The 72089-nt window shown below is 38.6% G+C and overlaps 1 long non-coding RNA gene across 1 annotated transcript; it reads left to right on the forward strand.

The window, feature by feature from the left end:
* Positions 1-17732: 17732 nt before the first annotated feature.
* Positions 17733-59237, forward strand: LOC139183932 (uncharacterized). The gene is made up of 4 exons (XR_011567420.1): positions 17733-17850; positions 36097-36163; positions 39717-39832; positions 58937-59237. It is a non-coding gene; the product is annotated as an uncharacterized lncRNA (long non-coding RNA).
* Positions 59238-72089: the final 12852 nt, after the last annotated feature.

Below are 72089 nucleotides of genomic sequence, written 5' to 3' on the forward strand. Positions count from 1 at the left end.
TATCAGGTTATTTTCATACCTTGATTTTTACCCAAAGTAGCTTTAGCTAGCTTGACCACTCAAATCTAATGTGATTTCAAATGATTTCTGGTTCTTTCAAAACATTAAATCCATGAATTGACACCTTTGAAGTTATTTAAAGAAGTTTGCCACAGGCTTTAAAATTCTAAAAACACTTCTAAAAATATTTCAGGTAGTTGCAACAACTTTGAATTAAATGTCTAACTTCTTAAAGATAAAGCTTGGCAAGAAAAAATTCATTTAATGTTTAAGTTTGGTAAATTTGATGTTAAAACACAACAACAAAATGAACATTGCTATACAGTGAACTTATATAAGGAATTAAATAGTAAATAAACTCAGATATGCAGATGACACCACCCTTATGGCAGAAAGTGAAGAGGAACTGAAGAGCCTCTTGATGAAAGTGAAAGAGGAGAGTGAATAAGTTGGCTTAAAGCTCAACATTCAGAAAACTAAGATCATGGCATCTGGTCCCATCACTTCATGGGAAATAGATGGGGAAACAGTGGAAACACTATCAAATTTTATTTTGGGGGGCTCCAAAATCACTGCAGAGGGTGACTGCAGCCATGAAATTAAAAGACGCTTACTCCTTGGAAGGAAAGTTATGACCAACCTAGACAGCATATTGAAAAGCAGAGACATTACTTTGCCAAAAAAGGTCCGTCTAGTCAAGGCTATGGTTTTTCCTGTGGTCATGTGTGGATGTGAGAGTTGGACTGTGAAGAAGGCTGAGCGCCGAAGAATTGATGCTTTTGAACTGTGGTGTTGGAGAAGACTCTTGAGAGTCCCTTGGACTGCAAGGAGATCCAACAAGTCCATTCTGAAGGAGATCAGCCCTGGGATTTCTTTGGAAGGAATGATGCCAAAGCTGAAACTCCAGTACTTTGGCCACCTCATGCGAAGAGTTGACTCATTGGAAAAGACTCTGATGCTGGGAGGGATTGGGGGCAGGAGGAAAAGGGGACGACAGAGGATGAGATGGCTGGATGGCATCACTGGCTGGATGGCATCACTGACTCAATGGACATGAGTCTGAGTGAACTCCAGGAGTTGGTGATGGACAGGAAGGCCTGGCGTGCTGTGATTCATGGGGTCACAAAGAGTCGGACATGCTTGAGTGACTGAACTGAATGAAAAGTAAAGCAGTTATATAGATAATTGCTTTATCTAATAATTTCTCCTTGTGCTTATTTTGTATATTTCATCACAGTCATATATACACTGTTTAAAATATGAAATAGATTTATAAGCCTTGTTATGGAGAAATGGTAGTCTCCTGCCCCTTCTCTCACTGTTCTAGTTTCTCTTTTCCAAAAGCACTTCCATCATTTGGAGCTGATCTTCAGCTATTTACCTCCATGAATCCAAATAGCACACTGCAGAGCCTCTTCTTGTTTTCACAGTTTCGGGTATTATATACAGATTTACTGCAATGGAAGTTGAAGATCCAGCTCACTTTCCTCTTCATGCCCCTACAACACCTGCACAACCTTCCTGTTCTCTCATTCTCCATTTATATTTATACCCCACTTTGATACTGACATTATTATCACTGTGTAAACACTATTCATAGCTATTGTTGTTGTTGTTCAGTTATCACACTGTGTCTGACTTTCTGACGCCATGGACTGCAGCATGCCAGGCTTCCCTGTCCCTCATCATCTCCCAGAGGTTGCTCATTCATACTACATAATGTAGTAAATCAGGATTTCTTTCCCTTTCTTCTGTAATTTTTAATAATCATCTTATGCTGCTCTTTTCTTAGTTTTTTTCTAGATTATCTACCACTAATTCAAAACTGTCAGTGGTCTGAATTCCTCTCTCAAGTACATTAAGAGGCAGTAAGTCCATGCGGTCACAAAGAGTCGGACACGACTGAGCGACTGAACCAAACTGAACTGAAGTATTCTATTAATTTCATTCCCCATTCTGAATTTCCTTCTATAGAAGAAATGTTTCTTGAAGCCTTCCAACTTTCCCCATCCTGAGTGTGTTGCCTTCTCAACCCTGCATTACAGCTGTTTGGGATCTTCCTTTAGCACGATCCTGGACTTCCCTTTGCCTTTTTCCTCTGCTAATTCTCCTGTCTTCTCCTTCTTTACTTTCTCCCCTTTCTGATGGGGCAAATTTCAGGCTTTTCTTTGAGAAAAGGTGCATCAGAAATGATTGAGATCTTAAATGTTGAAAGTATCTAAATTGAATAGTTTTTCTACATATAGAATTCAAGTGTAGAAATCATTTTGTTTAATATATTTTAAGGCATTCCTACATTACCTTTGAGGTTTAAGTAGTTCTATTTAGACTTTCAATGCTATTTTCATCTCTGACCTTCTGTTTGGGAAAAGGCCTCCAGTAGCAGCTTATCAGATCTTCCTGTGGTTCACTGTTACCATTGTTATGCTGGCATGCAGTGATTTCTTTCAGTCTGAAAAATCATGTGTTTCAAGCCTGAATAACTTTCTTGTATTATATCTTTAGTGATTCTCTCCTCTCTTGTGGTAGGCAGACTTCTAATCCAGTCCCCATGAATCCCACTCCATGGTATACATACCCTCACAGAATCTCTTCTCCTTAAGTGTAGATAAGACTTTTAATTGATTCTAACCAACAGAATATGACAAAGAGAATAAAATGGCACCCTCATGATTATATAATGTTAAAGGGCAAAGGTGAAGGGATTTTGCAAATGTAATATAGATCCCTAATCAAATGACCTTAAATTAATCCAAAAGAGAGATTATCTTGGGTGGGCCTGACCTGGTAGGTAAGTAAGGACTCAGAGGTAAAACTTGCTCTTTCTTGCTGGCCTTGAAAAAGCAAGCTTCCATGAGTTCTAGAGCTATAAAGAAATAAATTCTACCAAGAGACACACGAGCCTTAGAAGAGAACAGTGAGCCTCTGAAGAGACCCCAGTCCCAATGATGCCTTCACTGGAGCCCTGTGAAACCCTGAGCAGAGGACCCCTGCTGTGGGTACTGGGCTCCTGGCCAAGGAAACTGTGGGATAACAAGCATACATTGTTTTATGGTGCTGCATCTGCGGTAATTTGTTATGTAGCAACAGAAAATACTTCTCTCTTCCCCATCCCAATTTGTTTTTTCTGTTCTCCTGAGCTAGTCATCTTTTTTTTTCTTTTTCATCTGTTTTTCTGTTCTACGCTCTGGGAAATTTCTTCAGAAATTTTAATCTCTCCTTTCTTATAATCTCTTTTTCATTTCTGCTTATATATATAGGGCTTTGCTGGTGGCTCAGACAGCAAAGGGAGAAGGAAATGGCAACCCACTCCAGTACTCTTGCCTGGAAAATTCCATGGATGCGGGAGCCTGGTAGGCTACAGTCCATGGGGTTGCAAAGAGTCAGACACGACTGAGCGACTTCAATTTCTTTCTTTCTATAGCTCCTTTTGTAGAAGGAAATGGCAACCCACTCCAGTGTTCTTGCCTGGAGAATCCCATGGACAGAGGGTCCTGGTAGGCTTCAGTCTACGGGGTTGCAAAGAGTCAGACACAACTAAGCAACTAACACACACACACACAAACCGCAAAGAATGTGCCTGCAATGCAGGAGACTTGGGTGCATCCCTGAGTCTGGAAGATCCTCTGGAGAAGGGAATGGCAACCCACTCCAGTATTCTTGCCTGGAGAATTTCATGGACAGAGAAATCTGGCAGGCTGCAGTCCATGGGGTCACGAGAGTCAGACATGACTGAGTGACTATCACTATATAATTCCAATAGCTTGGAATTATACATAGTCTATTAATGTTCTAATTTTTATAGTATTCTATTTTTGCTTCATGGTTGCCATATATGTTTTTTTACCCTTCTGAAGATATTAATGATTTATGTTTGTTTTTTTATTTTTAAATTGAAGGATAATTGCTTTACAGAATTTTGTTGTTTTCTATCAAACCTCAACATGAATCAGCCATAGGTATACATATATCCCCACCCCTTTGAACTTCCCTCCCATCTCCCTCCCTACCCCACCCTTCTAGGTTGATTCAGAGCCCATGTTTGAGTTCCCTGAGACATACAGCAAATTCCCGTTGGCTATCTATTTTACATATGGTAATGTAAGTTTCTATATTACTCTCTCCATACATCTCACCCTCTCCTCCCTTCTCCCCATGTCCATAAGTCTGTTCTTTATGTCTGTTTCTCCATTGCTGCCCTACAAATAAATTATTCAGTACCATTTTTCTAGAGTCCATACATATGCGTTAGTATACGATATTTATCTTTCTCTTTCTGATTTACTTCACTCTATATAACAGGCTCTAGGTTCATCCACCTCATTAGAACAGACTCAAATGCATTCCTTTTTATGGCTGAGCAATATTACACTGTGTATATGTGTATTAATGGTGTGATTTGTTTTTGTTTTGGGGTTTTCTTCTTCATGCAGAGCGTGTTTCCTCCAAGATGTTATTATCTGTTGCTTTATTTTGGTGTATTTCAAATTAAATATTTCTCTCCAATGAAAGACAATCTGTGTGTATTTGTATGTATCTGTGTATGTGTTGTGGTGTTGAGCAGGATATAAGGAAGTGTCTTATCCAACAGTTTTACTTAGGGTGACCTGGTTTGATTGTTTAGTTGGGGGGCATAGAATGGCTCCCTTCATATCTCAGTTGGTAAATCATCTGCCTGCAATGTAGGAGACTGGGGTTCAATTCCCCAGTTGGGAAGATCCCCTGGAGAAGGGAATGGCAACCCACTCTAGTATTCTTGCCTGGAGAACCCCATGGACAGAGGAGCCTGGAGGGCTACAGTCCATGGGGTCACAAGAGTCGGACACGACTTAGCTACTAAACCACCACGATAGAATGTTGGTATATTTAACCTTTTTCTTTGGGGCTGGTCAGACTGTGCAGGTAAAGATCTTCTAATCTCCTGCCTGAGGGTAATAAAAGTCTGCCAGAATAATAATAATAAAAGTCCAGAATAATATTCTGGAAGGTGGGTAGGTAAAGAAGGTTAAGGTTTTCAGCATTTAGCATGCCTATTTCTATTTACTTTCCCTGCTTTTTTATCCTAGCCTCACCCAGCCAAGAGCCCCTGTGTCTTGCCTTCAACAGAGATGAGATCTCTGGCCCTCTGACATGATTGTGGGGTTGGGGTGGGGGTGATGGTTGCCTAGACGCTGGAAACTGGTGCCGTGGTTGAGAGATCTGGCAGCTTTTCAGATGTTCAGCAGATCTTTCTACTTTACCTACCTCTCCATCCCTCTTCAGGCTCATTTCCAGAAACATCTAGCACTGCCACATTTTTTGCTGTAAAGTTGAGTCCACAGGTTTCCTCTTTGCTGGCTCAGGATCTGTATTCTCAGGGCCATTGAGTTCTCTCTACCACTCATTCACTTGCTTTCCAGCCTCTAGGTTGCTTGTTTGCTCGTTTATTTGTTCTGCTCTTCCATTATCTCTGTCCCTGTTGCTTTGTGCTTCCTAAAAATATCTCTTTTGACATTTCTAGGCTTTGGGAAAAAAGTAAAAGTAGATTTCTTTATTCATTTTGCCGTATTTACCATTAAGTTTGTTTTCATTTTGCTGGAAAAATTTTATGGTTTTGTGGGGAAAAGATTCTAGACTGGAAAATAAACACACCAAAGATCCACCTGCCTTATCTTTTCTGAGATCTATCTGAGAAAGTACCTTTGTTCTTTTTTCCCCTCAAAGCCTTGACTCGTGTCATTAAATTGATTAAACAGTTTTAGAGAAGAGTTCTTGCTTCTGGAGAGATAAAGAACATTTATTTGTCAATAAATATATGGACTCTGAAAGAAGTAAATGCCTTTTCATTGATAATTAATTTTTCATGCTCACATAAAACCAGCATCTTCCACCCGCAGACAGATTATTTGGAACACTATTACTTGAAGCTGAGGTTTCTTTCTGTTCGTGTTGCCTTTATTCCATTGTTGACAGCCTAGTCCATCAAACCAGAAGAGCTGCTGACCAAATGATTAAGAACCAACACTGCCTTTGTCTTTTGTGTTTGGGTCTTAGTACTTGTTCACATAGCAGCTATCCAAAACAAAAGTTAAGCCAAACTGTAGTTGGAGAAAAATGTTCATCATGTAAGGAATTTTCTCCCTAAAAATGTGGTCCTATGTATTTGGCAAGTTTTAAGAACATCAGCAAAGAAATGAAATCAACTGGCATTTAAGAACATCTCTCCGGGCAGCATCTATTTGATTCTCCCAACATCTCTAACATTGGCAGAGACAGTCCTGCAATATCTGTTTGTATTTTGAGGACCCTTATGAAATTCACTTCTCTAAGCAGTGTCTCGATAGTGTATTCAAGGGATTTTTCTCTAAGTTATAAATCGCCTATATCTGTGAGTAATGTCACCTCTTCAGAGAAGTCTTTCCTGCTCCCCCATCCAAAATTGTCCTCTGCCTGCAGCCTGCAACTCTCTTTTTCATTTTATTTATAACCTCACTACCTGAAATTATGTTACTCATTATTTGCCTACTTTTGCTGTCTAAATACTCCCACCAGAGGTAAATTCCACCAAAGCAGGGGCCTTGTTTGCCTTGTTCTCCAAGGACCCTGGCTCCTCACAGTGGCCTTTGCACTTCCTTCTTCAGCTCCAGTTTTTCCCCAACTGTTCATATTACTTGCTCCCTCACATCCTTCCCCAATTCCAATATCACCTTTGCAGAGAGGCTTCCCTGACCCTATGTCTCATGTTGGTCTCTTCTAATTACTCTCTTTTTCCATCAGGGCCTACAGTCGCAAGCAATCAATAGTGACTCTGATTGGTTAAGCAGAAAAGGAGTTTAATAACAGGATATTTTGTGGCTTACTGAATTGTTGAAAGGGCTGGAGAGCTAGGCTTAAGTTTCCAAACTACTGAAGAGGATTAGAACAAGCCTCACCCAAATGGCCCACTTTGGAATATGGGTTTGAGTTCAGACGATGCAGGAAGAATTTTTTTTTTACCTCCCTGATAACTGCCTGAAAGAATTCAGACAGAGGGTCTGGTCCAGGAAGAGAACTATCTCCAAAGCTAACTACAAAAACTTACGAGCAAGGATTGGTAACCTGGGGAAACCCACAGAGCTTATTTGTTCGAAGTCCTCTCTGAGTCCCATTGTCTCTGCATGGCGTGGCAAACATTTATGTACCAAACACTTGCTCTTGCATCTTCCTGTGAACTGTCTTCCTTTCCTTTGAAGCCCTAGATCTCCTTCTTGACTCAGAATGGCATATAAGTCTCAATTGCCTGACTGTCAGGGAGCATCTCATTGTCTTTGCAGGGTTCCCATACATATGTAATTAAATCTGTTTTTCTCCTGTCAATCTTATGTCGATTTAATTAATAGACCAGCCAAAAGAATCTAGAAAGGTAAAGGAAAAATTCTTCTTCCCCTATACTAACATCCAAAACTCTGTTGTCAAACAGATTTGATAAAGGAATAACTAGCTGCTAAGGACATGTTGGCTCTCTTGTGCCAGGTATTACCTTGTCCCCTCAGCTGCTATTATAGGAAGGCAGGGAAGTGGGGAGGGAAAGATGGAGAGGTGAGATGAGAAGTCTCCCAGTCCTTTTTTGCATCACAGCACCCGATTCACATTACAGCATTATTGTTGTTGTGCAGTCACTAAGTCACGTCTGACTCTTTGTGACCCCATGGGCTGCAGTGCGCCAGGCTTCCTTGTCCTTCACTATCTCCTGGAGTTTGCGCAAATTCATGTCCGTTGAGTCAGTGATGCTACCTAAGCATCTCATCCTCTGTCGCCTCCTTCTCCTGCCCTCAATCTTTCCCAGCATCAGGGTAGTTTTCAATCCATCACAGGTATATCTAATTAGCAGAACCTAAGTGATATGCCTGTGCTCCAAGTTACATGCAAGGAGACATTAAAAAAAAACTCCTGTGTGGGGAGTTACTCTTTCCCTAACACCAAAATGTACACAGAGGCACACTCTCAAAGCACTGAATGAAGCACTGAAAAATTTTCAGTCGTGACCATTACCGTCTCTATCATATTACTTTATTTCCATCACAGCATTATTAGAACATTTAAATGACCTGTTTGGAGAAGGCAATGGCAACCCTCTCCAGTGTTCTTGCCTGGAGAATCCCATGGACAGAGGAGCCTCGTGGGCTACAGTCCATGGGGTCACAAAGAGTTGGACATGACTGAGTTACTAGGCAAAACGATCTGTTGCGTGCATATTTTTATTGTATTATATTGTATTTATTTTGTTGTATTACTAGAATACAAGCACAAAAAAGATAGGGGTTATATTTGTTTCTTATTGCTGCTGTGACAAATTGCCATAGACTTACTGGCTTAAAACAAAGCTAAATGTGTTATCTTACCATTCTGGAGATCAGAAATCTGACAGGTTTCATTGGGTTAATATCAAGGTGTCAGCAGAGCTATAGTCCTTTCTGGAGGCTCTGGGGCATTTTCTTGCCTTTTCCAGCTTTTAGAAACCATCTGTATTCTCTGACTCATGGCCTCTTCCTTCATCTTTAGAGCCAGCAATAGCAGCTGAGTCCTTCATACATTTTGAACCAGTCTTTCTTCCTCTGTCTCATCTGACTCACAGCCTGAAAGGTTCTCAGGTTTTTTAAGGACTTGTGATTAGATTAGGCCCACCTGGATAATCTGAGTCTCCCATCTGTAGGTCCCTAATTTTAATCAACCTGCAAAATCCCTTTTGCCAGGTCAGGTAACCTAGTCACAGGTTCTGGGAAAGTAGGGCATGAATATCTTTGGGGGCCAGTATTCAGCCTAACACCACAAGCTTGTCTTCTGTCTTCATTCTTATATCCCCTGACTCTCAAACCATGTCTGCCACCTACTCAATAAATATCGAGGGGATGAGGAACCTAGATAATGGCAGAGTTGGATCAAATTCTCTGTGCTCACTACTGTCTCACACCCAGCCTGCTATGTCTGGTAGAAGAGGAAGAAGTTTTGGATGGCAAAACTCTATCAACAGCTCAAAAGGGAACTGGCTGGCAAGGCTGCTTCACTCAGATTCCTTTCCACACCTGCCAGGTGTCCCATGCTGAGTTTTTTGACCCAGAAGGCTGGTGGAAAATATGGGGCCCAGAACCACAAACTCTCTACCATGGAATCACATTTTGGTATACCCTCCCAAATTTCTCGGCGGTTTAAAACTGTCTCCCACTTTTCATCATTCCCCCTCTGTTCACTGCCCTGAATCCTTTCCATAAACAATAAAACTGACACAGTGTTAATTAACATCCTCCTAGAACCCAGAATCAAGAAAACTCTTCATCTGAAGTAATTCATACTGAAATAGGAATGGCTGATAAGTCGATTGCTTATATTTTGAAAGTAGAACAATTATCCAAATTAGCTTATTCATTAGGGTGGGGGTTACGTCTGTTTTGTTCCCTCACGGGACTCTACCACAGTGCCTAACAGGAAATGAGCACTCAGCATTTGTGACTGGGAAAATATTAGGAGACAGCGGCTTTGAATAAGGAAACCATTTTAGTGCCCATGTTTTTCTTCGACTGTCTCTGTCTTCACTTATTTTGACAGGCAGAAAAATAAGGCCAATGTTTTCCAGTTTTGTCTTTTCTTTATTACTTATAAAGATTGCTTGAGCCTAACAAACAGATGGTTTGGGACTTGGGGGTTTTTGACTTAGAATTTCTCTCCCCTCAAAAGATGTTTTAAAATTTTTTTTTCTGGAATTGTTCATTGTTGTTGTTTCATCGCTCAATTATGTCTGACTCTTCTGTGACCCCATGGACTGTAGCCCGCCAGGCTCCTCTGTCCCTAGGATTTTCCTACGAAAGAAAAGTGGAATGGGTTGCCATTCCCTTCTTGAGGGGATCTTCCTGACCTAGGGATAAAACCTGTGGCTCCTGCGCTGGCAGGTGAATTCTTTAGCACTGAGCCCAGAACTGTTTGGAACATGCCCTACTAAAAGAATAAGCCCATGAGGAGGGAATTCCAATGCAATCCTCTGTGGCACTTAGCACTGGCTCAACCGAATCTGGGAAGGAATGCGTACAATGCAGAGCCTAGAGTAAAAGTCCAGGTTTCTAATTTAGACTCAGACAGTTGTATGATCCCTTGCAAGTCATTTAATTGCTTTGATGATTTATTTTCTCCCACTATTTCCTCATCTTACTCTAAGACTGCTAATCTGTGAGGTTTAAGATCTTCAGTGAACGTTGTACTGAACTGTTTTCAAACAAAATCAAAATGTCAACAATGATACAAATTATACAGGTTATAACTGTGTTGCATTTGCAGAAGGAGATGTAAGGTGCAATATATAAAATATGAGCTACGTGGTTGCAATGAACAATGCTAGAGTATAATCCTGTTTTACTTTTAAGTGAGTTCATCCATGTTCCAGGTAAAAGCTAAACGCAGAAAATAGCATGGGCTCATGCTTAAGGGGAAATGCATAATCATGCCCACTGGGGAAATGGAACAATCGAGATGTAGCTGTAACAGCTATCCTGCTTACCAGGCCTCTCTTGCCCACCTTCTCCTTCCTTTTGTCATTCTCTTCTTCTGGGGGTACACCTTCACTGGCAAGGAGTATAAAAAGCTATTACAAAAAGAAACTGGTAAAGTGATAAAGTATTGACCCAGTGGGCAAGGAAATGAATTATATAACTATAGAATGCTGTGTGGGAAAATATGTACAGACAGGAGATGCATAAAAAGAGTCACTGTGCATGTTATTAGCTTGGACAGGAGTTAAAGAAAAAAAAAATCACCTCACTTTTTCTCCGCCTTATTTTTCTGGGTACATTTGCCAGCTCTGACTTGCTCCGTGATGCTCTCGTCTTTATTTCACATCTTTTTGGTTCATCTTTCTTCCATTCCTTCCACAGCTTTTAAGCCCTCAACTCAAACTAAAAAAAAAAAAAGGAGGAGGAGGAAGAAGAATCACAGGATCAGGCTGGGGCTCGCTCATAACTCAGCATGACTCAGAGGAGTCTGTTGCTGGCACTTATGTTCCTACCCCTGGAAAGTGGGTAGAATAACACTTGTCCCAGCCACAAAACAGGAACCTGTGGCCACCAAGCAGGAGGACATGTGCCAAAGTAACCTCTTCAGTGTCATCATCACTTTCTCCTCGCCAATCTCTCTTTAACTTGCTGGAAGCCTTGGTTGTGTGCTTCCTGCCCTGCCTTTTGATCCACAGCCACAACCCTTACTCGCCCACCCCTGTAAAATGATTTTTTTTTTTTTTTTTTTGCCTATGGCATCAACTGGTTTTAGTCTTTCTTCTTCTTTCATATTTTCAGTTCAAGTGAACTAATAATTCATCAATATCCATAATCTATTTATCTACAACTTTTTAAGAAGCCACATAAAATCTCATTCCCATGTGAGCTTAAAATGCCAATTCTAATTGGAACCATGTGACATTTTCTTTAAGATCTATTAATCATACTTACAAATAAGAAAACTTAATTTTAAATTTCTTTTATATTCACTACAGTTTTTTTTTCTGTCTCTAACTTCTTGTGAAACTTTCCTTTAAAAACTCCTTTAGCATTTTGTAAGAATACAGTAAGTAGGACAAACCCCCCAAACTCCTAATAATTTCTGTGGGAAACAAATTTTCTTAACACTGTACCAATTCAGTACCAGGAAAAACTTTGTTTTCTTTCATATCTACACCCTGACCAAAAAGTAAATAAAAAGTTCGATTTCCATATTACTTCAAGAATATACATTTTTCCTGTGGGACATGGAATTATATAACAACTCCTACAACATAGTCCTTGTTTAATTCTTTTAATACTTTTCCTTGTTTAATTCTTCACAATTATTGCTTTAAAGAATGCAAAGTAAACTAAGCGAAGGGTGACATTGGGCTGGAGTCCTCTGATGTAAAACCTTAGAGCTTTTAGGTATGCCTTACTTAAGTAAGATATAAGTCTTTTAAGTATGCCTTACCTAGTTGCCGGAGAAGGCAATGGCACCCCACTCCAGGACTCTTGCCTGGAAAATCCCATGGACAGAGGAGCCTGGTGGGCTGCAGTCCATGGGGTCGCTAAGAGTCGGACACGACTGAGCGACTTCACTTTGACCTTTCACTTTCATGCATTGGAGAAGGAAATGGCAACCCACTCCGGTGTTCTTGCCTGGAGAATCCCAGGGACGGGCGAGCCTGGTGGGCTGCCGTCTATGGGGTCGCACAGAGTCAGACACGACTGAAGTGACTTACCTTACCTTACCTAGTTGCTGTTTATCTTCAAACATACCTAAATGTCCATTGTTTAGTCGCAAAGTTGTCTCTGACTCTTTGTGACCCCATGGACTGCAGCACACCAGACTTCCCTATCCTTCACTATCTCCCAGAGTTTGCTCAAATTCATGTCCCCTGAGTCAGTGATGCCATTCAACCATCTCATCCTCAGTTGCACCCTTCTCCTCCTGCCCTCAGTCTTTCCCAGCATCTGTAGTGTGTGACTATTTTAAAACAAACCTATCATAGTGTCTGAATATAGAGTTCAGTCAATAGTTTGCAAACATCTCTTTGCTTCTTTTTATGCATTTAGCTACTGATATATCTTTTTCAATGGATGAAATAGACCTGAGCACATACAATAATAGAAAGCAAAAATTACCAGGTTTGGACTTCACTTCACAGCCAGAAAGATTCTGTTGAGTCTGCCAGCAGGGGATCTTGCGTATTAATACCCTACCTGGGAGAGCTGACATGTTGAAAATGAGATTAACACCTTCCTGCTTTACATTAACTAAGGCTAAAGTGTCATTTGCCTTATCAGGAGAAAAAAATTCAATACTAAAATGATAGGGTTGCCAACAAGGTTTGGTTTTAAGAAAATGTTAAAATTTTAAGTAGGATTTGTGTGTGTGTGTGTGTGTGTGTGTGTGTGTGGTGGTGGTGGTGGTGAGTCTTTGAAGATAAATCTGTTGTGCAAATAAAAGCCAAAATAATCAGGATGGCTTGAAAGCTAAATACAAACACATGTAGCACAGCAACTCCTTTTCAGGCCAATGCTAATTGACATTTGGCTTACAGTAAACAACTTGTCAGAGCACTAAAAAAATAATAAATTAATGAATCCACCATGTCAAAGAGTACTGATGCCCTGGTATTTGTTGCCAACACCCGACCAGCCTAGAAACAGAAGAGCTAATATAAATGATTTATTCGTTCAGATATAAGATAGCACTTTTTAATTCTCTCACTTCACAATCCATCTAGTTATATATTTACTAAAGATGAACATTTAGATGAAAAAATATTAAAAATTCTAATGTAGAAAAGCCTCAAGATCACTGTCGAGTGTAGTGGAAATGGGGCAGGAGAAGTGGGCCAGGAGTGGTCCAATGAACCCCTGCTCCAGACGGACCACAATGGTGGGCTTTTCCCAGGCTCCAAAGTCAGGCAGGCACCCACACTTCAGCCCCAGGTGACAGAGCCCCTCTGCTGTGCCAGCTACCCTCCTAGGAGTGGCAGAGGGTCCGGAAAGGAGGACGTGAGTTCTTTGTCTTCCGCCTCATAATCCAGTTTTGTAGACATATATCAACAATAGCTGAATTTCAAAGCAGACTCCAGTCCAAGCAGAGGCATCAATACTCCCAATGGGAGTCACAAGGGAGGGAGAAGAATTCTCCTGGGAGGATCTGGGACACCTGCCCAGAGGAGACTTCACTGTGAGCTGGATCCTACTGGATGGGTAGGATTTTAACAGGCGGGAAGGGAAGATGGTGGAGAGGGCTTTCTAGGTAGAGTGGACCCATTCATTATATTTTGACACCATGATCACATAGAGCATGATCGTTAAACAGACACCTAAAATACATCAATGGAAAACATGTTATTACAGAAAATACTGTCAGAAATCCACTTAAAAATAAACTACACATGTACACTGAATATACAAATGGTAAAAAAAAAAAACAAAAAACGGGAGGAGATGAGATTTTACTCCTCTTGCTAAATGTCTACTATTCAGATCTCAAGAATAAAACATACCAGTAGCTGTTGTTTCTGTTCATCTCAGTGCTTCTAATTGCTGCTATCTTATGGGGTATCAATGAGAAGGAAGGAGGAGGGGGGAATGAAGATACAAGAGAGTCTCAGGAATGCGAACAACGTGAAGCTGGAACCCCACTCTAAGTACATTCATTCATTGTTCCAAAGGTGACCCTGGTCCGCGTGTTCAAAGGGAGCTGGAGGAGGACCAGCAGTTTTAAGGTAGCCCAAAGGAAGGCAACCTAATGCCTCCCTAAGGAGAAGCCGCAGAGGGCCGTGCTGGTGGAGGGAAGGATAATAGCAATAATAACAATAAAAGAAGAAAGAGTGGGGGTGGGGTGAGGTGGGCAGGAGTCCTGATAACTTGGGATGAGGAGGGAGGAAGGGGTGGAGGCAACCTCTGCAGTTGCTGGAGGAGGATGTGTAAGTGATGCAAACAAGGGAAGCTGTGAGGCAGGATGCAGGAACACACTCAGGGAGCTCCCAGGAATAATGGAGAGCACACGTTACATCATCAGGATCACTGAGACCCGAATCCTCTGGGAAGTCATGTCTTTTTTTTTTTTTTTCCTGATACAACGTGTTTTGAAGCTGAGCTTAGGGGTGGAGTGAAAGAGGAGGGGAAAATCACTGGGAAAAATTAAGCAGTCTGAAAGGAGTGTAAGATTATGAAGATAAATGTTTACCTCTCCCCGGCATCGTATCTCTTGAAATGAAACTGTTTCTGAATAGTGCTGCATGCCTACTGCAAGAATGTGGGCATTGTGAACAAATTGACTGTCTCAGATGATTTGACACATTTTGATTTCTGCTTAGGAAAATATCTGTTAATCCTATTAGAAAGAGAAGGAGAGGGTCCTGAGCAGGGAATGTAAGAGATCAAATCACTTCACCATCTTGATCATGCTGTCCCCAGGCCAAGGTCTTCAAGTCACAGCCATTGCCACAAGACCCGGAGCCTCATCCCTGCCCTGCTTGGCATCACTTCAAAATCCCTTCTTCCGCAGCCTCCCCCATCCTCACCATGGCAGTGGCTGAAATCAAGACAACACTGGACAGCTGCCCTCTCCCTGGCAAACGAAAGCAGGAAAGAGACCTTATTTTATGCTTTCACTTCGTGTCGTTTTCCTTCTTTCCTTCCTATTCTCTTTTTCTCTCTCGTCCCTCCCCCTGTCCCTCTCTTCTTTTATTTGGTTTGCTGTTTGCTAATATCCAACTCCAGACCATTCTTTGTGTTTGGCAAAGGAAGCGGTTTCATTGTGTAGTAACTCCAGGGGGTATATGGTGTCTATGATGTTGTCTAGGCTGAGCCTCCCCCAGGAAGGTTAACTACCTCTGGCCTACTCTCCTAGTGGGAAGGATGGTGAGGCACACTTCAACACCGTTTCCTTTAGCAAGCAACCGGATTGGTCCCGGCCCCGAGGTCCCCACGCTTCTCACAACGGTGCATCTCAGTGTCACCATGCCACTGATGGGGACCAGTTATCTGAGATCCAAATCTGTCAACTGCCGATGAAGAGTTAGGGACAACAGAAGACATTTTTCCCCCAAGTACTTTCTGAAAAAGGTGCTTCTTGGAGTAACACCCAAGTCTGATCAAAGGGTCTGTTCATCTGTCTCAAGAGCCAGCGCTGGAGCCCAGCGTGTCGCTAAAAATATGCACTCACAGTCCTAGAAAATTGTATTCATTAAACTCTACCTACAGGTCCTCACCCAGAATCTGCTCTATGCCAAAGCAGCATGTTGCTGTTAATCCTCCTTTATAGATTAGGCAGTAAAATAAAGAGGGTGGGGCTGAAATGCAGGGGAAGTCTGCACACGTGTTTGGAGAAGAAGAAAAGGCACCGCACAGGGATTTCTTGTTCTCTCCTTCATGTTCCCAGTGGCCAGGGCTGTCCAGACACCACTGAGAGGTGCAGGGCTCTTTCGCATTCACAGTATTTTCACTTCCACAGGGTAAGTGCTACATGTAAAATGGGAATTTAGAACCAGATCAAATAAATGCCTTCAAACTGTGGCACATTGCTATTTCTGGATTCCCTCCTCCCGCCTTCTTTGTAGGTTAAGGAAGAAATAGTAATAATCACAGCTGACATTAGTGAGCACTTACTACGTGCCAAGCGCTGTGGCAAACGTGCTTAGATGCGTCCCCTCAGTTCCTCCCTCTAGGATCCCGACGCGGTGCATGTGTCACTGGAATTTTGCAGAGGATGCCATGAAGGTGGTAGAAGGGTGAGCATGTAAGTGACAAAGCTGGGATCTGAACCCTCAGCTTCCAACATCTTGCTCTTCACATCTATGCCATAGTGCCACCTCTAAGTAATTCCTGGAAAAATCTGTTCTGTGGTCCTTTCATCAAAGAGTTTGGTGACTGCACCTTAATAATAATTGCTATTGTCTTAATTTTTTTTTCAATTTTCTGCCATCAAATGGTAGGGTTCCACAAAGGCAGGGCAGGGCCTGTGTCTCCCTCAACTTTGCACCCCCTGCAGTCCTTAAAACAAAGTATCTTGCCCAGAATAGGAGTTAAAGAATTATTTGTTGAAATACCCTTTACATTATCTCTGTACCGAAATAAAGCCCATCTAAACAAGTCCATTTCCCAAACACTGGGGTTTGCCTCTTCTTTGTAGCCATCCTCTTCTTCCTGTTTTGTTTTCCAAAGGTTGATTTTGAACTAGAGGGACATTGCGGTTGTCTTGTCACTTAGCGTGATTTGAAAGTGAGAGTCTGTGTAGTGCTTTAGCCTGCCCTCAGCAATCAGGCCTCACACTCGCGCGGCTCTGATTGTAGGAGTTGCCTTATTTGCATTGATGAGGATGAGCCAGCTGCTAGAGCATACAGAACGGCACCTGACACAATCACCGAGCTCAGGATTAGCGCAGGGAATCAGGAATCCACTGTGCTGCGTGGCAATCTCAGCCCTACATTAGAGTCACTCATGCAAAATGACCCAAATTTGCAATGAGCACAATTAGCAATCCAAAGATGCATGTTAATTGGGGGGCTGGAGATTTTCCTACATTTCCCTAAATTAAAAATAATAAACACACTCTTTCCTAGAGGAGTCTGGGCATGAAAATAATGCAGGGGATTCTGAGTTTGTAAAAAAAGGGTAAACCCCTGAAAATGTGGATTCCTTAGCCCCCTCCACCCCCACCCCCACATACACACACCCGAGGTATTAAGTTTGGCATCAAATATGGTAAGGGCTTTGTGGTGTCATGATCCTTTTTGAATCAGTAGAAAACAGCTACTTATAAGGCTAAAAATAATAAAAACAGCAATAACTCTAATACGTAGAAAAGGGAAATTTAAGCTTTAAAGGGGTATTTACTATTTTATATTCTGTATTAATATTTGAGACTGTCTTTGGGTCACACAACACCACAGATACACCCAGTGATTTCAGGATTTCCTAAAAGTGCAAGAGATTATGTTGAATTTTTATGAAACAGAGTTTATAAGTCAAACGGAACCTTCTCAAGCCCTGGGCTGTGTTTCCATGTGTCTGCAGTCTATAGGTATTGAAATGCTCACCTATACTTTAGAAAAAAAAAAACACACAACATTTTGCAAAAATTGAATAAATGATCATTCAAAGCAAAAGCATGCAGTTCAAAAGCTAAACCTCCCATTGGAGAACAGAAAATTTAATGAGCTTTTAATGGAATGCAATGCTCAGAGTAGTAAATTATTTGTTAGTTGACGATGCAATCAGCATGCTGATTAAGGTTGCTTGGTTTTTTACTAAACATTAACTGAATGAAAACGGGTAGTCCTTGTTCTGCTTGGGGGGCTTTAAGGAAGCAAATGGACTTTCAGAACAGAGATTGTCAATAAAGGTGAGTGCACTCCAGGTGTCATTTGAATATGATGATAAAATACTTCTGATAAATATTTAAAAGCATTTTAAATCCACAATGTTCGCCTAGTGTATTGTGGACTCTGTTTAAAGAAACAGTGGGCCTTAGCAGGGCCTAACAACAATCCCTCTATTTCTCTCTAGAAAGAAATACCTAGATCTGCTTTCTTTTATTGCAAAAGAGAAAAAAAGGGGGGTGGTATGCTTTGAAAATAGAAGCCAGCCTGGACTCTGGGACCAGGAACTGTTTGGGAGTTTGGAATATAAACCTAAGAAAAGGCAAAAAAGGACAAAAACCAAAACAAAGGAAAATATTCTGACCGCAAATAAAGAAGAGACATCTGTTTCTCTGGGTAGATTAAGATAAAAATTTAGGTAGTTTTGATATTTTGATGCTTTAAAATGACTGCTATTAGAATATATATATATTTTTTTCGATTTATAAATGTTGGCATTCTGAGAGCAAGAAGGACTGTGGTATCAGAGTTATATTCTGTCTAATTTAGGAGCTCTGCGAGGGGAGTAAAAGAAAAAGATCAAAAATTGGAAATAAATTATGTAATGCTTATTTTTGTTGTTGGATGGTTAATACAGAATTTATAAGTTATATTATTCACCATATATTAATCAATATGTACATTAGCTATAAATTATTGTTTCTGAGAGAGATTTTGTTACCAAATCTATTTAAATTGCTAGATTTATTTTCCCCTCTAAAAGAAGGATTTTTTTTTGTTTGTTTGTTTTTCTCCCTACCAATTGAAGAATTATGGGTTTCTAGGTTAATTTTCTTTGAACAGCTACAAAGTTCTTTTTCTATAAATCCTAATTAGTTTCATCATCGGTGATTCTCTGGCAATGGTCAGGTACCCTTAAAATCCGATAAATAACTACCTCTCACTTTTAACTATTCCTGTTTATGACCCAAGAGGTTAAAAGCCTTTGACTGGCATTTGACTTCTGACCTCATATAAATGTTATCTTATCAGTTCCTGCTTGTTAACTTGTATTGAGTGCTTGTCCCTGATGGCTTTTAGATAAAGGGTTGTGGGTTTTTTTCTTTTTAATATATTTCCTATAGGAACTAAACCATTTGCTTTGTTCTCTGCTTAGAGCACTCCAGTCTACACAGAAAACCTGCTATAAATCTGTTATAAAGCTCCAAATATACTTTTATTTATTCCCGACATTATTTTAGTTTAGCTTTACGGGTGGGATTTGATGATTGGGAATATGTATTTATTATAATTAATAGCAGTAATTACTAGTGCTCTTAAGCCTTTAACATGTTAGTCAGAAAGCTGGTTAGCATGGTACACTTTTTTTTTTAATGTAAAAAAATTAAAAGAAAAACAATTTTAGCTTTGCATTTTGCACCAGCATGAGATGAGTTAGAGAGATAATTTATGGAAATCTTGTCTCCACAGACTTCAGAAGTCCGCCTAATGAGAGAGTCATCACTAAGATATATCTTTTTTAAAAAATCGAATCCAGACCATGAACAGTGCATTTTTGATCCTTTGGGGAGGAGGGTGGTGGCCTGGCGCCCTCCTTTGCCCTTCTGTCCTAAGAATTAAGAAGGATTTCGGCCTTTTATTCCTTTTGCAGCTGTGTGTGTTGTTCACACGTTCAAGTGTGTATGTGTGTGAGTCCAGTCTCTATATACAAATCTAAATACATTTGAATGTTTGCATTTTAAGCTCTCTCCATACCTTGATGGCATCATGAGAGTATTTTAGGCAGATGTTGGTGCTTCAGAGACTGCCTCATTTACAAGTGACCCACAGTGTGATTTCTAAACAAAATATTATATTAATTTCTGTGTGGAAAACAGGCAGAGAGGAGGGAAAGAAGGAAGAGGCAGCCATCTTGGAGTCCTTTTGCCTTTTAGCCTCCTTCTTCCTCTTCCCAAAGCTCGATAGTTAGAATATTATCTTCATTTTTAATTGGCCTTCAACATAATGCAGGAGGCATGTATAAGAGACCTTTGTATCCGTGTTTGGAGTAGAAAAAAGTTGTAACCTCTTTGGACTTTAAATAATAACTGCGACTATAGACAAACTACACCTATTATTCTCTATCCTTCTAAATAAATATACATATAAATGAAGCATATGCCACAGCTTGTAAGAGACCTGTACAAAACCTATTAAGGGAAACAAATGTCTATTTGGACCATTCATTTACTGCTATCTAAAGAATTAATATGTCAGTAAAGTTATCTGCCCTTCCTCCTCCCCATTCTTTCTTTTCTCCCCAAACACACACTCACATGCGCACACACACACACACACATTCAGACACCCCCACTACGCAGCAGTGGCAACCCTAGAAACTTGCTTTTTTAAACAGGAATTCCCTTTCTCTTAGATCTGAAGTATTTCAGGAAGAATGAAAAGACCAGCTCCTATTTGTTATTTTATTTTAATTTTCTGTGTGTGGAGCTGCTCAGCTCTGCCATGTCCCAACACTGCTTTCATCATGCTCATATTCTGGCAACACACAGGTTTAACGCAATTTGTCCTAACTTTTCATTTCAACCATTGCTTTTTCTCAAAGTGGCCAGAGTTTAAAGACTCAAAAGCAAAGGGAAAAGAAATACCCCGGCAGGGGGAAAAACAAACCAACCTCCAAACTGGTGCTGGTATTCACAGCATTGACACATTCTCAAATGTTTTCTCTGTAGTTATAACACAAAAGCGCTTTCTTCCCTGTTTTGATGTGTTAAAGACAGAAAGAGAGAGGACCCTTGGAAGTGGTAAAAATAAGTATTTGGAAGCACAGGGAAGGTGTTTCCCCTTTGAATCTCCAGCATGTGTCAATAACTTAGATACTAACAGTTTAATATTAATTAACTTTAAAAATGAAAAGGGGGTGGGTGAAAAGTTAAATTTAAGCAAGTTATGTTGCCTCCGTTGAACTTGCAGCACTGGGTTGCCTTCAGTTTTGTGTAATGAGATGTGCCCCTGAAGCCAATCATTCTGCTGTCTCTGAAATAAGGGTAACCAAGATCCTAAGTCCCTCTGAAAAGGGTGTGAGTAGATCAATAACGAATTATTGTCTAATTCTGGCATTTGGCAGAAGAAACCACAAACTTTTACTTGTTTAGTGTCAGTAATCTGAACTCATTTTTCTAGTCAATAGTATTTGCAGATTGGTTTACTGGGCAAAACAGATAAGAGTCTGAAACAAATAAAAATCTGAATCCTAAACACTCTCCTATTCTGGTGGCTAAATTCTCTAAGTCGAATCCCAGAGTCTTTTACCATTGTATGCTGTATTCTGGCTTTTAAAAAACAAATAAGATTTAAACACATAAGCTAGATGATTTCAAAACTGGAACACATTACACCATCATTTATTTCTATTTAATTAATGTTTTAATATATAGTTGTAAATCTAACTATACCTAAGGCAGAAAAAGTATTTACTTAAATCAGTTTCTATTCCAATCAGAATGAACTCCCCAATCATTTTTGAAGTAATATTTTAAAATCATTGTGGTTAGTAATACTTGTAAATCATTGTAGTGAGAGGAAGAAGATGATGAAGGGTGATCAATGTCCTTGATTTTCTATACAGCTGTATCATCAAGCTTTATAAAGTCACCTAAGGGTGTATTAAAACATACTGCTTCTATGTATTTACATGTTTATAAACTTACCCTAAGAATATATTAAGAAATACAGTCCATTTGATTTTTTTTTTTTTCCCATTCCTTGCCAAAAATCAAACCTGCTCTGTTTGGAAAAAAGCAGACACTTCTGTGATATCATGGAGTTTTTTGCATTTCAGTAAAAGAAGTCGAGGACATGGAGTCAGAAATACCCGAATTTTTAGGACTCAAGGTATTACTGTAAAGGTTTTATCCTTTCCTCTGTGAAGACTGATGCAGACGGATTTCTCATTTGCTTTGGTCTCTGTCCTCTTTCTTTCGTGTTTCCTTTATTTGTATAAATTAGCTTTGTCCTTTCTTACTAGAATGTTTGATTTGGGCACACTCTCCCACATAGATTCTCAGTCTCACTCCCCCCAACTTGTCTGGGGAGTGGTTTTTCTTACTTAAAAAGCTTTGTAGTTCAGACTCAGAGTGCCAGGGCCTTTTTTTTTTTTTTTTTTTTTTAATTTATCTGGATATGCTCAAAGGTCACACCCAAGATCATAAGCTATGTTTATATCCTTCTTATGGGCAAATGATAAAATAATACCCACACACATCTGATACTAGGGGTATGGCCTGGACACACACCTTGCTGTCTTCCCCTTGGCCTCTCCTGCCCTGAGAATGAATACCTCCCTCTCCAAAGTTGATGCTTCGAAGTGACCAGTCAGATGCTGGCAGGTCAGCTGGCCGTCCTCTTGGACAGAGGGTTCATAAATCAGAGAAGTGTTGGTGTGGTTCAAAGAAGAAGGTAGTCCAGCCTGAGGGAAACCACGTAAATCTCTCCCGGAGCATTGTTCCCGGTAGGGAGTTGGGGGTGAGAGTTGGGTAGCTCCTGGGGTCTCGGCTGTTATTAATGCCCTAGCCTCCTGCAGTGGGTGCTAACTTGTTGTGCATGAGAGCTGCCACCACCCTTCCCAAACGTCGGGCGATTGGAAAAGTCAAGCACTGCTGAGCCCTGATTTTCATTTAATAGTCAAAACCAAGATGCATTGGGCTATGAAGATAGGACAGCTCCCTTGAAAAGATTATTTGAACTACAAAGGCATTCATTTAGGGCTAGCCATGTTGCAAAAGGGCCTGCTAGAAATTAGCAGCCTGTCCTGGTATTCGGAGAGCAAGAGTGACAACTTATTGGAAGTTCTCAAGGAATCATTTATATTTCACACTCCACTAGGCAGCTGATTTGAGATTGTCTGTTAGCATAACAAAGGCTCTGAGCCTGTGAACTTCAGAAACCTTTCGACCTCTTAGCTGCTGGCATGAATAGCCCCCAGTCCTGCCTATAGAGATCTCCCAAAGCTCCCCTGTTCGTGGCTAAATTGTTAATCAGGGTAATTTAATATAGTTTTCAATATGCCTCATCTCTTATTGGGAAAGGTATTCACAGCTCCCCTACCCCTGGAAAAAAAAAAAAGTTCTTTTATTCAAGTGTGAGAGGGGCAGCTGCAGACAGACCGGCATCCCTGGCTGCTCCCCCCCAAACCCCCTCTGTAGCAGCAGTAATGTTCTGAGCAGCAACCATAGTGAAGGGCCAGAAAAAGAAACTTTGACAAGCACCCCTCTGCCCGCACTCCAACCTGAACCTGAAATTCCAGTCTGTTTATGCCAGGAACCGACAAAACAAAACCCCAAAGCTCAGCCATAACTGAAACCTCAGCTCACACACACACACACACACACACACGCCACACCCCCTTCTCCACCCTCTCTTTACCCCCACCCCTCTCCTTCCTCCTCATCTCCCAACCAAGCTTCTCTTCTGGCTCCCGTCAAGACAAAACGCACCGGAGCCCAGGGCCTGCTAATTTTCATTTCTCTCCCTCTTTGGAGGCAGCCCACACCATCCTGCACGCTCCTTCACAGTCACCCTCCGCCCGGAGCCCGCAGCCTCTCCCTGTGTCACATACACTTGCTCTCACCCGCTCCCTCGCACACTATCAATTCACATGCACATTAGTTAGCTGAAAAGAGCCAGAGCACAAATATATTCATTTTAATCCAGTTAAGACCTAAGAGGTCTCAGAGGATATTCTTCCATAGTTTGAAAACCAAGTCTAAAACTCAGATTTGGCTACACTGTTTCATCTCAAAGAGGCCTATGGTGTGCCTTTCTTTCACTTTCTACCAGTACATATTGTAAAAAATAAATAAATAAGGTGAATAAAACACAGTCACAAGCAAACCACCCAGCTTCAGGCAGACACTGCGCACATATCATCACTATGTTGTCTTTTTTTTAATGACTGTGTTTCTTGTATTCATGTGCCAAGTCAGAAGAATTTCATACAAGAGAAGGAAAAAAAAATACGAAGTCACTATTTTTTTAAAATTAAAAATGTAAGGATACAATCTCTTCATCTCATTTTTCCACATAAAAATTTTAAGATATTTATAATCTTTAATCTTTCATTTCCCACATGAGAATTTGAAGACATCTCTGCAAAATGTATCTGGGTATTTCCCGATCCCTTTGGTGGTGCTTTTCTGTGCAACTGTGCTCTGTCTTTGTGCGAGTTGAGGCCCTGTATCTTGCTTCTTCCTGGAACAGCCATTTCTTGTGGGCCCTGTTTTGGTTGGTGGGCTTGCCTCAGCTCCTGAAGTTGGATAAAGCCAGGATCTAGTGCCTGAAGTATTTGCTTTGAATTTGCTCTAGTTAGACTGGTCCCTGGTGGGGGTGGGGAGACTTTCTTCACTCACTTGGAATTGTAATCTGGCATCTCAGAATCACTAAGATGGGAGACAAATTTCTGTTTACAGGATCAGGAAAGGATTATTAACCTCCAAAACAGAAGTACAAATATAAGCCCACAATTAAAAAAACATAACAAAACAAACAGCCCAACCTCTTTCCCAAGATAATTTTTCATGGAGTTGAAAGAATAAAAGGTTTTAAAAAAGATTTCTTGGTCAATTTTAATATCTAAATAATATCCAGAGGTGACACTTTGGAAAATAAAATAAGTATATCTGGCTATTATTCGACAATCTTAAAATCTGCATTTTCCTTACCATAAAAAGGGATTCTCACAACTTTAATTTCAGTGCTGTCAAAGTTTTAAAATTATAAGCATCTTTGTCAATGATCTGTGCATTTTCATTTTAATGTTGGGTTTTTTTATTTTATTTTGTAAATAGTGACTTTCATTTTCCTGATGTCTTAAACCAGAATATCTCTAAAAATATTAATTGATAGTTACTACAAATCAGTGGATAAATATTTCTGGTTTCTCTTTTTAAAAAATCAAATATATTAAATAACTCCTATATAAATTAACAGAAATTTAACTTTCAAAAGATGTTTAGAGAGAAAAAAATATTATGGCTTTTAAACCCAAGAAAGAAAAAATACACAATTTGCATTTTTTCAGTGCTTTTGCTTAACATTTTTTTCATTAGCTTTTTATTCATTAGAATTTATGATCCATGTCCATCATTACACTTTCACATCTCTGATTTCTGTTAAATTTTCTAACAGAGGTTAATAAATATAAAGGGGTAAAAAGGCCTATTTGCTTTCATCTAAAGTGCTCAGTATTTCAAGATTATTTGTATTTGCATTAAAATTTTTTTCATGTTCTAATTTAAATTATTTAAATTGGTCTGAAATTAATTCTATTTGGAGTTAGAAAGTAATAGGAGGATTTTTTTTAAAGGAATTAAATAACATGATTTTGCTAAATTATAATGTTTTCTTAATGTTGGGCCATCTAACAACACCCTCTCTAGCATGGCACAGTTTGGGCTTCATATTTATGGAAGAAATAGGGTTGGGGAGAGAAGGATGTATATTTGGAATGGTGTTTGACAGGGGGAATGAACGCAGACACCAGAACAATTATATTACAATCCCATTGGGAATGCCAGCACCAAATTTAGCCAGACTGATGGGGTACTGTCTAGACGGTCCCTTTTGTGTATCAGCTGTTTTTTCCCTGCTTTATTGCACTGCCTGAATGTGTGAGTTGAACATGCATATGGATCCCAAACATAACCATTCCAGCAACCATACATTGCTGTTAAATTCTCTCATTTGGCTGAGAATCAAGGGTTGTGTATTCCTACTGTATTCCCTTTACAATATTTTGTAATTAAAATGCAGCTTCCAGAATTAGAGGTTTAACAAAGGTCATAAGACAAAGTAGAAAGTGCCTAGGCTGTTTTTTTTCATATGAAAAAAAATGTACTAAGTAAACATTTCTATCTTCTCAAACATGTCCACCTCTTTTCTACAGAAGTAAAAGCAAGCCAGAAAGAAAAGAAATAAAACAATGAGTGGAAAGAGGCAAAATAGATGTAAATTACCACCTTTCCTTTTGAAAAGGGTAAAGGATAGAAAGAAAGAATATTTATTAAATGTTTACAGTATAATTAATGGCAGTGTGTGTGGTTTTCCTTTTTTTTTCCTTCTTTTCCTTCTTTTTATTCGGTAAACCAAATAGAATTCAGTAATCAGGGTTCTTGTGAGGCCTTAGAAATAGATTCTCAAACTCTTTTAAATAAATGCTTATAAGATTGCTGTACCGTTACTGGAGAGACAGGAAATCCCAGAGATATTTCTCTTCTGGGCTACGGTCAGGATTTTGTTTTGTTTGTCAAGACAGTGTAGGAAGGCTAGGACTTAGTTATATGTGACTACAGTATCCACACAAAATATTCATTGTTCAAAGGAGCAGAAATGCACCCCTAAATAGGATGCTCACTCCCTGGGTGATGGGTACTAGGGTTGGATGCCTTTGCTAACAACCAAGAATTTAAAATGAACACAAATTAATTATTCAAATTAGAGAATGAGAAATAGAAAGACACATTAATGCTAATGAAAGTAGGTATCAGAGCTACCTCTTTCTATGAAAGGTTTATCAATAATTTTTGTCACCAAGAATGAAAAGGTGTAAGAAATTGGAATTCCACAAAATGTAAGACACCATAAATAAAATTCTTGCCTTGCAGTAGAAGCCCAAATGAATCTACTGTTTAAGGAAAGAGAATCCCATGTTTCACAGAACATTAATAAATTTATTAATATGTACATACAAACTATTTGGAGCAGGAATTCTACTTTCCATGTGCTGAAAAAAAATTTTTGCCTTAACAAAAAGGAAAATGGTAAACTTTTTTTGCCATTAAGGAAAATCAAAGTTAAAGTCAGTGACAGAAAAAATATTTTTAATAGTTATATGGTTTTGGGCACTAAATTTTGTCAGTAACTAACTAATGGATTTTTAAAATAATAATTTCCTATGCTTTACCACTGGAATTCAGTAACTACCACCTCCTATGGACAATGAAGACTTTGTCCATCTTTTGAAGATTGCGTATTGAAAAGAAGGCTGGAAGAAAGAGAAAGTAAATTTTCTTCCCAATTTTACTGACTAGAACATCTCTTTTTTTGGCTTGAAACATCAGATCACAAACCAACAACCGTAAGATAGGCTCTGGATATAGGGTTGGAGAAATTTCCTGGTTGGAAGAAGGTATGAGGCTTGAACAACTGACGTTAAACATGACAATCTTGAGTAGGCACTTGTAGGCAATGATGTTAAAAACCTCTGAGATATAACTTTGGCACAGCTGAGAAAAAATTCAACCAGACAGGGATGGAGAGCAAGAGAAACCAAGACTGAGAAATAAGAAAGCAAGAGAAAAAAGGTGGTGGGGGGGCGGTGCAGGGAGTGGTGGTTGGGGGTGGGTGGCACGCAGGAGTGGTGAGTGAGAAAGAAAGAGAGAGCAGAGAATGAATATTCCAAGCATTGTTTTAATCTAAAACAGAGATGCTTCCAGGAGAATGAATTTCAATGGAGCTGAGCCAAAAATAATTATAGAGATTTTCTTGTTTTGTTTTGTGAATGAAGAGCATCTCTTTTCTCTGGAGATGCGAGAGTGAGAAAGGACCAGAGCCAAGAGATTGAAGTGATGCCCCTCTGCCCCTTTACTTCCACACAGCACAGTAGCGGACCTTTCTTTCTTCCCTTTTCCAAAAGCTATTGGCACCGAATTGTGCTAGGAAGAGAGGGAAGTGGCAGCAGCCCTCCAACCTAGCTGGATTTTCTATTCTAACAATAGCTTGTTTACTTTGATAAGGCTGAAGTATTGAAATTGGATGCAAGATTGGGTTGGGGGGGGGGGACAGGGATACATATTTTAGGTTCTAGAGATAAAATTGAGCGATTTACAACTAAGAATATTCCCCTATTAGAGACACTTGAAACTTCCTTTGGGGTTTGTTTTACCAATTACATTTGTTGCCTTGTTTTTCATCATCAATAGCAGGCTACTAAAGGAAATAAAGTATTCTCTCAATTTTCTTCCATTTTCTCTGTGATGTAAAATCTTTATCTTGGAACCATTTTTTACAGGGAAAAAGACTGTCGTTTGTTAAAATAGCTTAAGCTACACTGGATTTTTGTGAAAGCAATATAATATACTTCTCACGAAAGAAGATATGGAAGGCTTTATACTAATTTGACACACACAGGGTTGGGGGAGAAACTCACTAACATTAATAGACTTTGGAGAGGAAGTAATCATAAACAACTCAGAATTAATATCTAAAGACGATTGATTTTCTTAAGTTAAATTAACTTACAAACAATTCATGCCATTAAGTACTGTCTGAACCTGAAAATTCTCTCCAAATCTCTCAAGTGTTGTGCCATGTTAAAGACCTTGTTGTCATTTTTATCATTCATAGATAGATGTTAGTTCTACATGTAGGTTTCAGGTATTATACTTTTGTACTACCTGAATTTAAAAAACAATATATTTCAGAAATCTAAGAATCAGTTTCTTCTACGTCATATGTCACAACTTTTTAAAAAAAAACAAAAGTGAAAATTAACTTTTTAAAAATAAATATTTGACCTGCTAAGTACAGCAATTTAGTTATCCAGTAGAAGAACAGCATAAAGTTGTAAGCTTAATGGCTTAACATGAAAATGACCTTGGTACACATTTAAAATAAGGAAAACTATGTTACATTAGCAGTCAAGATTATCTGTTGGCTTAAGCATAAACATCTCTGAAAGTAGCAAAAATAGATACAATTTCATTTAAAACTTTTACATATTAAAATTGTTCCTGTTATTCTGTAAAAAAAATATATTGGAAATGTATATTAGTTGGCAGTAAAGTTTATGATTCTGTTTTGTTGTTAGGTTTTTAAAAAATTTCTTAAAGAAGGAAAATATGTTCATGTACATGGGACTTTATTTAGGGATTTTCAAAACATTTTAAATGTCACTGTGAATATAGTGTGTAAATCTGTGAATATGAGTTTTATGAATCCACATTTAATTTAATTAATCATATTGATTCACTTGACATTTTTCTCCTCCTGAATCTCCCCTCCCCCCTCTTCCCATCTCTCTATTAAAAGCAATTCATTCACAGTGGTAGACTAATTTTTGAAGCAGATTTTACAAAATAAAACCGACAATGGTTTTAGAAGAACTTTTAAAAGCATTCAACTTAGATATTGTTAGAAGTGATTAAAATGAATATTTAAGAATTCAAAGTACTTCATCATATTAATCTTAACATTACATTAAAAACCCAATCCCCACATGAGAAATCAACCTTTTAAAAAGAACAATTATTAATATTAAATAGCCAGAATAATCACTAGTATATGCTAAACTGAAATAAGTATATGAGGTTAGCAACAAATATTTATTTTTCCAAGTTTAAAATGAAATAATTTGTAAAATAGGAAAATATTTAATAAAGTTTAATGTCTATTAAAAACCCAATAGACACAATTTGAGAATTTATGGTTTTGCTGCATCATTAACACTGTTGAGGGAAACTGTTAGTCTACCAAAACATTTAAAATATGGTATACAAGAATTTATTGTTAGCAGTAGTAAAGTATATCACATTGACATAAGGGTATTTACTATCAAGCTCTAGAATGGATTAGGAGATGAGGAGGTAAAGACAGATTTACAATTAATAAGTGCCCAAAAATATTACAATGGCAAGGTTTCTATATTTTATAAACAGATATGCTAGATGTAGATTATATTTGTCACTTGTTTGTATTGGTGATCTTATTATAAAATGGAGTTTGAAGGCTTCTCTCTTGACCAAATCTTTTCTAACTCCAAATTACTAAACCAATTTCAGAGCTTTGCTCAGAAAAGTTACACTTCACTTGAACCCAGCCCTAGAAATTGCCCCAAAGGAAGTGCTGTTTGTTTGTTCTTTTCATTTGTAGTGGGGTAGAGCCCAGTTTGCAACTGTGGGGCTGGACACAGGAGAAGCAGCAGCAAGAAGCAACTGAAAAGGATTAGGATGAACACTTCCTCAAGCTTCACAGGCTTGTTTGCTTGTCACAGATGCCATTAAGGTGCATAGATAAGATATATTTAATATTAAGACTTTTAGAGAGCCTTGATACTCCTGAAAATTCAGAGGCAAAGCTGAGCCTCTTTCTTTAGCCCATATACTTCATTACATTGGCCCAGGAATCCTGGCTAAAGATAGTTTCATCCAGCTCACATGCTTGGGTTTTGTCACTTCATGTCATAACCTCCACATTACTTAAATATAGTTTTAAAATGTATTAAACAGAAATGCTGATATAAGCCTAAATGTAGCTGTACTTGCTGTTTCTGCTCTAAGTTCATTCATGGTGGTGGATTTAGTTAAAGGGCCCAGAACAGCCATGCTTAACAGTAAGGAAACAAAATCCTCTTGGCTTCAATGGGGGCTAGGTCTATGTCAGAGCAGAGCAAACTCACTGTAGATATTTGAGATAAATACCTTCTGTAGAAATGTACACATCACATTGGTGTTCTATATAGTGTAAAAAAAAAAAAAGTATGCTGCATCACACACAAAGCCCTGTTACCTTTTTTTTGCCTTAACTAAATGTTATTTTTTTATATCTTAGACACAGAGAATATACGGTAACATTTATAACAGGATAGTGGGCTCCAAATAAGAACTGCTAATGATCGTAGGTGTCTATTGAATCATAAGCAAGGACTACCTGGTAAGCATTAAGTGACAATAAAGGATATTCTTGCTAAAATATTAGATGAATTGATAATAGAGAAAATAGTCATTTTGACAGAAAAGTCAACAGAAAATAGCAGTAATTATAAGTGCCTTGTATACGAGCAGAGTGTATCACACCCAGTGTGCAATGTGCTCTTATAAAAAAAGTATGGTACCTCTACTGGATGATACAGCTGCATTAGGAAGTTTTATAGAATGGCTTATTTTTCCAGAGCACAACATTTAGCCTTTCCACAGGCTTTTTTTTTTTGGTAGAATTTCTCCTCCCAGTTAAAAACTGGTTTTCATCACACCACTGCATAATTATTTTTCTGCAACTAGCGATAATTACTTGTTTTGTGTATCTCTACTAGAGTGATTCAGTGTTTGCTGTTCTACCTCATAAAATGCATCTGTATTAGAGGCATGTGAAAAGGAGTATTGACCTTATATAATATATTGCTATATTGGTAGGGGCACACAGCTCTAATTCTTTGTAAAAGGCACAAAAAGTCTATATTGCTTTGAGTTTTCCTTTTTGAATGCTATGTGAGTTTTCTGACTGAGGCATAAAACTGGAGGTAACTGAAGACAAGAAACCTCACAACATGGAAATTACTCAGTACACAAAGAAACTCCCTCTCAGATAGATGTACAATAGGTGCCTGAATAAAAAAGGCAGTTGGAAGGATTTGTTTATAGTGGCATCAGAAAAAACTCTGGAATCAGTGTTTGTGAGATTTGTCACACCAAAAAATCAAAAACAGATTTCAACTCATTCAAGAATATCTAATCATTTTCTGTCACTCACAAAGCTCTCCACAAAAAAATAAAAAGAAAGAAAATTAAGCAGAGCCCCTCCTGCCAGTCTTCTTTTATCTTCAGCAGTCCTCCTCTTTCTCTCTTTTCCTTCCAACTCTTATTTGTCTGGGTGTTCCTTTCTTTCAAGTTGTCTTTAATCCTTGCTTTCCCATGTCCCTCTTTAGTCTTATTCACCAGTGATGCCAATAAAAATAAACAGTCTATTTAAAGCAAATGAGTAAATGCCAAAAAAATATGTGATTGGTGTGTGCCTTATTTTATTTTTGTCTTTTAGTAAAATTACACCTGTGGCACTCTCTTACTTAAAATTTTTATAACTTTAAAACCAAAACACAAAGAGCAGAGAGCTGAAGTACTATTTGATGTCTCTGGATTTATTTATAAATATATGTAATGTTAAATGCAGCAAAATCCTTGTGAGACTACTTTCGTGCTTACTGATCCCAGGGTGCAGGAGGAATTAGCTTATCCAGGAAAACTCAAAGTCATAATTAGTCTTGTGAATTATAATAATCGGGTTTCATCCTACACTTCTTTCTCATGTGGTACTCCCAGTGGGAGTTCTGCATGAAAAGGACTGCAGGATTGGGTATTAATAATGGTATACCTGTGAAACATTGGTATATTCCTACAGTGCCAGTCAATGAAATCAGTATACTACCCCATCTTTGTACTACAGCCTTCAACCAATTGAAAAATAACTTCAATGGATTTTTCAAATTTCCTAAAATTCCATTATTAGTTTTTTAAAATACTTCTTAAAATTATAAAATAAAAATGGAAGTTTTTTTTCCCTCAATGAGATATACTTCTTACTCTTGACTTTGTTATAGATATAAGGCTGTAATTAACTTAAATGTTAACAATGCTAAGCTTTACATAATCACCTCCAATAAATTGAAACAAAAGAACAAGCAGGGAAATAATCATGAAACTCAGCAGAAAGTTACATTTATTTTCAAAGCTCTCAGATCAGCTATTTTCACTAATTTGATTACTCAGGTCAATCAAACACCTTGTTGACTGATGGAGATAACCAAAATTTTAAAATGTATAGACCCAGCCTGAATGAAACAAAAGAAGTGTAATAGCTTACCAATCCTGAGATGTTGATGTTTCGTCATTTGTGAAACAGAAATACTTCTTTCAAAAGTTACACTGTGATGAACTGCTAACTAGGTTTAGAAAAGCTGACAAAATGTAATCATAACTGCACACCTATCTAAAGCCCAAACCCACAGAGTTCTTAATAACCCTAAAAATTTAGACAATTGTACATCAACAGATGAATGGATATAAAAACTGTAGCATATTCAAATGGAATGTAGAATAATGGAATACTACTCAGCAATACAAAAAATGAACCACTGGTACATCTTACAATATGGAAGAATCTCAACAAAATAATGCTGAGTGAGAGAAGAAAGACCAAAAAAAAAAAAAAAGAGTACAAATCATTTATATATTAGTCTAGGAAACTCAAACTAATGTATAGTGACAGAAAACAGATCAGTAGTCGCCTAGGGGAAGGATCAGTAGGCAGGAATTACAGAAGCATGAGGAAACTTTTAGGGATGACGGATATGTTTGTTGCCTTGATTGTGGTAATGGTTTTCACAGGTGAATACATATGAGAAAACTTAAAAAAACATACAGTTAAATATGAACAGTTTGTTATATATCAATTTTACCTCACTAAAGCTGTTAACAACAACAAAAGTGGGCCAATTAGAATGGATATAGGAACCAATCAGAGTGGATGCTAGCCATTAACAAAAATAATTCAGACAGCAGGTTTCAGAATTCTCTAGGTAACTGGGACCATTTGTAGATGGCCATAAAGATTTTGGGGACTGAGAATGTCCTCTTCATCTCCTTGCTAATGTTTATGATCCCTGGTTTAATTAAAAATAATTTTCCATTTTTTTCCTATTAAAAATCATTACAGTCCTGAAAGAGGTGAGCACAAGTTTTAGATTTTGTCTCTACCAGTGCCTGGAAAATCCCAAGGACGGAAGAGCCTGGTAGGCTGCAGTCCATGGGGTCACTAAGAGTCGGACACAACCGAGCGACTTCACTTTCACTTTTCACTTTCATGCGTTGGAGAAGGAAATGGCAACTCACCCCAGTGTTCTTGCCTGGAGAATCCCAGGGATGGGGGAGCCTGGTGGGCTTCTGTCTATGGGGTCGCACAGAGTCGGACACAAACTAAAGCGACTTAGCAGCAGCAGTGTTACAAACCATGTGACTTAACGCAGGTGGCTAAACCAATGTCAGAAAACTTCCAGACGCTGCTCAAGGTGGAGGTAAACTGAAAGACACTTCTTTCTAAAGAAAATAGGATCCATCCAGCAAGCATTTCCATTTTACAATTGTTGGTTTTATCATAACATCTCCAAAGATCTTTCTCTTCCCTTTCTTTATTACCATGTGTGACAAAAATGGAGTAAGGAGGTGAATGGGGAGACATTGTTAGCAAAATAATTAAATTACCTGAATGTATTTGTCTCATGTTGATCTCACTATGTGAGCTGATTGACCTCAATGTGCTTTAATACAAAAAATTTATTAAAGTCCACAATAAGGTGCAAAATCACCATATTGTAACTCTATTCTGGAATGGAGGATTACTGAGTCACCTGCCAAGGTGCCTTGTGTTGCAGAGAGTAAAGGACCGAGATTGTTATTTTTACTGTTCTGTTTTTATGATAGTGAATATTGTGTTTATATACTTCCGACTAAAATTTTAGGTGCATAACTTGAGTTAGATCAGTGCCCATCTCAGTGATGAAGGAAAAATAGCCCTACATAATTTTTAAGAACCTCAGGGACTGAGCTAAAAGTCAATAAACATATGGGAAAAAAGACTGGAAGCAAATTGAATATATGTGCAAATTGACATTTTACTAAAAGAACATGCTTAAAACTTTAGGTTTATCAAACAGATGTCAATGAAACTGAAATCTATTCAGCAAGTAGAATGCATTACTGAATGCAGAAATACACGTGTTTTATGTGACCTGAAATGCAAACATTTTTCCATCTTGTAATATTATGATTTATTATTCTGATTTTAGAGATGCAATATTAAAAATGTGTTAATCAAGACATTTCTATTTATAGTATTATATACATTTTAGTTTTTAACAATATCCATCTTTTTACCAGGGTCAATCCTCATGCCACATAGCTAGATTTCCAAAATAAGATTATCAGAAAAATGTGTTGTTGATCTTGGGCATAAATTTATAACTTATATTGGTTTGTAACTAACTCCTGAGTTTTAAACATATATAATAGCTATTTTTGTGATCTTTTTCTGAGTACTTTTTCAAAATGGGAAAAAAAGTAAAGTTCAACTTTGTACTCTGTCCATGTCTCCCATTTTTCTTTTTTGTGTATTCTTTCCTCCCACCTTCCTTCTCTCCTCTCACTTCATTATTTAGCCAGTGATTTTATTCTGCTATTTCTCCTGACAGTCAGTGATCAAGACACTGTGTTAACCCTGAAGGTGCAGTTGCTTTAGGCAAGCCCCCTCACTATTTCTTGACTGTGTTTAGGGTTAAAAGACTTCTTTAGATACAACGTTAACAATCTATACTTCTACAGTGTCTGTGAGATTATTTTCTTTTGTTACCTCTGGCACCCCACTCTAGTACTCTTGCCTGGAAAATCCCATGGACGGAGAAGCCTGGTAGGCTGCAGTCCATGGGGTCGCTAAGAGTCAGACATGACTGACTGACTTCACTTTCTCTTTTCACTTTCATGCATTGGAGAAGGAAATGGCAACCCACTTCAGTGTTCTTGCCTGGAGAATCCCAGGGATGGGGGAGCCTGGTGGGCTGCCGTCCATGGGGTCACACAGAGTCAGACACGACTGAAGTGACTTAGCAGCAGCAGCAGTAGCAGCAGGGGTTTCCCTGGTGTCTCAGATGGTAAAGAATCCACCTGCAATGCAGGAGACATGGGTTTGATCCCTGGCTTGGGAAGATCCACTAGAGAAGGGAATGGCAACCCACTCCAGTGTTCTTGCCTGGGAAACCCCATGGACAGAGGCGCCTGGTGGGCTACAGTCCATGGAGTCACAAAGAGTTAGACATGACAAAGCAAATAACACTTTCACATTTTTCTGTACAAAATGTTAGCTTTAACCAGGACCAGTGCAATAATAAAGGACTTGAAAAGGTTTGTAAGACCACAGCCTCCCTCCACCTGATTTCTCATGTTCCATGGAATCTAATGAGATGAATATGCTGCCTTCTCCTTCAAGCTGTTTAGAAGGCAATACATAGAGAGCAAACTCATACCTGAGTTCCTGGAACTGGGGACTCTTGCTGGAAAATCACAAAGGACATTTTGATATTGAGATGATGATCATTGAAAAAGCTGATTTCTCCTCTTTGTAGAATCATCTTTAGGTGTTCAGCTGTGACTTCCTGTGGTTGAAATGTCCAGTCAACATCTCATCCCCTCCACATTCCTTACTGAAGGGAGATATAACTTGGCATCATATTTATAATACTTCCAAGTGTCTATGTTTTTATTTGTATATCTCGGCCAAAATCTGTCCTACCATCCCATTGGGTTTTCTTCAGGGCCCAGTGTTATAATACACATAAAGTATGATAAAAATGTAAGACAGTTTTCCTGGAGACAACAGAACAATAGAAACTGATATGGTAGAATAGTATCAGCCAGAGACATCCTGGTTAATTCAGACCCTTCTTTTTTTTTTTTTAGGTTCTGACACAACCACTTTGCTCGTGCAGATCCTCTTTTTAAAATTCACAGGAAATCAGATCATCAGGTAGGGTCAGCAAGCTGCTCCTTGCGATGTTTTGCCATGTAATCTAGAGGAAATGTTGTGAGGGTTTGTCAGTACTGAGCTACCTGGACGTGGGGAGTCTCATCAGAAAAAAAGAAACTTGTCTTCTCAAAAGATATGTGAAAAATGTCTGTGGACAAGCCAGTTAGATGATACCTTTATCAAGCTCTATCTTCTATTAACTTTCCATATACCCACTTTACTGCAAACTTAAAAATCCTTTTTTTCATATTGATCCATTAACATAAAGTCATTTTATAATTCACTATTATAAGTAATTACAACTAGAATGGGTTTGTTAATTAACAGCTCTTATAATCATTATTAATTACTTTTCACTATACAGCATTTCATATAATCCATTCCATAACTCTTCATCTTTAGAAAGGTAACATTCAGAGCTACCCCTGAGGACAATAGAACCCACAAAATCAGTCAGAGGCTATAGTTAGAAAACAGAAATAAAAATATTTAGCACTTTAAAATGAAGAGCTAAATAGACCTTTCAAATCTCCCATGTTTATTTCACCTGCATTAGATTAAATTTCATTAAATTGGAAAGATCAATACAATTTCCAAACTATGCTTTGTTCATTGCTTTTATTGATCAACTACCAAGGAAAATGATCTCAAATTTTAATCTATTAATATATAGATCTGTAACATTTGGATAGACAATAGACAATTTTATCTACTTTCACTAAAATTTTTGCAAAATACAAAATTAAGAGAAGTTAATTTTTTTAAGCCAGAGCATGAGAATTATTTGCAAGAAAGTAATCTATATCTAAAGAAAGTTATTGGACTATTTTAGAAAATTCCAAATTCCATGGTATCTATTTTACCTAAAAATGATATTCTTTGCTATATACATTATTTACCTACATGTAATTATTTTTACAGCTTGTTTACTATCCTATCCAAAGATCAACATGTTATGTCAACACTTTCTGTAATATAATGGCAAGTGGCAAGAAGAAATTGTATAGAGTCCTCTTTCAAAATAATCAAAATTACACTGTGGAGAAACCTAATGCGCCCTGAAAGTGAAAGTGAAAGGCACTCACTTTTGTCTGACTCTTTGTGACCCCATGGACTGTATAGTCCATGGAATTCTCCAGGCCAGAATACTGGAGTGGGACTAGCTGTTCCCTACTCCGGAGGATCTTCCCAACCAAGGAATCAAACCCAGGTCTCCCGCATTGCTGGCAGATTTCTCCCACATTGCAGGCAGAATCTTTACCAGGTGAGCCACAAGGAAAATCCAAGAATACTGGAGTGGGTAGCTTATCCCTTCTCCAGGGGATCTTCCCGACCCAGGAATCGAACCGGGTCTTCTGCATTACAGGTGCATTCTTTACCTGCAGAGCTACATAAGAAGCCCAAGCAAGTATTATAAGCAGAAACAGATAGACACGGATTAAAGGCAAAATTCTTTGCCTTAAGAGATCCTAGAATGAAGGTGAGGTAGAGATACAAAAGACATATAATTAAACATAAATGTTACCTTTACTCCCAAATAAGTAACTCAGTTATTCTCTTCTACTGACCATTTATGGCTCAATTCACTAAACTCCTACTTTGATACACAGTAGAAATGTTTTACCCACTCCAGTGTTCTTGCCTGGAGAATCCCAGGGACGGGGGAGCCTGGTGGGCTGCCGTCTACGGGGTCGCACAGAGTCGGACACGACTGAAGTGTCTTAGCAGTAGCAGAAATGTTTTACACACACTTCTTAAGACCATATATCTCAGGAAATATACTACAAACATCTTTTAAGATGCCATCGTACAAGAATCAGCAAGTATGTACCTGGCCCATTAAAAACGGCCTGTGTAATAAATAAGATATTCTGCGGACCCCTATAAATCCTGCTTCTGCCACTGCCTGGTTTCTGCCTGTCACCATGGTTTGCCTCAGTAGTTGCTGATCCTCTTCTTGTTCTTACCTCAATATTTGGCGTTTCCTGTATGACTCCTGGTAACTATCTTTAGCTGCCCTCCACCACCCACCTGAACCTAATGCCTTTCTTGTCCTTCACTGGTACTCGCACTGCCTTTTCCCTGCAGTTTTGCGGTACCAGCCCAGGTTGTGCATGGTCTGACAGCTATGTCAAGTGTCTTCTTTTATCTGGGTAAGCATATGTACCTGGTTAATTCTGGAAAATGAAGTTTATTTTAAGATGTTCTTGTCCACCTGGAAGGCCATTTTGGAAACTGCTGCTTAAAACAGTCAAAATATTATGAGATTCAGAACTAAGATGGTAGCAGGAAACCTGGTGAATTTAAAAACTACCAGAGAGGCAGAAGCGGGGCGAGCGCGGAGCCCAAAGCGAGTGACCTGTGACCCCGGAAGTGGACCTCAGGGTCCCGGGGATAAAAAAAATAAAAAAATAAAAAAAAACTACCAGAGAGATAGAATGAACAGGATTTGATGACTGATTGAATAATAGAGCTAGAGCAGAGTGAAAAGCCATGGATCATGCCTTAATTCTGGCTGAAGAAATGGTAATCATGAACACATTTATCGAAATGGGAAACACAGGAGAAAAAGCAGATTTGGGGTAGTGATGTTAGAGGAAGCACACTGATTGAAACCGCCCACCCTGGCCAGGCACCATAGTAACCATTTGCATGAGTTGTGTTATGCCAGGAGATTCTAATAAGGAACATGGAACTAATAAGCCACCACCAACCGGAAGAGTTTGGGAAAGGTTGAAAGGAGACACTGCGTGTCTGTCCACTTCCCAGAATCCCTCTCACTAGCATCCATCTTAGCTGAGCAATGCGTGCGCCACCAGGAAAGACTCTGAATTAGAATGATGGGCCAAAGACCACTCAGAAAACAATCCCATCACCATAAAACCCGAGACTGCGAGCCACGCGGCAGAGCAGTTCTCCTGGGTTCCCTTATCCTGCTGCTCTCCACCCGGGTGCCCTTTCCCAATAAAATCTCTTGCTTTGTCAGCACATGTGTCTCCTCAGACAGTTCATTTCCGAGTGTTAGACAAGAGCCTAGTTTCAGGCCCTGGAAGGGGTCCCCCTTCCTGCAATAGTGAGATGTGATGAATTCAGTTCCTAATAACCGAACTATAAGCATGTTTGTAAGACATCTAAGTTGTGAGGTCCAGAGTGCAGATAAATTTAAGGTCTACAGATAAGGCAAAAAAATCTAGCTTGAGAATACATATCTGAGAATAGAGTATTTTTAAAAGACTAAATGACCAAAGGAGTTAAAAAGAAAAAAGTCAAGAAATCACTAGGATGAGGACTGAAACCTATTTGGTTTACCACAGAGGCTGTTGACAAATATGGCTGGTAGAGTTTTAATTAAATGATGGAAATTAAGCTAGATTCTGGAGGACAAGGAGTAAATGGAAGGTGAGGGACAGGAATGTCTTATCTTTACAATGAGGACAGCTGGATTTTTATCTCAGTCAGGATTAAGAATCAGAATTACTTACATATTTTCTAAAAAAATTTAAATGAAGTCTTTTACTTCTCTTTCACATCTATTCTCTATTCTATCTTCTAGGTATCTCTGCTGAGGAAGCTAATTTTAGAGAGACAATGTATACAAAGTACTTGGCACAAAGGCCAATGTACTAAATGCTCCAGGAATAGAACTACAGGCACTCCTAATTACTGAATGTAAGCTACTTCTGAAAACATGTGGGAAGGCAAATGTGTTTGCAGCAAAAGCAAATATTTAATTATGCTAAATGAGAATAATAATAATGCATCCTTAGTACGTCTAAAAACCCCAACCACTTCTTCTAAATATCATTAAAACATTCTTAAACATCGACATAAAAACCTACTAAGGATTAATGCATTATAAAAAACACATAATACTTGCTTACTTAACACTTAATGAACACATTAGTGAATGTGTTGGTGTGCAGCGCAGACAGTATCAGGTACATAATGCATTTTCATTCTAAACTGTGATTAATAGCTGTCTTAATGTAAATAAGTAAGATAATATGTAAAAATACATATTGAATGCAATTAACAAAATAAAATAAGCAAATGAGGCCATTTTAAAAAAAATGGTTACTTTACAGAGTGAGGTTTAGTGATGTGGGAGACGTTTTCACTTAATAATGCATAACACCTTCAAACCAGACAAACACAAAGTGAAGTGAAGTCGCTCAGTCGTGTCCGACTCTTTGCGAACCCATGGACACTAGGCTTCTCCGAACATAGGATTTTCTAGGCAAGAGTACTGGAATGGGTTGCCATTTCCTTCTCCAGGGAATCTTCCTGACCCAGGGATTGAACCCAGGTCTCCCGCATTGTAGACACACGCTTTACCATCTGAGCCACCAGGGAATGCCAGACAAACACAAAGTGCTCTCCTATTCAGACTACATCTGAGATGTGAATGCAACATATTCTGCATGCTCTTGCACACTCTCTGGAAATTATATGGAGATTCATTCTAACAGATTCAAACACTACATTGAGGGTAAATGCTTTTAAAAGTTGCTGTTCCTATAGTAGTATTATGTGGACCTATGGTATAAGTTGAGAATACTGTTGTCATGGGATGTGAGCCAAGATGAACAGTGGTTCTCAACTGGGAGTGAATTTGCCTTGGCAATGTCTAGGGATATTTTCGGTGGTCACAAAATACGTGATCCAGGATGGTCCATAATAAAAAGGTCAAGGATGCTGCTAAATATCCTGCAATGCACAGAACAGACTCCCACAGCAAAAATAATCCAGCCCAAAATGTCAATTAGTGCTGAGGCTGAGAAAACCTAAAGGAGGGAAGAATGAAATCAAACCAATGTGTCAGAGGAAACCTCAGTTGGAACAAGGCACAGATTGAATATTCAAAATCAGAAGTTGGAATGAACTGATGTCATTAGCTTGGGAAACTGTAAAGTGGATCTTTTCACCAGCAATGCTAATAAATACTAGAAAGGGAGATATTGTGGGAAGGAACTATGTGGAAAAATATTTAGTTTTACCATGTCACACTTCAGGTATGGATGGAACATCCAAATGTATGAAGTAATTTTAATGACTGTAGGAGTTTTGTCTAAATTTTCTGATAAATTTTTAGAAAAGCATTGATATACTCTTCAAGTTACAAGTCAACTAACATATTTGAGCTCTATCTATCTGCCATATATCATATATTTTTCACATGCAATGTTGTTTAATCTTCAAAGAATTATTGGAGAATGATATTACTACCCCATTTTATGGACGAGAGAAATGAGGCTTAGAAATGTTAACTGAATAAGGTCATACAACCACTAAATCATGGTACTAGCATTGAAATCAATGTCTTTAACCCTAAGTCCTGGGCTTTTGGCTAAAATAAAATAATACTCATGTATGCTCCAGTTATTTCAGACAATCCCCTACAAACATACCTTTACTGAGCTTTAAAACTAACTTCCCTCGGCGAAACACACACACAGTTTTTAATTTTCTTACGTCAATGTAGAAGTTTGGAAAACATAAAAAATAAGGCAAGAAGAAAAGAATTATCATGAATTCCACCACCCAGAAATAACTACTACTAAATAACTTTTAGCTAATAATTTAAATTTTTACTTTCTCTTTTGCTGTTTTCGCCTGCTGGTGGTTTTGCTGATGTACAATGATATTTCTAAAATGAACTATGAAGAATTAGAAAGAAGAGATGAAGGGAAAGATGGTACACAAGCTAGAGACTTAGCTCTCAGATTCATAAAAAAGAAAATGGGGTGAGGTCGGGGGTAGGGAGAGGGTAATTTCCAGAACCTCTTTTTGCCCAAGGAGTGCTGGGAACTTAATAAATCTTAGTTCATCTGTCAGCTCTATGCTCTGCTAATGACAAGATTAAATTGAAGCTACACTCTCCTGAGTGCTTATCATTTGCAAATGCAGTACTAAGAGCTTTACTCACATTATCTCATCTTATCCCTGCAGCAACCTTGAGTAGGATATTATTATTTCCAACTTAGAGAAGGAACTTAGGCTTAAAGAGGTTTTAACTACTTGCCGGGTTCCACATCTGGTTAATGGAGAAGTGAGGCTTCAAAAGCAAATCTGGCCATGGAGGCAGGATTCTTCTCTTTGTAAGGCTGCCTCCTCCTCCTAAAGAAAATCAGGTGTGGAATGCAGAGAATTCAGGAAAGTGATGGCAGAGCTGAAGGAGATCTTGGGATCTCTGACAGAATATTTTTTCATGGTTATTAGCTCCGACTTCCTTTTCTTTTCTAGTTGCAGGAGTGGGTTGATATTTGGCCTCTGAAATATGGTCCTAAAGCTTGAGTCACTAGATGCTTTATATTTGATTCCATTGGGAAAACAGTGTGATAAGGAATGCACATGAGAATATGACTATCTGCCTGACACAAACAGGCTTTCGATAGTGTGCTGAAGGACCAGAAGAAGGAAACTCCAACTGACGATCATTTTTTCTGGAGCCACTTTAATAAAAAGCTGAGCCAAACCTCTACTGAAGTTTATATCACTTTTTTTTTTTTTTTAAAGAAAAGCCAAATTTCAACAGATGTTAGCTGATTGAAATTACTATTCCCAACTACCTTTCTAAAAATCAGACTTCTGCTCTTGGATAAAAAGAAGAATATCAGAGTTTAAAATTGTGTGGCTACAAATGATCACATTTTGGTTCAAATATAAAATAAATACATTCCATTGGTTTTGACAAACTGTTTGGAAAACATAGGCTTCGGCTTTGACTAATGGGTTGTAGGATGGAGCTGTTGTGGAAAAGTAAATCACAGTTTAGGTGTATTTTCCCAGCTAGTCCTCTGACTTAGGAATATGCTGCTTATCTGTGGAAACATGCTCTCCCAGCAAAGTGCCATGCAAATCACTGGTTTTACATGAAGGCCTATATTAGTCTAGTCACTCACAGACATCTTTAAACATAATTGTTGGGTAATAGCCTATGTTTATTTTTATGATAAATGTTTCAGAGCTACTGTTCTCTGGGGTTTTTCACATTAAAGGAAGATAGTTATCTCATTGGAATTTTAACCACACTACAATTAAAATGAAATGCAATCAATAAAATATTAATGCAGGTATGTTTGCAGATCAATTACTTAATGGCTAGGTCGATATCTATCATTCTTTAGCTTTCTGAAGGTCAATATATAGCAGAGTCAATGAGTTAACCAGCAAATCAGAGACATAATATCTGTCTAATTGTAGGTCTATGATTAATTCCTTAATACAGTGAATGACTTGATGAGAGTTTGTGCTGTCTACTCTTGTTAAAACTTTCTGCCAGACTGGGTTCTCCTTTAAAGTCTTAGATTATTAAACAATATTTTTAATGCTAGATATCAATACAGAATCATCAGATGTTAAACTAAAAAATAGCTGTCAAGACCCCTTCTTACCCTTTCCTTTAGAGAAAGGAACACTGAAAATCAGTGAAGACAACTGAGTCGCTCAACATCACACACTTAGTCATGGAACCCAGATGTGGTTCCCAGGCCTTTGCACTCCAAAACACCGAGCTCCTGAATTTCAAGATCCCAGCCCAGGGTCTGGTTTTGCAGACACTGTGGGTAATTCGCCTTGGCACCTGTGGGCCGCACATGTGTTCGTTGTTTTCCAAGCACAGTGAAGTAGAAACTAAGCAGGTGAAGGAATAAGGAAGCAGCAGAAGCTTGCGCGAACTGAAAACGCAATCTCACAGTGACAGGTGCCACGGGGACTTTTTGAGGTTGTTATTGGTGCGGGCGATTTACCTCTCACTCACTCAGAAGTATCTGAAGTGACTAGCACCAACTTTAATCTTATGAAAAGTATCACCTCCGAGTCCCAGGCAGATGGATGGAACTCTTTGGGGTGCCTGCCAAGTAAAATGGGCTATTGAAAAATACTGATATCTCAATTGTCAGTATGGTGTTTTATGTTAACAGTAGAAGTAAAAAACTACAATGAACCTCCCCACTCATTTCCGTTGCCACTTTCTGTGTGAGTCAGCTTTAATTGCTCATGTTGGATAACATGCTTGTGTAACCCTAGCAGCACTCTACAAACGAGAGTGTAAAGTTTTTGAACTGAGGTAGTTACTCTGTCTGTACAAGGTTACAGGTGGCTCAGTGGTAAAGAATCTGCCTGCCAAAGTAGGAGCTATAGGAGACGTAGGATCAATCCCTGGGTTGGGAAGTTCCCCTGGAGAAAGAAATGGCAACCCACTCCAGTATTCTTGCCTGGAAAATTCCATGGAGAGAGGAGCCTGGCAGGCTACAGTCCAAGGGGTCACAAAGAGTTGGACACAAATAAGCACACACGTATAAGCATATATCAAAAAACAAACACACACAAAAATTACAAATGGAAATAGCCATTCATTTCAGTTTTAAAGACATTCACTTTCATTATGTAAATGGTCACTGGGCAGTTAGAACACATTAAAGATGCTTCAGTAAGTTTTGCAGTAGTATCAAACTGCATCAGTTTTCTACCAAGATACAGCTATTTTGTTAAACTGATCACAGCATTTGCCTTTCAGTGTTACCAAAAATAGTTTGACCAGTTTAATGACATTTTCCAATTTGATTGTTAGATAAAGATCTTTTGCAACAACTAAATCAAGTTGACCACTTCTTATTCACACTTCCTCATTACCTTTTCGTGTCTGAACAAGTTACTCAGAGTCATGGAATAGAGAAAAGTCAGCTCTTCCTACAAAATGTTTGCATCTTAGCTTTTCAAAGCACCGGAAGAGGAATGTGCCCCTGTGTCTTTTGTGTGTCTGTAAACTAAAATTATGGATTTGCAGTATAATAAATTGTTAAAGCTGGCAGAAGTCTTGAACAACATACAACCCAGTGTTTCCCAGGTGGAGGGAAGTATAGCATTAGTATGTACAAGATAATTTTAGGAGGCATATCAATATTGGATGATACAATGAGAAAATGCACTACATTTCAGGTTTTTGAAGACTTTCTAATTATATCAAGAAGAAAGTCTAAGACTGGTGCTGACAAAGAACTATCTAACAGTTTTTCCTTCCTTTTTAAGAAATAGAAGGCAAGCTTCAGGCTCAGTCTCCAGCAGACAGCTATGTGGAGCTAGAACTTAAAAATACTGTGTAGTTTTCATTAAATTAATTTTTCCAGGTCATCATCTATTCATGGCATGGAAACAAAGCTTCCTTTCAAAACACATTTATCTAAGTTTAAGATAAAATAAGTTAAAGATAAAATCTAAGTTAAAATTACTGCAGTGATATTTACACAGTAGCCCAAATATTAAATAAAGGCTGGAGTCACTTATATGGCAAAAATCATGATAGTTCTGTTGGGGCTGGAGACCAACTCACTCACAGGACAGGTGGGAGATCCAAAGCTTTGAGGGTGCAGAAAATCCTGAAGTCAGGAGTGCAGTCCACAGGCTACTCAACAAGTGATGGTTGCTGCTGCTGTTCAGTTGCCAAGTCTCGTCCGACTCTGCGACCCAGTGGATTGCAGCACGTCAGGCTCCTCTGTCCTCTATTATCTCCAGGAGTTTGTTCAAATTCACATATACTGAGTTGGTGATGCTATCTAACCATCTCATCCTCTGCCACTCCCTTCTCCCTTTGCCTTCAGTCTTTCCCCAAATCAGAGTCTTTTTCAATGAGTAAGCTCTTCCACCAAGTGATATCATGTCTTTAATTCAATCACTTCTAAAAAATGACTAGTTTGAATCATTTTCTATGAACTGGCCTTTTCCCCATCACTTTGTGAACAATACACATTAAGTTTAAGCTTGAAAAAAAAAACAAAACACGTATTTCTTCATTTTCATGACTAGATAAGGTTATTGAAGAAGAACTACAAATATTAGGAAAATTAAGCTAGATTTGTGAGACATGAATTAGTTAAAAAGTGGAGGGAAATTCTCCAGTATATAAAAATTTATACATTAAATTCAAAATAAGCAAGTTGTTTTTTCTGTTTTGAAAATAAAACATGCTTTATTTTGTTTTAGATTTACAAGTCTTGAATACTTGAAAACATAGCAAGACTAATTTTCTAGACAGTAATTTTTTAAAACATGTACAAGCGTTCATTGAAATACAAAACTAAAATGCTAGTAGAAAAAGGGGAAATTTAAATTAAGGAGAAAGTATGTGTCCTGCAAATCTTACAAATATAATAATTAAACTTGTAGTCTTAAAAAAAAGATCTAGGCATTTTTGTGAAATCCAATGATTCTCTATAAAAAGTATTTCTGCAAGATCTGAGAGGAATGTAACTGCAACTTTCTTCTAACAGAGTCAAGGCCTCCAAGGGTATTTATCTCTCAGCTGAGTAGATATTCTGAAGGACAGGGAACAAAATTTCAGAATGATAGTGGTCACTGAACTACTGGCTTTAAAAATAAATAAATAAAAGGTTTTTCCAGTAGTCATGTACAGATGTGAGAGCTGGACCATAAAGAAAGCTGGGTGCCAAAGAACTGATGCTTTTGAACTGTAGCTGGAGAAAAGACTCAAGAGTCCCTTGGACTGCAAGGAGATCAAACAGTAAGTCCTAAAGGAATCAACCCTGAATATTCTATTCATTGGAAGGACTGATGTTGAAGCTCTTAATGCTTTGGTTACCTGATACAAAGAAAGAAAAGATCGTGATGCTTTCCCCCTCATTGGAAAAGGCCCTGATGCTGGGAAAGATTGAGGGCAGGAGAGGAAGGGGGCTACACCGGATGAGACGCTTGGACGGTATCACTGAGTCTGAGCAAACACCTGGAGACAGGGAAAGACAGGGAAGCCTGGTGTGCTGCAGTCCACAGGGTCGCAAAGAGTCTGACACGACTGAGCGACTCAACAACAACAACAAAAAGGTTTCCTCTTACTGTCTTGTCCACTTAATTTCTGTTAACTGAAGCCTGTCTCTCCCATCAGGGGAGGGGAGGAAGAGAAGAGGTGGGCAGATGGTCAAGCAGACTCATCAGTCAGCTGGGTGTTATGATCTATTGTTGTTGCTCAGTTATGATCTATACTGAATATGGAAAGAGGTGAAACAGAGTAAGTATTTAATACGCTTACAAATTCCAGCCAGGTGGGAACTAATCCCTTCACTTTGCTCTGTCTCAGTGTCTCTTATTCCAACAATGGGACTAATAGGCACCATGTCACTGAGTTGTCTAAAGGAGTAACTAAGAGCTAGTAGTCAAGTATTAAGTTCAAGGGTTGAAGTGAGAAATAGGCTGATTCTCTTAACGTGTAAATAGCATCCAGGTTGTAAAATAGAGACAGGAAATTCACTACTCTTTTTACTCCAAGTAACTAATACTCTCCCATTATGGAGGATTCCCATTTTCAGGCCCTCTAACATTTCATTCCTGATTCTGAAGGCTGAGGTGAACAGCCATGAGAGAAGTTTCTGTCTCTGGGGAGTTCCGAGGAGGCTTATTCCACGCACACCACAGACTCCATGAAAGGAAGGCCACTGAGCACTGCTCATCAGGAAAGGATTCTGCTCCACCCTCTTAGATCTTCTTCCAAGAATTCCTGAGTAAAACTGTTCCAGAGCAGAAATGACAACCATGTAAAATCGGGGATAATCTGTGAGCCATTCTCATAATAGCCGGAAACTCATCTTTGCAGCTCCTTGACTCACTCCTGAGATTGCCCCTTTATCCAGGAGCACCTCACAACATGCAGGATCCCATCTCAGGTGCCCAATCTTTATAAACTTTTCTCTCTTGAAAAGGAAGAGGAGGGTAGACTAGAAGCAACACTATTTGTGAACACTACTGTGAAGAGTCCACAATGCCTCTTTAGTGGTGTGTGTCAATATGAGCCAGTTTAGTTTCTGTGACCCACAAATGACCTTTATATCTTTGGTCTTGTTTAGGAGGCTCAACTGCTTTCTATGTCCTGAAATCTCCCCCGGTTCATCAGTGAGAATTTGGACACAAAGACCTATTTACTTATTTATCAATACCAGGTCATTCCATAGTTTTATCATAATTGGAACAGACTCCAATATTCAGCTCTCCATTCAGGTGTTTCTTCCACTGTGCAACTCCCACCAGCATCATCTTTCTTAGTGTTCGCCCTTTTCAGGTTCAGAAAGGACTGCTGTCTCAGACGTGCCCATCCTCCTCATTCGTGAAGGAGGTCCCAGTGGTCCCATTTACAGATGAGGCAACTGAGTCTCAAGGAGAATAAAGTACCTACAGGCTTATCTCATTTTAGTGCACTTTGCTTTACTGCACTTCATAGACACTGTGTAGGGTTTTTGTTGTTGTTGCGGGTTTTACAAATTGATGGTTTGTGGCAACCTCGCATGGAACAAGTTGATCAGCACCATTTTTCCAACAGTATTTTCTCACTTTGTATCTCTGTGTCACATTTCCGCAATTCTCACAATAATTCAAACTTTTTCAGTACTATTACATATGTTATGGTGATCTGTAAATCAGTGATCTTTGATGTTACTGTTATATTTGTTTCAAGGTGTCACAAACCATGCCCAAATGAGACAGCAAATCTAACTGATAAATGTCGTGTGTGTTATGACTGCTCCACTGACCCGCCCTTCCCTTTCTCTCCCTCTCCTCAGAGCTATTTCCTGAGACACAACAAATTGAAATTAGGCCAGTTAATAACCCTACAATGGCCTCTAAGTGTTCAATTGAAAGAAAGAGTCACATGCTTCTCACTTTAAATCAAAAGCTAGAAATAATTAAGCTTAGTGAGGAAGGCATGTTGAAAGCTGAGATAGGCTAAAAGCTAGGCCTCTTGTGCCAAACAGTTAACTAAGTTTTAAATGCAAAAGGAAAGTTCTTGAAGGAAATTAAAAGTGCTACTCCAGTGAACACATGAATGATAACAAAGTGAAACAGTCTTATTGCTGATAGGGAGAAAGTTTTAATGGTCTGGATAGAAGATCAAACTAGACACAAAATATGTATACTTGTGGCAGATTCACGTGTTGTACAGGAGAAACCAACACAACATTGTAAAGCAATTATCCTCCAATTAAAAATGAATTAAAAAAATAAACAAACAAGAAAACAGTCACAATATCCCCTTAAGCTGAAGCATAATCCAGAACAAGGCCCTAACTCTCTTCAACCCTGTGAAGGCTGAGAGAGTGAGGACACAAGAAAAGTGTGAAACTAGCAGAGGTTAGTTCCCGAGGTTTAAGGAAACCATAGCACCCCCATAACACCAACATGCAAAGTGAAGGAGCAGGTGTTGGTACAGAAGCTGTAGCAGGTCATTCAGAAGATCTAGCTAAGATAAAGGTGACTTCACTAAACACATTTTCAAGGTAGATGAAACACAGCCTTCTGCAAGAAGATGCCGTCTAGGACTTCCATAGCTTGAGAGAAGTCAAGGCCTGGATTCAAAGCTTTCAAAGGACAGGCTGACTCTTTAATTAGGGGTAATGCAGCTGGTGACTTGAAGCCAGTGCTCACTGACCATTCTGAAAATCCTAGGGTCCTTAAGAATTAGGCCAAATCGACTTTGCCTGTGCTCTCTAAATGGCACAGCAAAGCCTGGATGACAGCAAATCTTTTGACAACATTGTTTACTGAATATTTTAAGCCCATTGTTGAGACCTACTGCTCAGAAAACAAGATTCCTTTCAAAATATTACTGCACATTGACAATACACCTGGTCACCCAAGAGCTCTAAGGAAGATGTACAAGATTAATGCTATTTTCATGACTGTCAACACAACACCTATCTACAGCTCATGGATCAAGGAATAACTTAAACTTTCAAATCTTATTAAGAAAATACATTTTGTAAGACTGTTGCTGCCATACATGGTGATTCCTCTAATAGATCTGGGCAAAGTAAATTGAAATTTTTCTGGAAAGAACTCACCACTCTAGATGCCATTGACAAGATTTGTGATTCATGGGAAGAGGTCAAAATATCAACATTAACTGGAGTTTGGAAGAAGTTGATTCCAACCCTCATGGATAACTTTGAGGGGTTCAAGATTTCAGTTGAGGAAAAGATACAGATGTGGTAGAAATAGCAAGAGAACTAGAATGGAGCCTAGAGATGAGACTGAGTTGCTGCAGTCTCATGATAAAACTTTAGCAGGTGAGGGGTTACTACTTATGGATGAGCAAAGAAAGTAGATAAAATCTACTTCTGATGAAGACGTTGTGAAGATTATTGAAATGACAACAAAGGACTTAGAATATTACATAAATTTAGTTAATAAAGCAGTGACAGGGTTTGAGAGGATTGACTCCAATTTTGAAAAAAGTTCTGCTGTGGAGAAAATGCTATCAAACAACCTTTTATACTACAGAGAAATTGTCTGTGTGAGTCAACCAGGCCAACTTCAGCATTGTCTAACCCTCTGCAACCACCAACCTGATTAAAAAAAAATCACTTTTGTTGCCAGGGTTTCTGACTCAGCGGTCACCCATCTTTCATGCCAGTCCTCCTTAACTGGCCTACTGCTTGGGTCTTCTACTCAGCAAGGAAGGGTCACTTAGTTGAATGGAAGTCAGCTGGATTTTTTTTCCACCACTGCCCACCCCCTGCCACCTGTCAAGAGCACACACACCTTTGCCCTTTAACCAATTACAGAATTTTCTTGTTCTCTATTATCCTTCTTAAAAGATTGAAGGAGAGAAAAAATTTTGATAAACTTTGACTTCAAATTTGAATTTCTGAACTATTACCTCCTCAACTTAAAACTTCCAACTTGCATCTTTCTGACATCTGCATAATTGTTTCCTCTTTGAGGAATGTTCTTTTATTGAAAACATTTCTTTATTTTGGCTGTGATGGTTCTTCATTGACGTACACGGGCTTTCTCTGGTTTTGATGAGCAGGGGCTGCTCCTCATTGTGATGCTCAGGCTTCTCATTGCAGTGGCTTCTCTTTTTGTGCAGCATGGACTCTAGGTGTGTGGGCTTCAGTAGTTGCGGCTCCTGGGATCTAGACAGCTGGCTCAGTAGTTGTGGTGTAGGGGCTTAGTTGCTCCATGACATGTGGAATCTTCCCGGACCAGGGACTGAACCAGTGTCCTCTGCATTGCAGGGTGAATTCTTAACCACTGGACCACCAGGGAAGACCCTGGAATGCTCTTCTTGCCCCTCTAAGACAGCAAGCTCAGTTTTCTAGGACCATATTCAATGTGATCTCCTTCAGTCCTATATTATGTCTAGTTTGTTAAGGTAGTGGTATCATTTTAACTTGACACATTGTTTAATTGCTTCAACCATCAGACTTAAGTAGTCTTTCCACAGTATCCCTCCTCCGCAACCTCTGGTGGGTCAGAAAGGTGCCAGCAGAGAAGCAAGATAACATTGGGATCCTGGAAGTGACAGACTGGCCACTTTCTCCAAAACCTGTGCTCACGAAAGAGCATGTTGTAAGATGCTTGAGTACTCTGGTCTAGATGCTATTATAAAATGGCATAGAATTGGTAACGACACCTAAGCTTGGTGGGTCTAAAGCTTGGGGTTGAGAGAAGGTTTTTAGAGTCATGAAGCATCCTATGTCTGAGGCAGGGAGACAATGATGTGAAAGTGGAGGCCAGTGTTCTTATGCCAATGATTACGCAGGGGGCAGGGGGAGGTTGTCACAAAAATGCCCTTTATATCAGAAAACATTTTGGCATGGCGTGAGGTGGTTGGACATTTCTAATGGATTATGATTTTTACTTTCCTTATGATAACTTTTCATTTATGTAATCGAAGATTTCTCTACATCAAATCATCTACTTTAAGTATCTTCATGCATTCATTTCAGAGAAGGCAATGGCAACCCACTCCAGTACTCTTGCCTGGAAAATCCCATGGATGGAGGAGCCTGGAAGGGTGCAGTCCATGGGGTCGCTGAGTGTCGGACACAACTTCACTTTCACTTTCACTTTCATGCATTGGAGAAGGAAATGGCAACCCACTCCAGTGTTCTTGCCTGGAGAATCCCAGGGATGGGGGAGCCTGGTGGGCTGCCATCTATGGGGTCGCACAGAGTCGGACACGACTGAAGAGGCTTAGCAGCAGCAGTAGCAGCATGCATTCATTTAAGATGATTCTGTGGAGCAGACTCTTAGGTGCTAGGCACACAACAAAAGATAAAAGGAAAGAAAAAAAGGCCATAACTCCTTCCCTTAAGGTGCAAGCATTGTAAGATTGGGAAGAATATGTTAATGTGCTGAAAGGCAGTCTGAGGACTTTAGGAACTATGGTCCCTTTGGGCACTACAGCACTATAGCAACGGGAATGGTTTTCACCAATCAAGATTAAGAGAAACCATTCCAGTGGAAATTACACTCCATATTGTCATTTGAAACCTACCTCCTTTAGAATGGGTAAACTTTTTCTCATAGAATACAGTAGTCTGGAAATCTACAGTAGTCTGGAAATCTACAATAGTCTGGAAATCTTCAGCAGTCTGGAAAATCTACTGAACCTGACTGGAAAAATACTTCAATTTTCAGGCCGCCTACTTCTACTTCAGTCATACCCTTTAATGTAATTAATCAGAATTACTGCTGTCTTTGATGAAGCAATAGGAGCTGACATCTAATTTTACTATAGATCTTAAGTAATTATTAGCTTATGCCAAAACAAAGAGGATGGTCATCGCCATTGACTAGCCTACATTATAGGCTACATATAGTATGTCCATGGAGTACCAGGAGTTCTTAGATCACATTTTGAGAACCACTATGCTAGGGTACCTTATGCTAGTGTCTTCTTGGAGAGTGTACGCCTTGGATATACAGATGGGAAGTTCATGCTTCTAGTAAGGCCAGAGATAGAAACTCCAAGTGTGCAACTTTCAGGAAAACTTCAAAAAAGCTTCAGGCTGAGATGTTCACAATTTACTCACTAGATTGCCTAGAAATGATTTTGGGTAAAATAAATTTTGATTTTTTTTTAAGTGTAGGAAGTTTCTTTTCTTTCATCTGTAATATTCAGCATTTTAGCCGTATCTCACACTTTTATCAGAGATGCTTAATCATTTTTTGGTTTACTTTTCAAGAAACCTGAAATGAGGTTGGGTTTTCTATGACTTTGCTAAATAAATATGCAATTGAGGTAAAGTCCACCTCATTTTAAATTTGCATTTTTCTCAGAGAATGCATATTTATCAGTCTCTAGTCCCAGATTTTTGTCATCATTGGAATAGTCTGTGGTTGGGAACATGAATGAACCACACACACACACACACACATACTCCCACCACATCCTCCCCTACCATAGTATAAAGTTTACAAGTTTTTCATTCTACTTGCCACTGATTGAAATTCTGATTTCAAAAAAATAATGAAACAAATTGAGAAATCCTTAGATTTTACTTCATCTAAGCACTCAGCAAGGGAAATGAGCTTAATTTGAAAAATGATGGTGATATGCCTAGACTTCCTATCCAGCAGGGAGATTTATAGCATGAATAAGATGCCAAGAAATGAACCAATAGAGCACTGTGTGTGATTGTCTTTAAAGGGGAAAAATATCCTACAGGACTCGTGAGCCATTATTTCAAATGCTTGTGTAAATATGGTTTAGTTCATCATCACCTTTTTCAATTATGTTTATGTTCAGCTTCAAAGTAGAGCCTCTGCTTCCTTGTTTAAAATGCCACCAACTGAACTAGCATTTTCATTAATACAAACAATGTTTACAGTGCCCAGAAATGATGGTAGGAATATAGGAGTCTTTTGCTATTTATAAACTAGACATATCTCAAAACGGTGCCCTGTTAGCTCTGGCTTAGCTTTTGAACAAAGCCAGTTAAAATATTATAGTTTTTAGGTTCTTCATGAAATTTTCATATTTCTTAAATAATTGTTATATGTATATAGATAAAAATAATATGATCATTTTTATTTTAAAAAATATACTTTGCATACCTAAACAGATTAGGAATTAAATCATAGCTTCTGAATAGAAAACTATTTTTCAGGAAAGTTATAGAACCACTAAATATTTGGAAACACATCTATAGCTCTGTTTGTAGCTGAAGTTTTATATTTAGAAAACTATAAAATATTTAAATTGCTTTAAATATAGTGAGTATAGTGGTTAAGAGCAAGGACTAGGAGAAGACTGCCTGAGTTTGAATCCTTGCTTCACTAATGAATTTATCTCCATGAACTTGGAGAGTTTCAGCTCTCTGTGCCAGCTTCCTCACCTGTAATATGGGGTTAATAATGGATCCTATCTCAGAGGCTTGTTGCAAAGATTAAAGAGTAAATATTTGTTAGAGAGAATAATGAAATAAAAGTGTTCCTGTTAGTATGGCATTTCATAATCATAAACAAGGGTTCAAGAAGAAATAAAAAATATGTAAGGTATGGCACAAACAAAAAGAAGCTTTTGTAGGTGGAAGGCTGTGAAGGACACCTTTACATCTTTGGTCCACTCTAAGAACAAGGATATTATCTGTAAGTATTACTCAGTCTTCCTGATACATGTACCTTTCCTTAGTAATGCATGCACCTTTCCTTAGTAATGCATGCATGCATGCTAAGTTGCTTTAGTAGTGTCAAACTCTGCAACCCCATGGACCGTAGCCTGCCAGGCTCCTCTGTCCGTGGGTTTCTCTAGGCAGGAAACTGGAGTGGGTTGCCATGCCCTGGTGGCTCAGATGGTAAAGAATATGCCTGCAATGCGTGAGTCTAGCTTCCTAGACTTCTCCCCTGAAGAAGGGAAAAGTGAAAGTGAATGTCGTTCAGTTGTGTCTGACTCTTTGCGACCCCATGGACTATATAGTCCATGGAATTCTCCAGGCCAGAATACTGGAGTGGGTAGCCAGGGGATCTTCCTAACCCAGGGATCTTCTCCAGGGGATCTTCCTAACCCAGGGATCCAAACCCAGGTCTCCCGCATTGCAGGCAGATTCTTTACCAGCTGAGCTACCAGGGAAGCCTGTGAAAAGGGAAAGACTACCCATTCCAGTATTCTTGCCAGGAGAGTTCCATGGACGGGGGAGCCTGGTGGGCTATAGTCCTGAGGTCACAGAGTCAGACATGACTGAGTGACTAACACTTTCTTAGTAATACTTGAAGACAAAGTTTTTAAATACTTAGAGATCATCAAAAAGCTAACTAAGAACAATTGAGTGGTGAATTAACTGACCTTCTGCTTTATTGTCCAGGGTTCCCTAGTCTTCAGAGTTGACAAGCTGGCATTTGATTGTCTCTCCTTCCCAGGTTTAGTCAATAGATAAACTCAGTTTATCATTCTTTCTGATTAGTTAAAATTTGGATCATCATTATTTTTCTTCTTTGTCAATTCCTCCTTTCTGCTTTTCTGTTGCTCAACCGAATTTCTCCTTTCCCAAACTACAGATGAATTTTTTTAAAGGAATATACAGTATCCCACTTCATCAGGTTGCTTATATCTAGCTCTCCTGTTTCTAACAGCATGAAAGACATGCTATTAAATTTGTCGGGGGACTGAATGATGCTTACTGCCCTGCCAGTTCTCAAGGGTAACAATCCTAGTTGATTCCTCACCAGCCTCTAAATCAAAATAGGAAAGAATGGTCTTCTGGTACAATATACTAGTTTAAAGATACTGGTCTGGTCTTACTGCTTGAAGTCACAGGTTAGAAGAAGACAGAACCATATATCTTGGAATCTGAACTGGTGACCTAGACAGCACCTGTTAAATTCACCAGAGCTATTCTAGCTCATAAAGTGATTACTCACTATTGGTTTGAAAATAGACGTCAAGGAAGAGAAAAAGAACACACCGAAAACCAAGCTTGAACTAAGGACCTTTAGAAAATCACTCTAATACTGACTCAACCATGCTCAGTGGGAAGACTTACTTTATTGAATCCATACTTTATAAGGATGCCTTCTTAGAAGACGCCCAGTTATTTTTTTTAAAAAATCCTTGTTCAGCAGAACATTTTAGATAATAGAAGGAAGAAGGACCGAAGATGCTAATAACTCCACATCCTCATCCCTTCCTTTGACCTATTTTCACTGAAGTTCAGGCAAAGCAGCATGGAGAGCAAAGTATGGCAGCATGGCAGAAAGAACTCTGGACTAGGTGATGGGGTTGTGGTATGGTCTAAGGTCTGATACCTGGGAAAGCCCATTTCTCTACCTGAATTTGAACATGTGTTTACAAGAAAAGGTAATGATATGTACCTCACAGAAATGTTGTGAAGATTAAACGAGACGTCTGTAGGTTGAAACAGTAATATTAGATATTTTTTTTTACTAGCAATAAATCATCTTGATGTTATAGATCTAAATAATTAAGGTCCCAAACTACACTAGACAAATGACTGCTTTGACTTTTTTTGTGCCAGAAATTCATGCTGCTAAGTCACTTCAGTCGTGTCCAACTCTGTGCAACCCCATAGATGGCAGCCCACCAGGCTCCCCCGTCCCTGGGATTCTCCAGGCAAGAACACTGGATTGGGTTGCCATTTCCTTCTCCAATGCATGAAAGTGAAAAGTGAAAGTGAAGTCGCTGAGTCTTGTCCAACTCTTAGCGACCCCATGGACTGCAGCCTACAGGCTCCTCCGCCCATGGGATTTTCCAGGCAAGAGTACTGGAGTGGGGTGCCATTGCCTTCTCCACAGAAATTCATAATCAGCACATCTTCTGGGATGTAGTACATGAAGTGTACAGGGCTCAGGCATTAGGAGATGAAAGGTCTGAAAACAGACTGATTAAGGCACTTTGAATTCACCTATCAGTCGTCTCTGACCCTTGGTTTTTCTTTCTGTGACGCAGGGCTTATGACACCCATTTTGCAGAGGATTAGTGATAATGTATGACAGTGCCTAGCATAGTGAATAGCTCCCAGTAAACCGCTATTATAGGATGTTTTTTCTTTTTTGCTTTCTGTGCCTTCATATTATCATCCATACTACAGGGTTGCTTTTGTTGACAATTGCTTTAAGGTCCTCAGGCATTGTGCTTCATAAATAGTAAGTGTTGACAAGATTGTAGCTTAAAAAGATATCATCTGGATTGATAAATCATCCAATGTTAATATAGTGGGCTCAAACATTCTTTTCTGTTCAGATATCCTAACTAGAAACTCTGTAGAAACTCAAGATTCTGAGGAATGTAAACACTGATCAGACACGGTTCTGCCTTCAGCAAGCTTACATCTTAGTAGGAGGTATTTCTTTCACTAAAATCTGTGTCTAGTCAAATGTGGTCTTTGTATGGTGATTGGGCTATGAAGTAAGAAAAAGAAAAATGTTTTCAGAGATTGAAGTCAAACTTCTGTCAAGGGGATGAGTGATGGGAACTGGGTTATGGCTGTGGCAGGGAGGATTAAAGTCTGTTAACTATACTTTATTGTCAGGCCCAGTATAGGAGATTCACGTTCATTGTTTTAGTTAACCCTAAAGCAAACCTATGAGACGGTTGCAAGATGTGGACTCTATGGGTGAAAACAGTTGGCAACGTAGAGAAGTGAAACTACTTATCTAAGATCATGCACCCAATGAATGCTGGAGATGGGATTTCAATCACTAACACAGGGAGTAGATTAGAAAGTGGGTCTCGTTCAATTTAGTAAAAAACAATTTAACCTGAGTATCTACCCTTCTGCAAAAAATTCTTATTTTCCCTCTTGAATTCTTCTCTTTTCCTTTTTTATTGGGCCCAGTAATAAGTTCAATTCTGGATTTTGGAGCCCTATGATCAGGACTATAGTCATCTTTTCGTGCATATAACCCAAAGGGTTTAATTTATTTTTTTAACCCTCATACTTACATCAAGAAGAACTGATAGCTATTTCAGATGTGCTAGTGTTTAGCATTTATGAAAGGAAAGTCACTCAATGTTAAGTTAATTGTAGAACTACGGTATAGAATGTGCCACAATTAAGATATATGACTATCACTTATCCTTTTATTTAACAAATACTTGCTGATTATTGCTCCCACCCCCTAAATAAGTCACAAATCTTTAAAAACAGTTTTAGATAATCCATGTAGTCAACACAAGGACCAAATTAACATGACCTAGCAGAAAGGATTTTTTCCTTATGTACCAACAAATCTGAGGATGGATAATCCAGGATATGGAGAGGTGAAGAGATCAAGGAGTCTCTATATCTTTTTCTTTTTCTCTTCCTTTTTCCCTCCTTGTATTCCTTCCTTCCTGTTAGAACACTTAACAGGAGATCTACCCTCGTAACTAGAGAAAATCTGCTGTACAACTGAGTCTGTCTCTTAAAAGAAATTCTGGGAAGCTCCAGCTACCAATTTCACCTTCTCTTTGGTCAAAATCTGTTACATGGTTACTCTAGGAGCAAGGAAATCTGTGCTGTGGTTTGGATTGTAAAAACTGGAAGAAAAAGAAAAATATCATCATAGAGACAGAAAGAGGTCTTTTTAGAACATTAAGACTTTTACTTTTCCAGCCTCCATCGTAAAGAAAAGCAAGGCAGAACAGAGTTGTGAATGGCTTTGAGGAAGCTATCAGCTCATCCACAGCGTTGGACACAGGAAGCTAACTGGCCTTGCCAGGACTGTGTTTGTTGCTACAAAGGGCATTCTAGTTCTTCTACTTACTGTGAATCACATTCAAGTTTCCTAACCTCTGTCAAACTTACCTGCTTATTTTAAAGTATTCTTATAGTGCTTAAAGTATTGTATAAGACGGTAAAGGGAAAAAAAGTGCTTAACATCACACCTGGCACAAAGTGAACTTTAAGGAATATGAGCAACTATAAAAATATACTCATTGATATTGTATAGTATAATACTCCTACTTCTCCTTGATTAAAGTGAGCTTTTTTACGTTATCTGCATATTGTCTTTAGTTTCTGGCTTTGTTATTTTTTGTCCTAGGAATATTCTTCTTGAGCTCTGGATGTGTCCTCATGACACAGACCACACTGGACACCAACTCAGATTTTGGGGGAAGGTTTCACGACCGTTAAGTGCAGACGTGCTGATCACTGGGCCCCTTGATACACAGCGGCTAAGCTCTCCTCTCAAGCTGGTGGGGCTGATGCTGCCTTGAAGTGCTGAGAGAAGCCATGACAATTCACGGCAAGGTCTTTATTGTTAGAACTCTTGCATCATGACATCTTTATTCATGTGAAAATACAGGATGAATTTCAACTATATGATATTGTTTATGTTCATCAGAAATGTTATTTGTCTTTACAAAGTCTAGTTTCAATGAACCGACTATGTAATGGATATTAAATAAACATGGAATTTTACATGTTCATAATATTTGGTTTCTTGTTGTGATTTTGATGAACTATACTTTCAAGCACTGTCAGTTCATCCTTATTTACAAACGAAACGTTTGCTTGTAGTGGAGTGATATAGTGACTTGCTTTAAGTCAACTTTTCTAGTCAATGTTTAATGTGAAATTGACTCATATGTTCTTTTAGGCCACATTTACATTTCCCTCTGTATAACATGTATTATACTATTTTAACTTAATGCTGTGAGCTATATAAACCAAAGACATTCTAATTCTGTTTTTAATGTATTTTTCCAAGGTAAATAATTTATAATGCACTAATAAAAGTAAGGAGCTCATATTAAAAGAATTGTATGACCTATTGAAATTTATCTATGAAAACTGATTCTCTTAAAAATAATTTCGTGAAATTTTTTTGTACAAATTTGACTTTATTACATGAATTCTTGACAACAAATATAAAACAAAAAGAACTTACACTCTCCCTCTTCATCATTTAACACATTGAAGAGAAGTAATTGAATACTCTCTAACTTTATGATTTTGGGGTTTCTTAGAAAAAGAAATCATATGAATGTAAACATATCAGTCGTACATATCAATTCCAGCTATCTATTTAAACTAAAAGTCCTTTTCAAAGTACATCTAGTCATCTAGTCTTTTCACAAATATAAAGTGATATAAATAAAACGTTTTCATCTTGCCATCCAGGAGAAGAAATGTCATTTTTTTTTTCCCTTTGGAAGGCTGAAAATAAGTAATCCTGAGCCTAACAGGTACTTTATATCAGGACTCATAAGCATCACGTGAGATAAGAAAAGCTATGAAAGGGCAAACAAATATTCCAAGCACTAAGGTTCCTTTAACTTTAAAAGGCTTATTCAAAATGGACAGTCATGGCATACTAGGACCACCTAACATTGTCACGTACAAATCTGTGTATTAACATTCTGCCTTTGCAGGGAGGCACCAGGAAGAGGCTGGGGAAGGGAAAGGACCAGCTTTCAGAGAAAGTTTCAAACAACAGGATGATGGTGTCTGATCTTTAGTTTTGAAGTTGCAGGTGGTGGTGGAAATAAGGGAAAGGAGGAGGGAACTGGAAAACCTGAAGAGTAGAAGGAATGGAAGAAGTCTGTAGGAATTTTAGTGACAAAATGCAGATTCCTATGACTATGCTTCAGAGCATCCTAGCACCAGTTTGCTAGGGGCAGCAAGATTATTTAAAAAGAGTCAGAACCTCAGAGTCATAAGAAATAGCTTCTTATGCCATTTCTTGGATTGGGATACTTTTGTGGGTGACTAACCTCACCCATTCCTGGGATTCTTTCCATTTGACTAGTTTCATTTTTCAGGCAGTGACCTTTCCCTGACCTCGGCCCCAAACTCCAGGTCACCTTGCTGTAGCCTTGGTGCAGGGCTGAATAGAGAGCTTACCAGATTGTTGGCACCAGATAAGTGGTACTGAGCACAATCGTCCTCTTTCATGAGCGGGAGGGAAGTTGCCTTTCCTAGGGTTCAGAGATCTGGGCTGACTTACGCCTCCTTTTCATTTTGTTGTCCAGTAATTTTCCCTCTGGCCAGATCTGCAAACTGGTTGCCTTGCAGGAAGGTGACATGCATCACTGATGCAAAAAGAAAAAAAAAATACTATTGGCCTCGGCACAGATTCAACGGTACTTCCAAACAGTTTCATTTTATGATGAACTAGGTCAATTATTTGCCCCAAATAATTAAAAACTTTCATCGCTTAAACTTAATCTCATCTCTTTATGTTCCTATGTTGTCTTCTGATTATACTCCTCCTCTGTGTCAAAGCGTTATCTGAACATCTAGCTTGGCCAGTTTTCTATTCCACCACCCCCAAATTATCCTGGGAAAGACGTTCCTCCTCCTCAAACTGAAAACAACCTGTATGTTCCAAGTTTTTAGATAGTGAAAGGATAATTTTTTGATCATGTATCAGAGATTCCAGCCTCAATCATTAGCTTCCATGTTGCCATGTAGCCATGACTCCACAAGCAGCATGGTCATTTCTAACGTTCTAGACTTTTCTGCTCTTCTTTTTAAGGAAGAAACCTAATGAGCCCTAATGCTGAGATTCAAGGGCTACAGTGAATGGCAAATTCTGACATGCCACATTGAAATGCAAAGCCAGTATACCAGCCTGCCTCTTTTGAATAAATCAGTATGGCCATACTGACAGTTTTCCTGCCTACCTCTCTATATTCTGTATTTGCTCCCATTATAAGGATGTCAGCACTGAAGATGGACAAAAAAGGAGAAATAAAGAAAAAGAAGAAGGATCTCAGGAGTGAGTCGAAAACATCAAGCTAATCTTTTATCTTGGCATCCAATTTAGTTCTTGGAAAAACAGTGTTTCAAAATATTTTTCAAATGATTAGTTTCATGTCTTGCATTTGGACATTTAATTAGGCTTAAGGGAAAAAAGACGGAAGTTTTTAATACTATTTTGCTATGTAAAATACTCATGAACGTTTCTACCATCTTAGGTAATTCTCTATCAAACACACTTGTGATTCCAAGAGGCCTGGCCGGGGCCGCCGCAGCACGCAACCGTCAGCCAATGCCAGCTCCGCACAGGATGCATTGTACCCCGCGCTCTCTAAAGCAATCAAACGAGTCTGCAAATGTTCTTCAAAGAATACATCTAGAATGTTACTTCGTTAAACATCTCCTTGGCATTCATTCTATTTTCCACTTTGAATTGCTGCATTTAGTTTTGTAATGACCTTCTATAGCAAGGAGGTTTTATTAACTCTTTGATCTTCTAGCTTTGGGATGAAAACAAAGAAAATATAAATGAGCACTTTGTACACTGTCTTATAGAGGAGGCCAGAAGAAAAAAGGAAATATGTTTTCATCAAACAGATTGGCCTGTGTGGAGACTTTCAGCCCTTCCTGTTCTTTTCTCCCTTTAAGCAAAATGCTTATCAATGTTGTACATGTGTTTGTTTTAATGTCTGAATAACGAGATCTTTGTTTCTCTTCTCTCTAGCATCCATAGCTGAGGTGAGGGTCAGATATCTCTTTGTGGATTTTCTTTTTAAGGCGTTCTTCATCCTCGGTTTTCTCTAACCCTAAGTGCCATTCTTGGGAAATCTGCCATCGTCTTTATGGGATGAAGGCAGCCTTGCTCTCTTTCCAAGTGTTCCTTTTTGTGTGTCTCTGTGAGTGTGGCAGGCGAGTGGATCTGTGGTCAGGTAGTCGCCTAATTCTGTGATGAGAAAAGCCTGAGAACTCCGCCTCCGAATTCCAATTCTGTACTTCAGTGTAACCTGTCACTATATTCTGACATGGAGTCTCAGAATTTGTTTATCTTGCCCCTAACATCCTAAATTCATGGCATTATCAGTTTAGAGATGGGACACTGCCTTTCACGTTGGCTGACTGTGTTTTAACTCTTTGTCATCCTTTGGTTTGTTTCCTTTTATATTCTCATATGATTCTATGGTCTTGGTCTTTATCACAACTTTGGAAGCAAACCTTCAGGTAAAATATTACAAAATACCAGCATTTTATGATAAAAATTAAATCCAAAGAGTGGAAATAGTTACTAAACAGAACAAACTTTTCCTTTCCCCAATCTTATAATTAGCCATTCACGACATCTTAGTTAGCATCTTGATATTTGAAGCTCTTATTTGTTGTTAAATTTAAAGCAACTTGAACTAAGAACCCCTTGGACTTTCTGGATTTGCTCAATCCAGACTCTAGAATAACAGGTGATGTAATTGGATGCTGGTAATGCTATCTGGTCCTTTTGTAGTACCTTCGGTTTATTTGAAATGAAAAGCCTTTTTTTTTAAATCTCCAAATGTTTTCATTTTGTTTTGGCTAAGGTTTTCTTTTACCTAACTCATGCAACACTATCACTGTTACTGGTGTGCTGAGAATGGTAAAGTAAATGATATTTTAACAAATGAGTGATAATTTGCCTAGGTGCTTTGCTCAGGTAAATTTGGCTCACTATTAGAACTCACACCTTTTAATTTCCTCTTTGCTCTAATTTGCTTTTCTGGGTCACGCAAAGGGTGGGGGGAATGATCAACTACTGAAATGGGAGATAGTCAGCTTTTCATCCTTGGTGTTTTCTCAAGTGATGGTCTCATCTGTAAGAGGAGTGCCAGCCAGTTTGGTCAACCCCTTTTCACATCCTCACTTGGTGCCTTTTAGTTGTTTTTTTGGAGAATAACTCATTCCTGATCCTAGCAATTCTTTATTTTGTTTAATGTTTATTTGTCTTATTATACTTCAAACTAAGATGAAAACTTGCTTATGCTCTAGAATATGTTCTATAAATATTTTGCAATGATATTAATAACAATAAATCACAACACTGTGAGACTGTGTCTATTAGGAAATTTGTATTTATAGATAAGTTACTGACTTTGAAAGGATGTCAGTCTGGCAGTTGTGATCAGAAAATAGCCTCAATTTACATACACATCAGGAATATTCCTAAATATTCTACTGAAATACCTTTCTGTAACAAAACAAGCAATAGAGCAATCAATATTTACATACATGCAGTGCTTTAACCTTGGGTATAAAGCAAGATAACAAGCGAAGAGAATAACTTAAAGCAGTTATTAAAGGAAAATTATATATATAATACTGAAATTTGAGATCTTGAAATGCTAATTGTTTTAAATGGTTCCAGAGAGATTGGGAAAGATTGGGGGGAAAAATTAAATGACTTACAGAATTCTCTTCTATTTTTATCTTTTGGTGGTCCATTAAGAAAAAGTTCAAAACAGTATAACATTTATTCAGAGGCTAATAGCATTTTAACCTATTTGATAATGTTTTATGCTTCTTTCAAAAATCTTAAACTATGCAATCACAAAATAATATTGTGGTAAGTGTACATAGTGTGTACTATTAAACTGTTGAAGAGGAAAGCCCTTTATCATGGACAATTACTTATTTAGATTTTTCATCCATGTTACTAGGTCAAAGAGTAAATTTGTTTTCCTACTTTGCAAAATGGTGGGGGAACAGAATTTAAGGATCAAGGGCTCTTGTGAAAAGTTCTGATTGCCTCGATGCTTGTAGAGAAAAAAACCTAAGGGGCTCTTGGCTAAAAAATGGTGAATTAATTACACGCACTTATCTCTTCTTCCACAACCTCTACCAAAATGATAGCAAAAAATAACAAAGGTATTTGCCTCTAAGAAAAGAAATGAGAAAGAAAAAAATAGTGAACATGGGATTTCAATAACTATTTAGAAGAAAAGCAGATAGACAAGTACATGAAGATCAGAGGAACAGAGCCAGGAGTGTGCCAAAACGTCCTGAGAGCCTGAATGCAGAGGGAGGGTGGAGTGTAGGGCTAAATACTTAAAGGAGGGGTGGAGAGCTTGAATATGACAGAGAGAACACCCAGATCTCCTCCCTCCCTTCACACTCAACACACACACACACACACACACACACACACACACACACACACACTTCACTCTCTCTCCAGCAGGAGAGAAGGGGTTAGTCTCCAAAGAAAATAAACTATATTGGGTCTTGTTCTAAGGATCCCGGCATAGCAGAGGCTGAGGCTAACGCATAAGACTGAAATAAATCAAAGTTTAATACTAAATTATAACACTCTATCCCCTTCTCTAGCTCTGCTCTTAAATCACTTGTAGCCAGGTACATGCTTTCCTAGGTAGGAGACTTCAAGAGAGCTCTCTAGAGAAACTGAGTGGTCCCCAAGAAAAGACCTATACAAACTGAAATTTGGGTTCACCTCAGAAAGTGCTGGTTGACCCCCACAGTGAAGTCCAGTCATTAGTAAGCTCTTCCTGTACATGCAGAGCTTTCGCACAGCTTTATAATGTTCTATTTTTAAAATATAATTGGGCAATTAAGGATCATCAGACAGATAAGTAAAGTCTTCCAAGTGAAAGTCAGAAATAAACTCTAAAGACAGAGGGAAAGATAGTGACCCAAAGAAAAGAGGAAAAAAATTCAAATTCACTGTCAGTGTCTTCAGATATATGAGAAAAAATTGGGTCCATAAAGCAAGAATAGAATGTTGTGGAAAAGGAACAATAAAAGAAATAACTTCTGAATATGAAAAATATATTATAGTCAATTAAAAATTCAAAAGAAAAGTAAAAAGATAAAATTAAGAAAATGTTTCAGAAAGCAGAACAAGTCAAAGAATTGGAAACAAAGTGAGAAAAGATAGGAGAAAAGAATTACCATCTATCTCAATATAATGACTACACAAAGAAAATCTATTCCTTTCATAACTGTGAAGAGTAGATATTCCATGTGGCTAGTGTTATGGCCCTCATGAATTTTGCAATGGATGAAAATGCCACAACTCATAGGGGATGGTCTTCAGAGAGTTGAGAAATGGCCAAGCTCACCAATGTTAGTATGGTCCAAACTTGAATAAACACAATTTTCCATGGGTTCGAGGATTCCAGACTGACCGAAGTCACTGCTAGTACTGAGTACAGAGTGGGTGGCCAGTCAGCGAAAGAGACCATTAGAGGCACTGGGTCAACTACAGGGTTATGGAGCCACCTGAGACCATTAATAAACTATTCAAGATTCTAGGGCTTCATTCATTCATTCAGTGATTCTATAAACATCTAGTCACTATCATCCTTTCCTTTTCCCTGTGCCCCAAGGCATTTGGTCTTTAACACACAACATAACAAATAAATTCAGTTAATTGTCCTTGTACCCTTTTTTGTTTCTTTTGTACTCTCTCTACTGCATTTTATCTCCATTTCAATCCTTCTTCCCTCTGCCTGAAAAAAGTCACAATATAAGTCCGTCTCATGTAGCACTGCCTTAATAGTATAGTGACCTCAGAAATATTTGATATTAATTCATACATACTGTGGCAAATGTGCTGTTAACAAAATATTCTCCTTGTGGATACAATAGGATTGTACTTCCTCTTCGTTGAAATTAGGCACGACCATGTGACTACTTGGTCAATGGAATTTGAGTAAAAGTGAATATAAATTGTTATAGCCTTTTCCTTCTTCCTTGGTGACCAGAAATGTTCCCACTACTTTTTTGTTCGATTGAAGTGAGAATGATACAGAGCAAAATTCCAAGTCAAGCCATGGAAATATAGAGCAAGAAATAATCTTTGTTTTATAAAATCTCTGAGATTTTTTTTTTATATTACAGCAAAATCTAACCTATTCTGACTGATACAAATATAAATACAGAAAAATATAGTGTTTTCTCACTTACAGTCAGCCAATACATATGATGAGTGCCGTTTTAAGACTTCAGCCAGTGAATATTCATATGCCATTCTGTGTTTTCTTTAATGGCACTTCCCTGCCTTGTTTTTAGCTTTGCCTTTGATTTATTTCTGGTGCAGAATTTTGACTAATTATAACAAATCAAATGTTGCAAATGGTTATTCAGGAGGTTTCACCGAAACTCCCTATCAGGCTAGATGTTAAAATGTAAACCTTCAAGGAAACGGAGAAAACAGAGGCTAAAAGTCAACATACAGGGATTGGTGAAAGATGTTTGACATGATGAAGAGCAAACTTCACTGCAACCTGGAAGATGTTGTTAATTGTATGAATAGTAGCTAGAAGAAACTATGGCCAAAGACAGACCACAGTTTGGGTGTTTGTTTTTTTATTTTTGTTTTTTTGGCCATACTGCATGACATGCAGGATCCTAGCTCCCCAACCAGGGATCAAACCTGGACCCTTGGCAGCGAGAGCAAGGAGACCTAACCACTGAACTACCAGGGAGTTCCCTCAGGCGTTTTGAAGATGGAGGATGTTAATTATCTCTTGCCACGTACAGGTTTCCTCAAACTTAGCAGGCATTCAGAAGTGGTTCTGACAAACCAAAAAATTTGTGTGACTCACTTTATTGACATATTTGCTTTATTGCTGTGGCCTGGAATCAAACCTGCAATATCTCTGAGGTTTGCCTGTATCCCATTTGCTATACAAGTTAACTCTGCTCATTATGTGAGGGATTAACATGAGCTTGTAAATACCAGGAGACAAGGGGCATTGAAGGCCATGCTGGGGATTGAGGACCTCGGTGGAAGAGCTCTTGGGAAGGTGTAACCTAGGGATTGTACCTCCAAAGGTGATTCTGCTATAATGGCCTTGCTGTTTGTAGAGATAGTGTTCCTGTTCTAGAAATACTGTCTATACCATCCCATTTGCATCTAACCAATGGAACATACTGAATAAACAAATTTCAAAAATACATTGAAAAAATTGATTGATTGAGATACCTCATGAGCTACTGTCAGCTTAAACAGTCTACCCAATATTTCATAGTATTATATTATTATCTGCATAAAATTGAAAATAATTGAAAAGATTGAACTTTTGAGATCTCAACTAAATCTTTCCTTAAGTATATTATTTTTCTATCATATAAATATCAAGATATATTAACTAAGAAAAGTTAAACTATAACTTTTCTAAAAGTAAAACTTGAAAAAAAAATAAGAGGAACAATTACACTGTACAGCATTCACAGTCAGCTGCAACAGTACACTTTTGGAATAATTATTTCCTCAGATTGCAGATCGAAAATCATCATTTTGATTTTGCTCTTTTCCTTATATCTTTAAATTTAGAAATATTTCTTGATTTTCATTATAATGCCAAATTCATTATATACTTTAAGAAATTTCACCTGAATAAAAATTTTAATTTTATTACTCCATTAGAAAGACAAACATAACAGAGTATTTTTGTTAGAAAGACAAATAGAACAGTAATTTTTAGTAAAGACATTACTTCTACTCTTGCTTGAAATTGAATTGACATTTAAAATACATGTTGATTTCCTTTTTATAAAAAAGGCAAAAAAACCCCCAAAACATTAGCACGACAGTGACATGCCATAACCATCTAAACGGCACCAACATGTCTTTCTATTTCTCAACCAGAAATGTAGTTTATTGGCTGTTCTAGTTTACTGATTGGTCTCCCTTCAAAAGTTTTTTTTCTAGTTTGCTTTGTTTATAGTGTAGAATTCATTTTCCCATAGAAATAATGTTAAGCATAAGAGTGAGTCAATTAAATTAGTCCTCAGAAGCCTTCTTAACTGCAAAATTCTTCAACTGAGTATTCTCCAGCCATGGCTGAAGGATGTGCTACAGACTCTTGCAGTTTGACTGAAGGGGAAAAAGTGGTCTATCCGTTCAGTTCAGTTCAGTTCAGTCGCTCAGTCATGTCCGACTCTTTGCAACCCCATGAATTGCAGCACGCCAGGCCTCCCTGTCCATCACCAACTCCCAGAGTTCACTCAAACTCATGTCCATCGAGTCAGTGATGCCATCCAGCCATCTCATCCTCTGTCGTCCCCTTCTCCTCCTGCCCCCAATCCCTCCCAGCATCAGGGTCTTTTTCAATGAGTCAACTCTTCTCATGAGGTGGCCAAAGTATTGGAGTTTCAGCTTTAGCATCAGTCCTTCCAAAGAACACCCAGAACTGGTCTCCTTGAGAATGGACCGTTGGATCTCCTTGCAGTCCAAGGGACTCTCAAGAGCCTTCTCCAATACCACAGTTCAAAAGCATCAATTCTTCAGTGCTCAGCAGGATTCCAGCTTGTGCTTCTTCCAGCCCAGCGTTTCTCATGATGTACTCTGTATAGAAGTTAAATAAGCAGGGTGACAATATACAGCCTTGACGTATTCCTTTTCCTATATGGAACCAGTCTGTTGTTCCATGTCCAGTTCTAATTGTTACTTCTTGACCTGCATACAGGTTTCTCAAGAGGCAGGTCAGGTGATCTGGTATTCCCATCTCTTTCAGAATTTTCCACAGTTTATTGTGATCAACACAGCTTTTTCCTTTTGTTTTGCTTCCTGGTGGCTTAGATAGACCTACTTTTTTCTTCTTACTACTGTTTCCTTTGCCTGTGCTAGAGTTTATCTCCTTCTTTTTTTCACAATAGATATAGAATTTACTTCTTGAATAATAACAAAGTACAGATCATCAAAATAATAACAATAATAAAAATAAATAAATAACACTTATTGAGTGCTACTACAAATTACACGCTGGTCCAAATTTTCTGTGTGTGTTATCTTATTTAATCCTATAACAACTCTAGTTATAAAGCATTAACATTATTACCATTTTAAGGATGAGATAACTGAGAAATACAGAAGTTGAACAACCAACTTAAAATCCCAGAAGTTACTGGGATAAGAATTTAAACTTAAGAAGTTTGACTCTGAATCTTAGCTCTTGTTAACCAGGAGAAGACAGATGAATAGAGAGATAGATGGAAGATAGATGAACACACAATTTACCTCTACTAAAATTAAAAACAGATGGAAATAATACTACATCTACCTTATTTCTAAAAATTTTAGCAGCAATGGGAAAAGCCAAGCTTCAGAGGTCAGCAGTAACTTGCATAATTCATCTCCATTTCAAAAAAAGAAAACTTTTTGGAACCGAGGCAATAGCTCTGGGTAGACAAGGAAAGAAATTAATGCACTCTGACCGTGGGTTCTGGCTTGGGTGTGGAAAACACAGCGATTTGTTGGAGAGGTTGAAGAGAGCAACCCTTCCTTCTCCCTTCACTGTGGGACCACCTGGTCCCCACAGAACTTACCCTGAAGCGGCCCTCAATCATCACTGGAGAGTGTGCAAAGCAGGCTTTGGGGTTCTAAGTTTGTACGTGGAGAAGGAACCAAGGGTAGGATACACTTAGGTTGGCAATGTGAGCAGCAAAGTTTAAGAAGCTAGCAAAATACCATGAGGCACATACTTCCTTCTGTCCTTTTAAAAAAATATTGACAACATGTATAAAGTGAAATTTGTAGGTATAATGTTTTAACTCAGTGAAAAGTCACTTAATCCTAATGTGTTACTGCCTTCCTTTAATCCATTGCCAATAGCTGGGAACAGAATCAAAGCACAGACAATGCTCGAGAAAGTCACAAATAGCTAGGAGAGTAAGTTGTTCTCATTCTGAGAAATTAGAAATCCTTCTCCACTGTGCATTCTTACATCCTTGCCAGGAAACGGATACATTTCCCCACTAGGAACTGAACAGGGTCACCTTGGCCCAGGCTGTCAGGATTTAAAACAGTAACAGACGCTTGTCTACAGCAAGATGACAATATTGCTATTAAAGATTTCTAACATTTCTTTCAAAAGAAAAGACACAGTAACATGTGGAGATTTAATGAACATTTCACAAATAAGAGGTGGCAATTTGGTTTGTTAGTGCCAGCTAAATACCTTTGTTAAAAGAAAAAATTAATGAGTGAGCAAATAAATGGTTGGATGGCATCACTGATTCAAGGGACATGAATTTGGGTGAACTCTGGGAGATGGTGAGGGACAGGGAGGCCTGGTGTGCTGTAGTCCATGGGGTCGCAAAGAATAGGACATGTTTTAGCGACTCAACAACAACAACAAATAAACAATCATTTCAACAGTCAAGTAGTTACTTTGACATCTTCTAGCTAGACAGAAGTGCAGTAGTACAATTGGAATAAAGCCCAGATGGCAGTCTGCCGGGCACAGATAGGGCCTGGACATGTGCGCCTAGAAGGAGGTGCTGCTGTTGGCCATTGAGAGGGAAGGGAGACATCTATAATGAAGGTGAAAGCTTTTATACGGAAAGACACTGCAATGAGAGTCTAGAATTTGGGAGATTCTGTGCTCCTTCTGAAACGAATAGTTTCGTGACCTTGGGAAAATTATTTTTCTTCCTTGGGTCTGGTTTCCTCTACAAACTTAGGGAGTTGAAAAAATATCAACAACAGAGGGCCTCCAATGCCTGGAATATTTACTATTTGGTTCTTTCCAGAAAAAAATTGCCAACCTGTAATATAAAAGATCCTATAGGATTAGTGATCCTTAGAACACATGTAAGGAAATAATAGGCTAGTTCTTCCCCCTTCTATCATTTTATTCATGTACTAAATGAACATATACTGAGCACTCATTTGTCTTAGGTGCTGTCCTAGGCCCTGGGACATAAAAATATGAATCAGTCATAGTCTCTCTGAATATTCATCGGAAGGACTGATGTTGAAGCTGAAACTCCAATACTTTGGCCACCTGATGCGAAGAACTGACTCATTGGAAAAGACCCTGATGCTGGGAAAGATTGAAGGCAGGAGGAGAAGAGGATGACAGAGGATGAGATGGTTGGATGGCATCACCGACTCGATGGACATGAGTCTGAGCAAGCTCTAGGAGTTGGTATGGACAGGGAAGGCTGGGCTGCTGCAGTCCATGGGGTCATAAAGAGTTGACATGATTGAGCGACTAAACTGAACTGAATAGTCTTTCTGCCCTCAAACCACATACAGTCTTTTAGAAAGAAACATAAAAAATAAGTGCAAAACAGTGCTTTAGGCAATATGATGATGGCTTGGGTAGGATGCAGGGTGTGAAGAAGATGCCTTTTGGTGTGAGTGTTTAGCCCATGCCCTTCTCCTGAGAACTATCCACATCAGGCATTGTGTTAGGAGTTGTGGCTGTAAAGACAAGCACAACAGACATGGTCCCAGCCTTTTGTTGTTGTTTAGTCACTCAGTCATGTCTGAGTCTTTTGTAACTCTGTGGACTATAGCCCGACAGGTTCCTCTGTCCTTGGGATTCTCCAGGCAAGAATACTGGAGTAGGTTGCCATTTCCTTTTCCAGGCCATCTTCCAGACACAGGGATCAAACTAGTGTCTCCTGCATTGGCAGGCGGATTCCTTAGCACTGAGCCACCAGGGAAGTCATGTGGTCCCAGCCTTTATGGAGCTTAAAATCTAATGAGGGAGACA

The sequence above is a fragment of the Bos indicus genome, chromosome 7 (genome assembly GCF_029378745.1).
Source record: "Bos indicus isolate NIAB-ARS_2022 breed Sahiwal x Tharparkar chromosome 7, NIAB-ARS_B.indTharparkar_mat_pri_1.0, whole genome shotgun sequence".
Classification (NCBI taxonomy): domain Eukaryota; kingdom Metazoa; phylum Chordata; class Mammalia; order Artiodactyla; family Bovidae; genus Bos; species Bos indicus.